Source organism: Thermobia domestica, chromosome 3 (assembly GCF_964235325.1).
Source record: "Thermobia domestica chromosome 3, izTheDome1.hap1.1, whole genome shotgun sequence".
Classification (NCBI taxonomy): Eukaryota; Metazoa; Arthropoda; class Insecta; order Zygentoma; family Lepismatidae; genus Thermobia; species Thermobia domestica.
Window position 1 is genome coordinate 301,488,887 of NC_137456.1, and position 72,089 is coordinate 301,560,975.

The following is a 72,089-nucleotide window of genomic DNA, read 5'->3' on the forward strand; positions in this document are numbered from 1 at the left end:
ATAAAACTTCTACAGGAAATCACAGAGGGTATTTATCATTCCACGGCTCGAAAATGTTGCAACGGAGGAGAAGATGATTAGAGTAAAGGTGCCATAATGCAAAGGAGGAAATCTAATTCCTTGAAAACGGTCCAATGATAAGTGGGTGAAGGGGACGGGAAGGAACGGTGAAATTCCAAACGAGAACCTTAGTTTTTGAAATTGTATCTACACAACAAAATTATCTGATACACTTTTTTTATGAGATATAAGTCTGTAATGGAAAAAAGTAGGTAAAATTCTTGTTAAACGGTACCTTCCACTTTGATTGCATGAAATAATTTGTGCAAAATGAACCAACTGAAATGCGAAACCAATTTGTCGGACGATGCAATTTCAGAACAATCTGTAGAAACGTTGGTTTTCTCAAAAGTCGTCTGCAGAATATTAGTTCATTACAGTACCAGTCACTTGTACACCCCAAGTGTTTCAGGAGCTCCTCCTTGGCTAAGCGGTTAGCGTACGCGCCTTTGGCGTAGGAGATCGGAGTTCGATTCCCGGCGGGAGCACGTGTAGTTCGGATTGCACGTTAATCAGTAGGTCCACGTCTCATATAGCACGTTAAACCCAAAATCAAATCAACTCAACCAAGTGTTTCAGACAAACCATACCTATTGCAAGTAAATGTGGGGGTTCTCATTTGAATTTTTACCATTCATTTCCACTTAACCCCTTACGAAAGGAGATCGGAAAGATAATTTTCTAAGAATTAGATTTCCTCTTTAGCATTATCATTTATACTTTAATAATCTTTTTCTCCATTGGATCATTCTCGAGGCGTGGAATGAATAATACCCTCTGTGATTTCCTATAGGAGTTCTATTCTGTTCATCCGCTATTATTTTCAACCGTTTTCATATTAGTGATACTGGACGTTTTCTCTGATACAGGCAACATGTCTTGGCGCCCATTTTGAATACGGTGACCTATATGAAAAACCGATTGCCACATCGCTTTTCAGTTTTTAAAGATCTATCGAATGAAGTGTCACTCGCCCCATGTTTCCATTTAAAATTTTTAAGTTGGCCTCAGGCCCACTTGAAGAGCGGCCCTGGGGGCACCCCGATATCATCATTCGATTTGCCCCATGATATTTCTTATTTGAGTTTTTGTTCAGTTTATTTATGTTCAACCATTCTTGAGATATTTCCGTGGAAAGATTAAAGTGGGCCACAATGTATGTTTATATATATACATTGTGGAGAGAGAGAGAGAGAGTAAAACCTGTCAACTTGGCCACCGGTCTTATCTTGGAAGTTGGCCACATTGAAACAATGTTTACCCTATGATGATAATGATAAATTTACCTGGATATCTTGGCCACGCAAAGTACCATTTTGTTGTTTTTCTTAACTCTTTCGTATTCCCATACGCGAGGCAGATGTTCTGTATTTGTAAGTGGAGACAAAGAAGCATAGATTCCTAAGATTTGTTCTTGGAGGTCAAAGGCCAGAACACTACCCTGATAAAGGGTTGGGGAAGGAAGACATTAATAAGAAAAAGCACGTACAGGAATTCCGGAAATGATTGCACGTATTTGTTTACCCTATATGTTTTGGTAAAATCATTAGCTATAGCCTATCAGCTCCGTTCATCAATGGGGAGCTTTAGTAATTCCGGAAAATTCTCAAGGCTAAAGCTAACCATATCAATTCTCAACTATTGGCACATGACTTCTTGTCAAAAGGTAGTGGAGGTTTTGAAATATGAATTCCCTTAACATTTCTCAAAACATCTTTTGCTCCGTGGGAAACACTTGTAGCTCATTAACAAAAAGTAGTTAAATGATTGATCTATATACATTATTTTAAAGTAGCTGTCGTGTCATTGCTTATTAACAATCAAGTAATATTAGAAATCCTATTCTAAAAATACACGAATCATACTTATTTTCTGTAAGTTGGCCACTTTTCAATGGAACTAATGTTGGCCAGCATAGACAGGTTTCACTGTATATATATATATATATATATATATATATATATATATATATATATATATATATAGTATTTCTAAGGCATATGTTTAATCTCTTCCTTTAAGTATAAAATTAATAAGTATTGAAATTTGGTGAATAGTATTTTTTTTCGAAGCATAGATTTCTGAATGGTACCTCATTTGCAAGAAATGGGGGCATTACTTCCCCATACCCTTCTTAGGGATAGTCGTTTCTAAATACCTTAGAAATGAACTGTAAAGTAAACAAAAAAAACGAAAGAAATAAAAAAAACACCTTACAACACCTAATTTAATACCTAATACCAAATACCTTATTTAATTAATACCTTACAGTCTTGAAAATGAGCTCCATACCTTATTCTTCATTTCGGCGAAAATATTAATAGCTATTTCTTTGAATTCAAATATCCTACAAAGCTTCCATACCAAGTTCTTTATTGTAAGTGTCCGTAATTCAGAAAGTTTGTCATGCTTTTCGTTAAGTAAGTTACACTCTTTTCAGGGCATTCATTGAATGTTTACAAAAAACTGGAGTTGATGGAATGCTCAATACCATATTTAGCAGCTTCGTTGTTTTCTGATATATGCTTTGAGGTTCATTACTGAGAATATATTTCAAGTAATCGGGAAGAGAAATGTGTTTGTTTTATCGGAACATATGTTGATAAGTTCATTCTTAAGCTGATCTGAGCAAAAAGTATTAGGGAAGATGGATATCAAGTCATTCAGTTTGCCGTATGGAATAATTTGTTGATGCATACTAAATATTCTGTAGTTTATTAGTTCTGCAATGACCAGATTTTTGTATTTTTCGAATCTTTCATCTGCACAATTATTGAGCGAAGAATCTAATATAAATAAAGTAGAGTTTGTTTGTGTCTATCTATCTATCTTTGTGTCTGTGTGCGCCAGCGGACCAGACGAGTGGACCGAGTTACCAAAATTTGGTCACGGGTACCTTGCTCCAGGCCCCAGACCAAGACAAAAAGGTTTCTCTTTTTAAAAATTCGAACCGGGGGGGGGGCATTTACCGGGACATGTAAAAATACTTGTCACTCTCGAAAACATAAAAGTGATAGAATTGCCAATACATCTAAACTTTTCGATAGGGAGTCTATTTTTTTATTCTGATGTTGGAGACATATAGGGACAATATATATATATATATACTAATGTTCTTCAAGGGTACGTTACAACAATTTAACATTTTATAGAGGGAGCTCGAAAGATGGTTTAAAATAAAAACATATAAGAAGAAATAGCAGTCTATTTCTGTCACTTACAAATCCAGCTTAAAATGAAGATAGGTAGCCCTGTAAACGTAGTCAGAACAGCAACTGTCTTTTCGCACGTACTACAGTGCAACCTGTATCAACGAAACCTCCCGTAACGGACATATTTTGTAATCCCCAAACACTGTAATAGGAAAAAACAAATTGATAAACCTCTCTAAAGCGGACACTCTAGTACGGACACTGACAGTCTTTCCTGTCTTTTATAGGTATTATTTACCTCCGTATTACGGACACTTTCTCTAGAAACAAGTTGGAAAGTGCAGTAAAAATACATTTTTAGTAATTCATACATGTGTCATCAAGGAAGCATTGTGACATTTTGCCTCCTCGACTGGCTGCTCAGCAACCCAGACAAAGTCTCTGTTTAACAACACTCTCATGTCCTTCGCTTGCATCCACTCCCACCCAAACTGTTTTAGACAGAAAAGTGTTTGACAGTTACCCACAATTTGGGATGACACGTTATGGTGCTGTTCCGCTAGAATCTGTAAGCAAGCAGAAGACAAGTTTGGTATTTGTGGCCCGCGGGTACACATATTGTCTGAAAAAAGACACTACTGGACTGCAATTAACTCACAAATTAAAACAACATACCGAAAAATGTAGTAAGTAGTAGCAAGTGTAAAGAGCAGAGAACTAAATCATCGTATTTCCATGTTGTGCCTCGAACATAGAGTATTGGGTGGCGGAGGATAATTCAGGCATTTTTGTAATATTCGTAAATACATGATTCATGCAAAAATATTTGTTTTCTAATTGCGTATTACCTTGTTTACTAATTTACGTCATAAAATATTGAAACCTCTCTAAGGCGGACACCTCTCTATAGCGGACAATTTGTGATTCCCCATGACTGTCCGCTTTAGGGAGGTTTCAGTGTACTACATAGCACGAGTCTTTGGACTTGAACTTCTCACGTAGCTGTTTGTTTCTCCTACGCTTCTATAGGAATAATGTTCAATGTTTCGGGAGACCCATTTCTTTCTGTCTTTCATACGGAAGCATTAAAAAAAGCTGAGAATAAATTATAGGAAATTTTAAGTTCAGAATCTAAATTGCAAAATTTCAAGTTAGTAATTTAGGCTTAATGGCTTAATACATATAACATTCTAAAGGGTAGACGCTGTCTCCCCTGTCTCCCCTCAGGCCTTGCCACTGCGTTAAACTCAAAATCAAAACTCAACATGTATCTCTTTTTATTTAAAAATATTGTGTGGTATACAATATGCGGAATTCAAGATGGCTACTATGATGTATATTAATCATTTAAAGCAGTTTCTACACCAATGCCAAATTGTATCATTTGCTTTTCCTTCGTCTATGCATCTCTTTGTTACTGCCCTATCATGATACATTTTTCTATTAGATACATATATGAAACATAGCACACTCTGTCTCAAACAAATGATGTGTAATAAATGAGTTCACATTCTCATTTGTGGGAATGTTCAAGCCTAAGTTGAAGTATAAAATCATAACCTTTTACATTTAAAACAATATTGTGTGATATGCAATATGGCGGAATTCAAGATGCCTTCCATGTTGACCACACTCCAAATCAATGCAGGTTTTGCAGTAATACCATTTGTAACATTTATTTTTCCTCCGTCCGCACATGTCGTTATTATTGTTCTGTACCAATACTTTTCACTAACCCAGTATACAGATCCACATATGTATTCTCACAGTGAAATTAAACTAATCTTTTTCACAGAATATTTTTCATACTATACTTTGATCCAGGGGGTAGAAATGGAATTTTACAAGTAAGGGGAAAATCAGCAATAGATAAAGTTTGGGCTATGTCAAGAGAATACCAACTCAGAAAGACGGGAGTCAGGGGCAGACTGGTCAGAGCCGTTAGGCCGCAATCGCGGCCCAGGCCCTCTCAGAAAAAAATTAAGAAACAATAAAGAAAGAAAGAGAAAGAGAGAAAAGCTAAAACAGAAGAAAGCTACATAATTCGGTAGATCACTGTTATTATGCTGCCAACACACACTCCTCTTCCATTTTTTCATCAATCAGTAAGTTATATTTTTCAATAAGGTCCTTTTGTAACTGGATTTGTGGCTAGGTCCATCTTTCACTATGGTCTTTTATTGTCAGAAACTGTGAATTAGTTTGTACCTGGGGCCTTGGACCCATCTTTCAATATATTGGACTGTTGGGGCCTTCTTTCATCACATTGAGCAATTGTGGCTCTGAGTCCTTTATTCATTATATTGGGCAGTTGGGGACCTTCTTTCATTTCATTGAGCAGTTGGGCTTCTAGGCACTGTCTTCATCATGTTGAACTGTTGGGACCTGGAAATTCTTTCATTATGTTGGCAGTTGGGGCCCTTTCATCGTTGAAGACTTGGGTCTGGTTTGTAGCTGGGTCCACATTTAACCACAGGCTGATTGGTCCTTTATGGATGTTAGTATATCTTGTAGGTCTATATTTGGTAACTCAAAATTGGAAAAACAGCGTATTTTTTTAAAAAAATATTTTCTATCAAAAATGTTACAAAATTGCACGAGAAAAGAGTGGAAGACGGCAAAAAAGCGGGCATTTTCAGCATAATGGTTGATTCTATTTAAGATGTTTCAGTGCTGACTCAGCTTACTATAATAATTCTCTGCGTTATAGGCGATCAAGTATTTGGGCGGCTGTTAGCAGTTGTCGTAAAGAGCGACAGTATAAGACAAGTAACTTAAAATGAAAACAAAAGAGTATTTTGTGCCAACAATGTTTTGATGTCTCATATTGTAAGTTGCTCTTTTGATGGAGCTACTAACTTGAGTGCATGCTATAAAGGAGTTAAAGCATTACTGGAGAAGAATAATCCTGAAATCATTTACACCCAATGCATGGCTCATGCTCTTAATTTGTTATGACAAATTTGACTGAGTAGATCCCTGAAGCTGCAAATTTATTTGGTGTGGTTGAAACCAGTGCCGTGTTCTGTCTGAATACTACAAAAGAAAGAATGTTTGGAAGAAAATGATTGATGCAAGCCACGAGGGACATGACAAACTACGAAAAGTTCAACAAGTTGGTGCAACACGATTGTGTAGCAAAAACAAGGCACTGAATGCGGTAGTCGACACTAACGAGTTTCGCTACGAAACATGAAGCCAAGACGAGACGACTGTCTATCATCATCAAGATTTCTTTCATTTTTATTGTTCCCCAATGATGATGTACAGGACAGGAGTTTTAATGCGAAATCAACATTTCAAGCTAAACTTTGCTGAATAAATTGACAAGAATTTAACACTGTAATGATGTGCTCTGTGTTTCAAGAATTGTTTACAGAAACGAAGCATGTTTCAAAATACCTGCAGCATCACGGATTGGACTATCGTACAACCTGGAGACTTGTAGACAATTTGCTGCAACAGCTTCAGAAGAAAATAGAGGCAAAAGATGCCTGTTTAAGCTTTACGAAAATACAAAAATATTTTGTGTGAAAAAAACAGCTTGTGCAATCTGGTGTAGAGATTGCAATGGAAAAAGACTTTCCGCCCAGAAGAATCTTAAAGAAGAACAAAATGTTAGAAGAGCTTGCGGCAGTTGAACTGGAAAAGAACTTAAATATAAGTGAAAATGATTTATTCAGAATAAAAAAACTTCAAGGAAAATTCTGAATACAGCTGTTACATGAGTCAGTGATAGATTTCAGCAGCCAAATGAACTCCAAATGCCGGATCCCAAGCACTTTTCGGAAATCAGGAAGAATGGTGTGTCTGCAGGAACTTTCAGAGTTCTTGCGAAAAAACTAAATATAAAATAGGAGGAAATATACAAAGAGCTCCAGCAGTTCTTTGTCGTGTATGCTGTCACAAAACGTTCTGGTTTTTGATGATCCTGAAGAGAATGATGCCCCTGAATCCGTAGAAGAAGATGATGATGATTATGTATCTGAGCATGCTATGGGAAATGGAACATTTTGGACGGGATTCACGGCAAGAGTGATAATGATGCTGCAAACACATTGTGTAAAAATTTTTTGTCTTGTGCAGCGAAACTTTTGTACCAATTTCTGTCAGTCTAGTTGTTTTAATAATTTATACATTGCATACAGACATGCGTTGACTCTACCATGCACACAAGTGACATGTGAAAGGTGCTTCTCAAAGTTAAAGTTAGAGAGTAAACAAATCTCAGAGCTAATTTGTGTTAAGACATTTTCAACACATTTTTACTAATGAAAATGGAAAGAGATATGTTAAATTTATTGTCTCTGAACGAAGTTATTCAGGAACTCTGCCATTCATAATCTGAACTGAGAGGAATCTTAATGTTGTAAAATTATTAGTTGTTTAGTGGTTCAGCAGTGTTTTTCATTTTCAGTAAAACTTTGTGTTCATTCCAGAGTCAAAAATTATTATTAGTTGTTTGTTACAATTTTCAGTAAGCTGTTCGGTTCTTTCCATAGTAAAAAGCTATTGGCTATTATTTGTTTAGTGTTTCAGGTACTATACAGTGTGTCTCAAAAGTTCCATGACATACGGTAACTCTCTTATTATCAGAGCTACAACAAAATATAGGAGGGGAAAGCGTCTCCAAATATAATGTTTTCAATTTAAAGTGCAAGAATTTTTCAAATCGGACAAGCCGTTCGGGCTGTACGCTCTATATGCGCATAATGTTACATGAAAATGCAACGTTACCATTTACCTGGACCCAGAACATAAATAAATGAAGTTACTGTCTATTAAAAGCTTCATTTGAAGACGGTATCTCCTCTTACAGTTTGTTGTAAATCTGAAAATAACAGTTATCCTAAGTCAGGGGACTTTTTAGACACCCCGTGTGGCAATACAATAATTATTATAAAATATTCTCTTGAAAGTTTGTTTCTGAAAATCCTGTGCTTGCTATGACATCAAATTTCCAATGACCAATAAAAAATCATAGCTTGCAAAAACTATCATGTAATAACGAATTTACCACTACTTAACGCGATGGCTCATCGCATATGTTCATTGTACGCACTGGCGCAACCAGGAATTTATTTCGGGAGGGGACAAGAATATCCAATACAGTAATCCGCAAACGACGTGCTGCACCATTTGATATGGACAAAATCGAAAGTTTGAATTCTCATTACAAGCAATTTAGTTATTCTTATTATTAAATTGCTAAAAAACCTTAAAATGAAAATTCCAATTGACAAATTCCCTATTATTAACGGTTACAAGTTTTAAAATTTTCACTATAATTATTATTTTGTTCATCTATGTTTTTTGCATAAAATGACGCACTCTTTACTAACATTTATTATTCTAAGAAATTAATGTAGGGTTTTTCTCTGTGTATTTCTCTTTCGACAGTGCTTTGACTTAATTCAATATTCATTTATGCATTGATCTATTTTGAAATTTCACCGAAATTTGTCTGCAGCGCGGCTGTATAAGATAGACCAGGTTTGTTTCGGGGAGGCATGAGCCCCCGAGCGCATAGCTGGTTGCGCCACTGATTGTACGATATTTTAGAAATTGGTGTTATAGTCTGAGGGCCCTCCATGATAACAGCGGCCTAGGCCCTAATACACCCAGTCCGCCTATGACGGGAATGCAAGCAAATGTTCATGGAGAACGACTTAAGCGAAAGCGATTGTTGCAAACCAATCAACAAGCAAACAAAACTAATATTACCATTCAAATTTCCTATTTGTTACTAACAACTAAAGATATATTTCCTTCTTTTGCACAAACACTTCAATTTACTAACAGGACACAAAACCCTTGTGCATGCTTGATCTCCAATCTTGCTTTGATCTAAAGCTTTTTACCCGTGAAACCGTATTTACCGGGCCCTTTTGACGCGGGACCTTCCTGACTTGTGCCACTTTGAAGCGAGGCCTTTTGACTCAGGCCCACCTGACGCCTGGACGTTTTAACCCGTGCACTTTGTAGCGGTGCTCCTTTGACCAGGCCCCTTTGACGTAGTTCCCTGTTGACTCGGGCCATTTTGTCGCAGAACCCTTTTGACCCAGGCTCTTTTCACGCAGGGCCCTTATGATTCGGCCTCTTTTTCCGCGCAGACCTTTTACCTGGGCCCTTTCGACGTGGGGTTGTTTTGACTCGGACATTTTGTAGCGGGACCACTTTTGACCCGGGTCCGTTTGACGCAGGGTCCTTTTGACTCGGTCCCTTTTGTCGTGGGACTCTTTTGATCCGGGCCCTTTTGATGAGGGGAGTTTTGATTCGGCCCCTTTTGACTCGGATCCTTTTGTTGCGTAGACTTTTGGTCCAGGCCCTTTTGACACGGGGCCGTTTTACTTAGGCTTTTTGTATTGGAGCCCCATTTCACCCGGGCCCGTTTTACGATGAGCCCTTGCGATTCAAGACCTTTTGTCGTGGGACTGTTTTGACCCGGGCTCTTTTGATTTGGGGCGTTTTGATTCGGGTCTTTTGACTCCGGCCCTTTTGTTGCGAAGACATTTAACCCGGCCCATTTGACGCAGGCCCGATTGACTCTTACCCTTTTGTAGCGGGGCCCCTTTTTGACACGGGCCTGTTTGACGCAGGGCCTTTTGACTCGGGTCCTTTTGTCGTGGGACCATTTTAACCCAACCCCTTTTTATGAAGGGCGTTTTGATTCGGACCCTTTTGACTCAGGTCCTTTAGTTGCCGAGATCTTTTGACCCGGGACCTTTTGACGCGGGGAAGTTTTGACTCGGGCCCTTTTGTAGCGGGATCCCTTTTGGCCCGGGCTCGTTTAAGGAAGGTTCCTTTTGACTTGGGCTCATTTGTCGTGAGGCCCTTTTGAGCCGGCTGTTTTAATGAGGGTTGTTTTGATTCGGGCCCTTTTGACTCCTGCCCTTTCGTTGCTGAGATGTTTGACCCGAGCCCTTTTGACTCCTGCCCTTTTGTTGCTGAGACGTTTGACCCTAGTCCTTTTGTCGCGGGTCCGTTTTGATTCGTGTCCTTTTTAGAGGGGCCACTTTTGACTTGTGACCTTTTGTTGCGGAAACCTTTTGACCCAGACCCTTTTGACGTGGGGCCGTTTTGAATCAGGTCTTTTGTAGCGAGGCAATTTTGACCAGGGACTGTTTGACGCAGGGCCCGATATTCGCGGGATCCTTTTGACCCAGGTCCTTTTGGTGAAAGGTGATCTAACTCGGGCCCTCTTTTGCGGATACCTTTTGAACCGGGTCCCTTTGATGCAGGGCCGTTTGACTGAGCCCTTATGCAGCGAGGCCCATTTTTGACCCAGGCTCGTTTGACATAAGACCTTTTGACTCGGGTCGTTTTGTTGTGGGACCCTTTTGGCGAGACCCTTTTTATAAGGGGCGTTTTGATTCGGGCCCGTTTGACTCAGTCCCTTTTGTTGCGGAGACCTTTTCACCCGGGCACTTTAGACGCGGGACCGTTTTGGCTGGGGCCCTTTTGTAGCGTGGCCCCCTTTGACCCGGGCTTGTTTGAGGCAGTTCGCTTTTAATAGAACTCTTTTGTCTTGGTACCCTTTTGACCCGGCCCTTTTGATATGGGTCGTTTTGATTCGACCCCTTTTGACTCTGGCCCTTTTTTGCGGAGACTGTTTAACTCTTTTGTAGCGGGGCCACTTTTTGACAGGGCCCTTTTGACGCAGAGTTTTTGACTCGGTTTTTTTGTGTGATCCTTTAGGCCAGGGCCCTTTTTATAAGAGACGTTTTGATTCGGGCCCTTTTGACTCAGGCCATTTTGTTGTGGAGACCTTTTCACCAGGGTACGTTTGACGCGGAGCCTTTTCGGTCTGGCCCTTTTGTAGCGGGTCCCTTTTGTCGCGGGCCGTTTTGACTCGGGCCTTTCTATGTTTGCCCTTTTGTCTGCCCTTCTGACATGGAACCCTATATATAAGGCAGCAGCTGAAATACCTGGGACGATGCCTGGTGGAGTATGAGTAAATCAATAATCGATCGATCCAGGGCGCAGTAAAATTAATTACGCCACTCTTCATATCTCTTTCTTTCTATTCTCTCGACATCATGTCTGGAGATGAATGAGCTACAGCGGCGAAAGACGATATACGCTATCAATATTAATGTTATGGATTTTAACTTAACATATATAGGGCAATAAAATGAAAAACTCTATATTGGTATTTTGCCCTCCCCCCGTTGAAAAAAATCCTGCGGGCGTAAGTGATTATGATGTTTCTAATTACAGTATTATATTGTTCTATATACGGAATAAATAATTCTGTGTTTTGTATAATAATAAGAACCTTATCTACATTTATTATGGTCCTTGCTTTACGACAGCGAAACACATTCACGTTCAGCGTAATCAGTTTCCATTCTCAAATAATTACAGTGAGAGGAATGAAATAATTCACGCACACATTTAGGACTTAGAAAAGTGTCCTGCGAACATGTCGTAGTAAAGTCCTGAAGAGTGAAAAACGCTAGTAGCAGTTGTTAGCAATTATTAACTTAACATATAAGACAGTAAATTGAAAAACTGAGAATAGGAATATTTTGATAGTGGACAGTGCGCTGATGCTTCTAATCTATGCCTTTACTCCCTATACCTACGTTTCTCTAGTCAAAATAAAAACTCTTCAAAATTAATCACAATTTCTTATGCAACCATCCCTTCCTTAGAGTACTGCGTGGTCACATACCCGTCACGGCGATGTAAAGGCACTTTTGGCGACGAGGATACATTCATGCAAATGGAACATGGAAGCAGGCAAGACAAATACATATAATCTAAATTCCGGAGATATTCAACACGCCGTCATACCCAAACGCCTATCATGCAGCGATAACAACAAGGGACGTACGTTGTTGCATTCAAACCAGGAAGCATGGTTGTGTGCTTGCCTCTTCATCTAATAATCCTTTACATCTTACCTAGTTTTTCATTAAGTGGGGAGTTCTTACAGTGGTATTTTCTTATAGTGGCATTTTTAACCCTTACCGGTACCTTAGGAGTATGCAGCTGGACGCCTCCTTTTACCAATACGCCACTTATGTAATTTAAATTCAGAAAGCCGCTTTGCGTGATGGAAATGGAAACGTAGCTTCAAATTTCGATTCTCGTGGCGCTGCGAAACAAAATGATGAGGGTAGGCCGTCTTTACCACTGGCGGTGTTTGAAGAAATGATCGTAGTGCCTCTAGAAAACTCTAATACTTTTGAGAGTGTTTCAACATTAGTTTAACCAATTACATTCCATGAAACATCCATAACAAATACATGAGGAAATTTTCCTTTTCTCAACTTTCCGCTAAAAATAAAAGCATTTTCTGAGGGCTAACTTCACATTAGTCCTCCCCCCCCAAGAAATCACTACGATGAAAGTAGTGGATTAGATAGTGCATAGATAGTGCTTCTAGAAAACTCGAATATGATAGTTAGTGCTTCTCCATTATAGTAAATATGGCTAACTATAACCCCAAACTTCCATAAGAAATACATAGGGAATTTTTCATTGGGCCAAATTCTCACTAAATTCAGTAATGATCCCTTCTAATGTAATCGTCAGCACTTTGCTATTGCTTATTAGTGCACCAATTCCGAACACTAGTGCTTCTTGTCGTGAATGCTATTCTGGGGATGGGCTAGCATGTAAGTATAGTCCTTTAAGTTTCATCTTCTAACGTCTATACAATTGAGGAACTAATATTGAGAGTGCGGTAATAAGACAGACTAACGCAATAATAACCATTACACTAATATGTGGTTATTACTGCCTTTAAATTTGTCGAAAGAATTTTACAAAATGGTAAATGCCACACGTTTATATTTAGCTCCGCACGCATCTCAAATACTACCTAAACGTTTCACATGGTTAGTGCATCGTTAATACCTATTAGCACACTAAACTCTAATATTGGTGCTATGATCGTAGGAGTTATTAGTGAATATATTTTAAACTGCTTTCGTAGTTTAAGAGTTTATAATGGATAACTCGGGCTGAGATAACTTTAGATCTTTAAATTTTTGTATTGTTTTACACTGTTAGACAGAAATTAGACCAAACCAACAGCTAGTGCTTCGCTGACTAAGCAAGAACGTTAGTACTATCATATTTTAAGTGTTGTGAATGAATAACTTGCACGATGCTAAATTTAAATTAATCGAAATTTACAATAATTCTCAATTAAAAAATAGGAAAACTGCTAAATGTTCGTGCTTTGTTAGTACTACAGAAATACTACTAGTATCCTACAAAAATAGTACTATCATAATTAAGGGATTGTTAGTGATTAGCTACGAGGGAATTAAATTAAATTTGATCGAATTTTACACTAACTTTGTAATTGTGGAAAAACTTCAAGTTAGCCATGCCCGAGTGATTTATTAGTAACTCCTAGACTGTGTGTTGGCACTGACGTTAAGTGATTAGTGTTTTTCCCACTTTTGTGGAACAATTAGTGTAAAATTGTTTATGTTGAAAAATCTAAGGTCAGACTGGATTGAGGTATTCATTAATAACTAATAAAGTATGATAGCACAAACGTTAGTACTTATTATTTTTTGGAAAGTTAAGGATACATTAAAATTTAGTGTTTGTCCTACTTTTGTCAGAAAATCTCTGTAAATTCGATAATCTCTGTAAATTCAGTCTCGTCCGAGTCATACATTAATAACTACTAAAATATGATAACACTAACATTAACGCTTCGTAATATTTTGAAGCTCTAACAATGAACTAGTCTTTTTGTCCTGCTTTTGTGACAGAATTAATGCAAAATTCACATGTTTTAATTCTGTATTGTCCGCGTTATTCGAAAATAACTCCTAAATTATGATAAAACTAATGTTAGTGCTCACTGTTTTACGGAGATCCAACAATACGTTGACCGCTGTATTTTTCTCATTTTTCCCTGATAATTACTGTAAAAGAGTATAAAATTTGAAAAGTCTAAAGTTTTCCACGCCCGAGTTATTTATTAAGAACTCAATTTTACTAATGTTACAGCTTACATAACTCTAAAGATAGAGCTTTCTGGTGTACTAAAGATGTACCTACCTTTGACGATCATTCTCTTTTTATGAGACAATTATTTTAAAATTTAATAAATTTAAATTTAGCCTAAGTGAGTTATTCAATTATAACTCATATACTATGACAGCACACACCTTAGGCCTTAGTGTTTTATAGAGCACTATTATTGCACTAACAACTAGTGTTAGTCCAACTTTTGTGGCAAAATTACTTTTTTTTAAAGTTGACAAATCTGAAGTTAGCCTAGTCTGAGTTATTCATTGATAGCTTATAAAGTATATTAGCACTAATGTTAGTGTTAAGTACACGAATGGGAGTTAACGATGCACTGAACATATAAAAGCGTTTTAGTATTAACTGAGAAGAGTCCGGGGCTGACGTTGGACACGTGGCATTTTTCATTTTGTATAATTACACCAAATTTAAAAGCACTAATGACACACGTACTGTAATTGTTACAACTGCGTTAGTAGGTCTTGTTACAGAACACCAAATATTAGTGGGGAAAAAGATTCATTTAAGTAATATTGAAAATTGCTTCATTTGCCCTTTAGACAAACTAGAAATTTTAAAAAAGATCACTTTTGCAATTTTACTGTTGGTTTGTTCTGAAAAGTTACAATCAAGCTAAGTTCCAACCTTCCGCGTCAACCAGAAGTACCCGTTTATTTAATGCCACTTTAAGTATTTTGTAAATAATTAGGATGCTTACTGCCTAAATAATTAGGATTAAAAGTGTCTAACTGCCTACAACAAGAGAGTGTTCAATTCCCTTCCTGTGCTACCTGGTGTGGAACATTAGAAAATCGAACTGGCCACCTGGAATCTCTAACCAGGTAAAAAAATAGGTATCCGTAGCTGGCGGAGAAAAATAAACGAGTCATTTGGTGTTTCCATCCCCATTGTTTGAATTTTAATCGCGATCTTCTGTATACGGTTGGATTACTTGCCTCCCCGAGGTCCAAGGAAACAACCGTCGAATTGATTATAAGCCTCCACGGAGGCAAACAAACTAAATTGATCCTAATAGTTGACGACCCTTGCTATTGTTTTTGGCTTCTTGATTTATTTGATACTCTCCTCTTCGGAGGCTGAGATATCTGTAAACAGTTGACGACCTTGGTATATCTATCGGCTAACGAATTCCTTTTGTGTTTTCCTAACATAATACCATGGCTTCTCCTACACAACCCTCATATCAGCATTGCAGATTACCACAGATCATCCCAGGTCCAGCAGACGGTGCTGCTCTTGACAGACAACGCAGGGAAAGCCACAAACGTGCTCAAGGCACTAGTCGATCTCCATCTGGATCCCGATCTCGCTCACGTTCGCCAGCTGTTTCACGACAAACTCTGTCCCAGCCATCAAAGAAAGCACACACCATTAGCGATTCTGAATCTGAACTTCAGATAGATCTAGGAGACGACCGGCAATTCCCCCATTACAAACACCGCAACGTCCACCGGTATACAACTTTCTCCTTCAACAGTTTGATCCTAAATTCGCCAATCTCAAAATTCTGCTCCAGCAATTCTGTAAGTACGTACCTAGTACGTCAATTTCTGAACTAATACCTACTCGCAATGGTATCATCATAAAATCCACAGATGAGAAACTGGCCTATAAAATTCTGAACCGCTGCAGCTATGAAGTCTTCGGCAAAACAGCCACTATTACACGATTAGCCGACAAAAGAGCCAAACAGCCACCACCACCTCGAAAATCGCCTACCTTGTCTGTAGTTATACGTGGTGTGGACCCGTCGATCACAGACGAAGAGGTTGCCGACGAGCTCAAACAGGAAGGCCATGTCATTACGAAATGCATCCGCATTAAGAACAATATGGGCCCGACATATATGATGCGTGTTCTTACTTCGCACCAAGAAACTATCGATGAACTTCTAACTTCAGGGGCATTTATCTTCAAACGTCGACACCGGGTCGAGGCATCTCGCACTCCACAACCTCTCCCGCTCCGATGCGAAAAGTGTCAAAAATATAATTCGCATCCAACATCAAAATGTCCAAATCAACCAACGTGTGGCTTTTGCTCCGGGTCTCACTTCACTAAGGTCTGTCCAAATACCCACCAACCACCTAAATGTACCACATGTCCTGAACAACACCCGATGTTCAATTACAATTGCAAAGCCAGGCCACCAGTGGATGAGACTAAACCTGAACTTGTGGTGCCTATCAGAACACCCGAAACTAAATCTGAATCTCCGCCTATCACTTCAGTATATCAACCTATCACGATCGAACAACTTCTTGCATTTTTCACCGTAGCTCTGCAAAACATTCATCCATTTCAAAGACAATATGTACTACAACAAATCCAACTTGCAGCTCAGGCAACTCTAAACGTCACATTAAATGCTACATATTCAGGTCCGTATCCTTATTTCCATGCTACTGCTGTTCCACCTAGCTCTTAAAAACCTCACTTACTGTATACCGATGATTATGGCTTTAATATTTCTGTTTCTGAATATCCGGTCTCTTTAATCACATAAACCACTCTTTGAACAACTGCTACTAGAAGAAAAAGTCAATGCATTTCTCCTTAACGAAACTCATCTGAAGCTTAAACAAAGCTGCAAATTTTCACGATACACACTGCTCAGACATGACACAACCATACCCATGTGCCGTGCAAATGGCGGAGTCGCCCTTGGGTTTTCTCCATCAATCGCCTATCGCCAACATTTACTGTCAATACCAAACATCCCGGAATACATCATTACCACTCTATACTACAAACATATATATGTCACTTTGGCTACCATTTACATCCGCCCTGGTAATGCCATACCTCTAAATTTTTTTCAGTATATCTCAGACACGTTCCGCACCTACATCATTATGGCAGACATAAATTTTGACAGTCGAACAGCCCGCCAAAAGGAAGAATTTCTAGATTTCATTGCAACCGAAACATCCGGCACATTCCATACCCTGCCATATTCTACCCGACCGATCTCGGATATCACTCCAGACGTTGTCATTACTTCAGCCAGTATCTCTGTACGGTGTACTCTCACAGTACTCGATCCGCTTGGTAGTGATCATGTTCCCGTTAAATTATCACTCACTTCTTCACACCGTCCAGTACCCCACTTACCTCCTGTCACTCGTACCACGTTGCGCTTCGATAAAGCCGACTGGCCAGGATATCGAAATTGCTTCAGTAGCATTTTTGCAAACTCAACTTTATCAGACACGGAGGAGGATAATTTTTTGGATAGAATAACTACAGCACTCAATGACGCTACCAGCCGTTTTATACCGATTAGTACATCCCATAGTTATCACCCAACGCTCCCACCCCATTATTTACCACTTATCAGACGTTCACGAGCGCTCTACAAAGATTACAAACGTACAGGAAATCTAGAGTCATTGCACTTACATCGTCAATTTCAACGCACAGTTCACAATTATGTTAAAGCATATAAACTCCGACAATGGATAAAAGCTTGCAATAATTTGGCAATCGATGCACACCCATCCAGATACTGAGACCGTTCCAACATGGTCACTGGTCGCAAGACCCACACTACCTATCCTCTTCTAGAGAATGAAAATCCTCTTCCCACAGATAAAGAAAAAGCAGACGCCTTCGCAACCTATCTACAATCTATTTTCACACCGTCTGAAGCAGCCATTCCTCGCAGGCATCCCACACATACCTTTTACATAAATTCACCAGAACTTCAACCCAGCACGTCTCATGTTTTACCCAAACATCCTCTTGCTACGCCTATCACTGTAACAGATAACAACTCCGTCACGGCTCGCTAACGCAAAACTGCCCCTGGTCTGGACTCAATCACTTATCGTCATGTCAAAGAAGCCCCTCTCGCCTTACTACACCTTTTAGCAACTATATTTACGTTTATACTCCGCACAGGTTATCTTCCCCCTCAGTGGAAGACTTCCAAAACACTCATGTTTGCTAAGCCACACAAACCACTAAATTCCGTATCATCTTACAGGCCCATACAATTAACTCCGACTTTCAGTAAAATATTGGAACGCATCCTTGTCAAAAGACTTCACACTCACATAACAGCGAAAAATTTGCTACCTTTACATCAAGCTAGTTTCCGACCAGGATATAGCATGGACGATCAGTTACTTCGCCTCACCAACATGATCACTAATCATTACAATTCTTCTAAGCCTGTCTGTTTAGTTTTATTCGATCTCGAAAAGGCATTTGATAAAGTATGGCACCTGGGACTTTTATTCAAGCTTCTGTCTTTCCGTCTTCCAATCACGTACATCCGCTTCATTTTTAATTTTTTTTCAAACTCGCCTGGCTTACATTTACATCAACGACAGTGTCTCTTATCCTGTTTTTCTTCATAGCGGCGTTCCGCAAGGCTCTGCCTTGTCCCCACTGCTGTATCTGCTTTATGTCGCTGACATGCCGTCCTTACCGCAAAACATTCATACTTTTCAGTACGCCGATGACACGGCTTTCCTGGCGTTAACGAAGACTATCTCTCAAATATACACTGCGATGAATGAAGCTCTCCGTCGCTTTAGCGATTGGTGTCGGACGTGGCGCTTAACAATAAACGCTACCAAAACTCTGGTCATAGTCTTTATTACACCAAACCGTCGCTCACGAGTTCATCGAAACCCAGCTCGTCTTGCCCTTACCGTCAATGATGCTGCCATACAGCACTCAAAGATAGTGAAATACTTGGGTATAACATTTGATCATCATCTTACATGGCGTCCGCACCGCGTTACCGTTGTAAGCAAAGCCAAAAATAGATTAAATTTACTTAAATGTCTCATAGGTACAACGTGGGGTCTCCATTCTTCTACGCTCATCAACACCTACAAGGTCTGCCTCCGTCCCGTACTTACATATGGTTTTACCTCCTGGATATCAGCAAGTGCAAAACATTACGAAAAGCTGTTAATAATGGAACGACATGCTCTCCGCCTAGCCTACCGCATTAAATTACCAAGTCCACCCGTGAATTGTACGACCGCATCACATTTCCTCACCTTCTTTATCATATTGAAGCTCTTCTTATTAAATATATAACTCAACGGTATGACAGCGAACACGCTATATTTTTTGAAACCGTTTACAGCGACGCTCCCTACACTCACAGCCATCAACACACGTCTACACCTCTCTCACTGCTTTTCGCATTATATAAATATACCGTACCTCCAAATCATCCGGACTACAACATCATCAGTATCCTCAGCACATCACACGTACCGGCCCATATCTCACCTTCATATCAAGCACAGTAAACTCGCTTGTCACTAACAGATCCTCCTCACGTATAATAAAATAAATAAATAAATAAAACTTATGGCGGTTTAATACAGTTCATAAATGTCTCTTTGCCCAACAGATTTTTTTTTCGCCATAATAATTTAAATCTCTTCCCAAATAGAGGGTGTAGCCCTCGCAATGGGTGCTAGCTACACCATAGCTAGCTAACTTAAAAAACATTAGAATGAATCTATTTTGCCCATGGCAAAAAGTATTCCTATAACATTAGTGTAAAATTCCATTTACATACGTTAATACTGGAAAAACGTTACATATATACCTTCCCACTTAGAGGCTGCTTTTCTTTAGGTCTATCACATTTCCAGCATACAGTTCAATGAGAAAATGTGCATAACATTTCAAATTACATGTAATTCTTCAAAACTTATTTTTCTCTACTTGCGTTAACTATTCTTACATGTTAACTATTCTGTACATTCGGTTACGAATATAAGTTACACAAAGTATCAATTTCCTACTCACTAGGCATTAGGATCTCTGGTAAATTACAAAGTGAAAACTCAACGCTGACTTTATTTCCATCAGAGACTGAATTTCGGAAAGCTCATTTTTATCAGTAATCTTTCGAAAAATGACCATTTTTTCAAAGTATTGAAGGTTAAGTTTCTGCTGGTATTATTATTGAGACATACAAGTTGAAATGTATTATTTTCTCTTACAATATTCCCTTTTCACAAACTGTATCTCATTCGTAGTCTTAAATTCAAGGAAAAGACTGTTTCAAAACCTTACACTTTTGGGATCCAATAAACGGGACACATGGTTTCGTGTTATGCTTATTTTGTAGTTATGCGTCATTTTTGTCTCCTCGGAGAACTAGGGTAACGCAAAATTGAAAACGCCTAGCTTGACAAGTTCGGAAAACTAGATGTGTGACAAAAACTACATTTAGAAATTTACTTTAATATTTTTTTTAAAATTTATATATTTCAAGCATTTTCTTTACAAAATTTGCATTATCTGTTAAAATTGTTTCGGAAATGTGATCAAGAGTTACCTTTATTTTATACACTTAATGGAGAATATTCATAAATAAATTTATTAGGATTTTAACTTCGGGTATTCACGCGCCCTTACTTATGGATGCATATAGACATTTCATTGATTAATGACAGTATGAAATTACTCTTATAGTAGTGGTTGATGCTAATTTGTTAAATAATTATCTACCATTAATATAAATAGTGGAAAATATATGTTTACTCTTTAATGCATCTTTTATTTATTTTGATATGAAGAAGATTATTTTGATATGAACTACACAAGTGATAATTGTTTTAATATCGTTTTAAAATAATGAGCTCCTACTGAAATATATTACCGTCATCCTAATTGACCTTTACTTCTTATAACGGTCATAAACATAAACATTGCTTGCAAAACTTAAAGTAGCGCATTACATGAATATGTGTTTATAAGTATGTAATGTTTTACAGTCAATATACTTACTTCTCGGAAGTAGATCTTCTTGGTCGTACAATTTCGGCAAAGCCATGAAATCCAGTTGATAAAAATATACGTTCGAAGAAGTTTGGCATAATCGTATCTAGTTGTGATTCGTCAAATACTGGAAAATCTATCAGAAACAATAAAACCTTGAACTAACAGCAAAACAAAAATAAAAAATATTACATTACTAACTATATAGGAAACTACAGATTACTACAACACAAAAACTATACATTACATATATAGCTAGAATACTAAAAAAGAGACTAAAAGTAACAAATCTCGCTTTGACATTCAAAAATATATGAAACACTCTAAACATTATCTAGCCTAATCTAAAATTTGTTATACCTTTTAATAGAGATTCCGTAAATTAACCAATTATTATAATATTTCAAAGTCAAGTGGAGACTAGAAATCTATACCATAACATTAGCGATGGCACATAAAGCAACAGCAAACACGGCAGGAAATAAAAAAATGTATCACGAAATTGTTTATGAAATCGTTAGTAATTAAGAATTATTTATAATTTCACATCATTACTAAGTACGTTCTGAATAATTAAAGTAATAATAATTAGAAAATAATTAGAAAATAATGAATAGAATAATAATTAGACAATTGTAAACCTTAGAGTTCCATCGCATCCATACATTAAATCATTAATTACTCCTTATATCATGTTCATTTATCTAAATATTTGAACAGCAACAAAAATACCAAATTGGCACTATTTTTTCATTATTAGTTTGTTTCTGTTGCGTCATTTGTCAGTGTCACCTCTTGAAGAACGAACATGTTTTAAGTGGGATCAAACTGCAGTAGTGACCTGGATGTTTTTTAACAGAAACTAAACTCAGCAACAAGAGAACTAAAGATACTTTCTCTGAATTCTGAAAATTGTCTTTGTACTGTCATACGATTGCAACTAGGAATCTAATTATGTCCTTCTATAATTTAAGGTATGTTTTGTCATATCGTGTATATTCCTTAGTACAAAGATGCACACGTAGTGTGTCCAACAGGAGAAATCATTTACTTAACAATAATTTTAGGAATGATTGAAAAACGGATCAAAAGATTCCGGTATTTGGAAAAGAATTTTAGGAATGATCCAAAAAGTGCATCTAAAGATTGTGCTCATTATCAATAATTAATTTTTGGGTGAGGAGACACAATATTTGGGTTTTTGAACGTCCCCTAAATCGAGGACATAATACTTAGTTAAATGATAGATTTGGTTTGGCTACACTATATGTAATTCTCCAAATATAAGGTATACAAGAAAATTTTCCATTTAAATAATCGATTGCTTGCAACAATAATGAGATATTCCGTACGAAAGAATAACCAATGTCACTGGTTGAATTACATACAGACTTTTGTCATCAATATGAGGCATATACAAGTAAGAGACATGGTAAAAGAAAAGGGTTTAATCTGCCAGATGCATAGCTAAACAATCTTTATAATAAAGTTTATTGACCCCTGTACTAGTTATAAGCAATTGGGCAAACTCAAATGAATACTGGTTTGAACAATACTTACTTATGCGATGATTAACTGGCTTATATTCTTACTAGAGGGCACTTCATTTTTTTTTTATTTTTTTAGATTTGTCATAGATAATAGAGCAGAAGTGTCATGGGTTTTCTGGTCATATGCACTTCATATTTCACAATGATTCACCTCTTACTGTATCATATGCCTTTAATTCCTTTCCCAGTCTACAATCTATACTATTATATAAAAAAGAACACGTTAGTGACTGCACACAAGCCTTACAATTACACAAAAATATGAAGTTCAGAGAAAATACTGTGATCACGCAAGTAAGGAATGAGGAATGCTTTTTCAAAAATACCTGTAGTCAGGGGAGTAATGTTTAACATTGCCGCAGAAATAATGTATCTTACGATCTCCTGATGTTATATAGATACCATTTATTTCAATATGTTATCTCTTTATTGAAAATTGAAAGGTTCATTCTCGAATTTTCCGTTTTGAGGGGTAAAGAGGGTACTTTATAAAATATTAAAATTTATCTTTGTCTAATACATACGAAGTGTAAGGATTCAGTTAAGTTAGATATCTGGCATTCGATATAAAGACTTTCAATTTAAATCAAGGGGATATGTATTTGAAGTTTTTTTTTTTAATTCTGCTTAGATGTTATTTTGAATTGTTTATTAATGCTCGGTTTATTTATTCACAAATTGGGTAATGTAGGGATTTTAATAAAATCGACATATTGCATTTGGTATATAAACTCGTAAATAAAAAATAGGGAATATGTGATACAATATTTTTGAAAATTGTGGTTTAGCAGGAGGAGGAGGAACGGAAAATAAGTTTACCTTGAATTATTTTCAAAATATCCGAATGGTATAGCTTTCTTAATTTGGAGATATGAAATTCCGCTCTTGAACACCTAAGTTAGAAAATAGAAAACGCTTACTTCAGTATTTTTTAAAGAATTATCTCCTGCAAGTGAAAGACAGCAGTATACAGAATAATAAGTTACAATCAAATTAATTTATTCAAACTTGTGGCGTAATTTTGTTTTCTAGAAGCATCAGATTAAGACAGAAACCTCCTTTTGTTAGAAGAGCGATTAATTAGAAATTGATTTGTTAAAATGCGTAGACTAAGAAATGTTAAGTGAATCCAAATGCTTTCGTTTTAGACTCTATTAGCCCAAAAGTCCCTGAACTTACATATATATAAAACTGTTCACTTACGCTTGTCGATAAAATTAACAGACAAGTGCCCCGGGTTTTTAAGCATTCCCGTTTTAAGAGAAAAGAATCGTTTTCTATTTTTTACTTCCGCATTAGCAGCGATATATATTACTTATTATTGCAAAGCATGAATTTTGCAGAAATCTATGAAATGAATTTATGGTCAAACATAACATGAATCTGGATCTATGTTTTAACTCCACTTTAACTGAATCTCGTCTCCTTAAAGAGTACGAACATCATTCATGAACAAGCCAAAGTATCTCCTCGCCAATCAAGTGTGAATCATTATAATTTAATATAACCCCCACACTATCTATAAGCGAACACAAGACCAAGCATATCCTTAAATCGCGATTTTAAAAGATGAAGTTAAAATTTGAACATTTCGTTAGATGTTGTTGTCTTTATAATCCTACAAATGAAAACGGCTGACCCGTTTGAAACGAATCTAAGAACACATAATTTCTGTCCCAGAGATTCCACTATAACCTATTGATTAACGAGCTTATCATGAGGAACAAGAAGAGTTCAAAACAGTGTTGGTTCTAAATGATTCATAAATCCACTTTCACTGAAATGTACTTAGGCAATGTTTTGCACGTATTTCCCATACGCCCAAGAAAAACGACCTTTCAGCTAGAAATGCACCCGTGATTGGTATAGTTGTCATTTCAGTCTATATTACTCCATTCTGCCTTCAGCTGTGGTCTATGTTTTCTAAGGTTTCTTTTTTGTATTAGGAAATGGGTAATCTATATATATAAGAAATTGAAAACCACTATGTTTGTGACTCTAAATCTCCTGAACAGCCCAACCAATCTCGATCAAATTTACAACAATACTGAGGTTTGAGGCTAGGCTGGTTTTAGGCTATTCACTTTGATGGTAGAGCTAACGGTTGAGGAAGGGGTAAAATAATAAATAAAACTTAATAACTCCTCAACCATTCGATCCATCTTAATCAAATTTTCAAATGGATGAGGTTCAGATCTGGTATGGTTTAAATTTGACGGATCAACGTACGGAAAAAGAAGGAGGGGGAGATAAATAAAAATAAAATTATATAAGACTAAAAGCGACTATTTTTATAACTTAAAACTGTTGAATTATCCGACCGATCCGAATCCAATTTTCAAGATACTTGAGGTTCGGATGTGGAAACATTTTTCTAATTTCACTTTAACGGTATATAATAAGACAGGGGAAGGGGGCATATAACCAAAAACTAATAAAACCTAATAACTTCTAAACCACCCAATCAATCACGATCAAATTTTCAACATATATGAGAGTAGGACCTGTGGGTGTTTTCTGTCGTTTCACTTTGACGAGCCAACCTAAGGGAGGATGACTGCTTTTGTGACCGATCTCAATCACTTTTGAACCACCCGACTGATCTCAATCATGTTTTGAACATACATGAGTTTAGGGGCAGTGATTGCTTTTGCTATTCACTTTGACGATGCAACGTAGGGTTGGGGGACGGGGATAGACATTTAAAAATGATCACAAATAACCGATATTAGTGTTGAATCCATAGTATACGGGGTAGATGAGAGAAACAGGACACTTCTGATGCTGTTTCAATCAATGTTCTGCCCTGATAGTTTGGATTGGGGTAGGGTACAAAGTAGGGATAGGGGAATAAACATTTAAAATTGATCGAAAATGACTAATATTAGTGTCGAATCCATAGTTTTAGAAGTAGCTGAGATTAACAGTGACAATTCTGATGCCGTGTGCATCCGAACAGAGGAGTGGGAAAAAGAGCTGTGTATACCTAATGGGAGGGGGAGGGGAGGGAAATTTAAAAGTGATCAAAAATGGCCAATATTAGTGTTCAATCCTTAGTTTTCGGGGTCAATGAGAGAAAAAGTGACACTTCTTATGCTGTTTCAATCCACGTTCAAACCTGATAAATGGGAAGGGGAGGGTAAACGTAGGGGAGGGGGTAAAAATTTTAAAATCATCGGAGATGAGTAATATTTGTGTCGAGTCCATAGTTTTTATAGTAGCTGAGATTATCAGTGACAATTCTGATGCCGTTTGCCGCAGTAAGAAGGATGGGGGAGCTATATATAATAATGATCGAAAATGAGCAGTCTCTCCGCGTCTAATTCATAGTTTTCGGGATCATTCAGGTGAACAATTACATTTCCGAACCGGTTTAAATCTAAAGTCAGCCCCGCCACTTGGAGAGGGGGGAAAGATATAAAAATGATCGAAAATAGCCATTATGAATGTTGAATTTATAGTTTTCTGTGTCCCTTAGACGAACAGTTGTACTTGCAATCCCGTTTAAATCCAAATTCAAAGACGCAACTTTGGGGAGTGTGCGGAAGAGATATTTAAAAATCATTGAAAATAACCGATCTTAGTGCTGGAACCACATTTTTGGAGGTCGGTGAGATGAACGGTAACACTTCAGATGCCATGTCCTGCAACATGGGGATGAAGGAAATATATATAAATGGTCAAAAGGAGAGATATTAGTGTTGAATGTATAGTTTTTTCGGTCGCCAAGATGAACAGTGACTCTTCTGTTGCTGTTTAGGTCCATTTCCAGCCCTGACAAACGATTCAAAATGAGCAGTACCAGTGTGCATTTAAATTACTTATTTGAACCCAGCAAAGCGGGTAATATATGCTAGTATTTTAATAAAATTAGTTTTAAAATAATGCACATTTAAACTATTACTTGCACTTTAACAACGTGTTGGAGAACTAAAGAAGTCCTGTGGAAATGTGAGTTTCCTAATCGAAGAGTCTCACCAAGCAAAAACAGTAATATTGTTCTTTAGATAGTTAGCGATAAGTAATATGAGCTCAAAATAGTGGGTGAGGGATTCCTTTGATAGAAACCCCGTTGCATTGCACAGCTGGCACCGCTGCTTGTTACGGCTCTGGGCAGCAGTAAAGGCTTTCCAAATTAGTAATATTATTCAGTTAGTATATTTATTTTCTTTCTTTTGATTTTTACTGTAAGTTGTTGCTAATACGATTTTGGTAACAAAGCTTGTTACTATTCTCAAATGAATGTATGTCGTGTTATTCTCTTTCGTGGATTTTCACTCCTTTAAATGATGCGGCAAGTCCCTTTCGATATTGATATTTATCATTTTTACTAACATTAGTACTTATAAAAATAATTTCATTTCTTACAAGTAATAAAAATATAAATATCATTCACACACAAAGGAAGTGTTTGCATTAATCGTGCTGTTCAGTTTCAGCTATTTTTTGTAGACCACAGGGTTACAGCACGCAAAACTAAATCCTCCAACTTATTCCAAAGAGAATTTTGTGTTATACTAATGAACTTTTTACTTAAGTGTAATCTCACCAGTAGTTGACACATACTTTTAATATAAGTAGCCTAACGAATAACACAGAGTAAGGATCTAAAGCTACATTTATATGTGAGTTCTCATAAGATCAGTAATATGACGATATCATTGAATCATATATAAGCATGAATAAATATTGTATATTTGTTCGCGTGTCGTTCATTCTGTTGGTTGTTCTTTTCCTGAAAGCTTAGGATTATCAAAAATTTATAAGCAACTTTGATGGAAGGCTTAACGAAACCAAACTATAATATATAAAGTAGCACAAGGTATTTGTCTAATCGTTACAACAAAACTATTTTCTGGCTTTGTTCGGTGTTTGTAAGCTGACCTAATTTGAAAACATCGACTATATATAGCTATATTTTCCTCTAATGTAGGCTGTTGGAAATTGCGAAACAGTTCAGGATCAATAGTGTGTGCACGTCATCAGTAATCTTATATTGTTTCAATAGACTCGGTGTGTTATAAAATTTCTGGAAAAGAATGAAATAATGAAACGAAATGAATCTATGTCGTTATCGTCTCACTCTGTTACCCGTTAGGCTAAGGGAGAGGAGGATTAATGCAAGTGAATGATGATGAAAGAATTAGTAGAATGGAAAGTGGGAGGAAACGGAATTACCCCAGGAAATCCCAAGGATACTTTGTTTTTTCCACAAACTTACTTGGCAAGAGATCGGATCAAGGACTCAACTCACAAGATGTCCTCGCTTTGCCACTGTGCCTCCTGAAAAGAATGAAGTCGAGCCTTGCAGGCAAAATTTCAAATAAGATTCAAGAACTTAAATTGATACTATAACACCAAGAAATGAAATTGACTCTTAAAAATTGCTATAGGAAGTTAAAGGCTCTAATCGGGAATCTTGAGAATAAGAATGCCTTTGTATCTTATTTAATTATTTTAAGGTTATTGTAAATCATGTAAAGAACACTGATTACAGTCAGACACAAAAAAAATATAAGTTTTGTGCACCGGATGTCAGGGTATGTGTGTGATCTTTTTTGTTAAACAGAATCCAAATGTCGATACCCAAGAAGATCGGTAGTGTCAATTTCTAGTTAAGCTAGAAGAACGTGAGCGATTTTGGATAGGGAGGATACACATAATAGAGCCACGAAAAAAAAGTGATCTGATGTGTTTTGTTACAAACAATCCAAATTGCTAAACTCCAGTACGATGGAATGCGTGAATTATCTTTTAAAAGGCAAAAAATAACGATTTTGAAAAGTGAAGATACACGTAATACCGCTATGGAATAGAAAAGTAAGCCAAATTTTGTTTAGCTGTCCCCAGAGTATTGATTCGATACATTGTGTCACACAAATTCCTAAATTTTGAAACTTTGGATTCTGTGTACAAAGTACATCGAATCTATGTCACGAGGGACGCTGAACGGAGCTTTTGTTTTGTCTCCATATTACACGTTCCTGACCAAAAATGCTCATGATTTTCTCCAATAAAATGGAATCTACAGGGTCAATCGTAGTGGGGTTTTGCAATTTGGATTCTGTGTAACAACATACACGAAATCCGTATCCCAAGGTCCCTTGAAATAAAATTATTCTTCTTTTTTGATATTGATGCATTACATGTATCCTTCCTATCGTCCATAAAGGGGCAAATTAACACGATTTGTCCACGAAACAAATGAAACAATATTTTGATACTGTGTAATAAATTACATTGAATCCATAGCTTGAGTTCCGCTGAACCGAACTTTTTTGTAAAACAGGAACTGACTTGGACAATCATCCAGGAGCTTTAAAATTTGCATTTAGTGTAAACAAAATACATTTAATATGTAACCTGGTGTTCGGTGCAGAGCACGTCTATTTTTTCCGGAGGATATAGAACACTATAGGATATATCTGTGCACTTTCGTTTATTTTAGGCTTCAAACAAGAAAATGTCAGAACAAGACTTTTCAAAATTTATTAAAATATATATAAACTAGATAGCAGAGGAATGCAAAAAGTTGAAAACATTAATTAGTGCACGAGGTAAATAAGGCAGCATGAGCAAATACAAGATGATATGAAGTTCCCGAAGTTCTTTAGTAGCATATCAGGCTTGAAAAATAATAAAATTCATGGGGATCCTTCTATTATTTGCTACTACGAATTGAAGGTATACACGGAAGGAGATTCGCCATAACTGACATGAGAGGGTATAGTTGAATTTTATATAGTATTTCAAATTCTGCCCTACCGTGCTGCTCCCCTGATTTGTGTCACACACACACTAACACACACACACACACAAGCAGGTAAAACTTTAATCTTCTTTTTTAATATCCACATTCTATCAGTTGTTGGAACGCGGTTTTGTTCCCTAATTGTTTCCAGTGCCGACGTTGCATTGCCGACGAAACCATATACATAATAATTATGTTGTTCTTCTTGCGTTTCCTGGCTATGTTAACCCACCACAAACTACGCAATACAAAAATATCACTGATTCATAAAATTACGAAATTCTGCCACACCTACAATGTTTATGCTACAGATAAGTAAATAGCAATAATCTAATGAAATTCAATGACAATGATATTAATAAGCACCATTGCTATCGTTACATGCATTGCAACTGACTTATAAATTCCATAGCGTGCAGGTTTTCGTTGAGACACATCTTTCAGTTAGAGTTTGTATATTTTGTCAGCCCAAAATAGAAAATTATTCTACGGTATTATTCGGATTTTATAGCAGACAGCCCTGTAATAGTTATAGTTTTAGCTCATTTAATAGCGTTCAGTTTCAAAAATTTTGTTGTTAAATATCCTGCACTAATTTCCTGCACTAATTTTGTTGTTAAATATCCTGCACTAATTTCCCAACAAATCAATATGTCGTGACTTTTGAATATTTTTAATTTTGTAACTCGGGATGTGAATTACATATAATATTCGTGAGTCATCGCGATCAGGTATATGTGTTACGTTGCCATATATTCAAACAAAATCGAATCAAACGTATTCAGGTTTCTGGGTACCCAGGGAATCTTTCGGGAAGGGGTACTCAGTGCCCGAGACCGACACCAACATTTCAAACCAGTAGAGCTTAATGGGCCACAGATGAATATGCAACATCATTATGATATATTAGGTTAAAAATAAATAAATTATACTAGAGCAAACATGAGAAACATATATTGCTTGTTTTTCGTAAGTCCCTTGGAAAAATTTGACTTAATTCTTAACTCTTAAAATGTGTTAACATCGTCTTCACTTTAAAATAATAACAATTTTGTTTCATCTGATCATGTATGGAATAGCGAAAGGGACTTCTTAACCCCTTCAGTGTGGGTGGCGAGTTAACTCGTGTCTTCAAAACCCACCTGCTGTGCGGATACACTTGCTTTGGCTATTTTGCATTGCGTATGGCGAATATACTTGCCCATAGTATGAGTAATGCTATTCCAAATAAAAAAGGTAACAAATTCCAAAGTTCTAAAAAAAATAACACTTTTTTACAGCGGTTCGCATCTGAAAATTACGCACTGAAGGTGTTAATACTATAACCTACATTTCAGAATACCCCTTCCTTGAACTTGAAAAATTAATAAATTGTATGAAGCAACTCGCTGTGATTCAATAATTTGGCAACTCATAAATTTATTTATTATTTGCCAGTGAGTGTGAACCGTATCGTTGAGAATCAATATGATAAATAATAATTTGTGGTTTACATATGAAAATAGTCCATTTAAAATACGCCTAACTCAAAGGAATGTTTGTCAAATATCCGTTAAAATAAATTTAAATACAGCTTATAATTACACATTTTAGCTTTCCACTAAGGTAAATCATTTTATTAACACGTATGTGACTTACTAATAGCGTTATTGAGTATTCTTTACGCACAGTTGAACAATATGTATATGTAAAGACAAATTTTAACATAAATGAGTTACATATATGCATAAGAAAATCCTTAATGCATAAAAGAACATACATTTCGCAAATTAGAAACAAGTTAGGCAGAATAAATTTATATATAGACCCTATATCTTCTAAGAAACAATTTCACTGGCAATTGTCTTATGCAAATACCGATCATTAACCTGGTAACACATTTTTAAAGAGATGCAGAACAGCTGTCATCAGAGGTGAAGAATTACGGAACCTCCGAAATTACGTTACGACTCACATTTCTGTCACTACCACGAAATCCAGTTCTACACTTACCATTTCTCAGCTCTTCATAACGATTGAAATAAAGAGCTAATGGGAACTTCAAAAGGTGTGTCGTTACTTGGAGCTAATATCCGTCATTTTCTATCTTTTTTAAAATTATGTCCCCACCCCTACGTTGTACTCTACCCCTCTCCAACTATCAAGGGTGAACTTGGATTGAAACAGCATCAGAAGTGTCAGTTTATCTCTCGTCAACCCTCAAAGCTATGGATTCAACACTAACATCGGTCATTTTTGATCATCTCTAAATTTCTCTCCCCCTCCTCAACCCTACGTTGTGTCGTCAAACTGAATTGGCTATAGCCGTCCCGGTATCTAAACTCATGTATGTTGAAAATTTGAATGAGATCGGTTGTGTGGTTCAAGGGTGATCAAGCCACTAAGGGAGTTATTTTAATTTTAACTTTTTACATATATCACCCCCCCCCTCTCTAGGTTTTCTCGTCAAAACAAAACTACAGAAAACACTCAATTCCGATCGTCATATATGTAGAAAATTTGATCGAGATTGATTGCTGGTTTAAAAGTGATGAGGTTTTATTAATTTTGTATTTATACGTCCCCTCCCCTTTATTGTTAAAACCCCTCCCCACTTACCCTTCGTTCTACCATCAAATTGAATAGGCTGTTACGAGTCCAGCCTCGACGTTCATCCATGTTACAAATTTGATCGAGATAGGTCTTGGAGTTAAGGAGATTTAGAGTGACAGAGTGATTTTCAATTTTATATATATAGATAAAATCTCGCCATAAGAAGGTCATTGCTCAACAGACACAATCACAATGAAATATTCGGTAGATCATCCCTAAAAATTACAAAATGCGCCAATCGTGAAAATGAACAAATCTTCCAATTGACAAATCTGCCAAACGGAAAACACCCAACTCTATTTGTATTATCATCAAATAACTGGATAATCTAGTAAAAAGCATACAGGAAGGAAGTATTTTTGAATATCAAGCAAGAAACCTAGAGTAAGTAATAGAAAGTAATCAAATCATCTCCCAAATATTTTAGGATTTGAACGAGGTAACCTTTACAATAACATTAACGTTTACTTAGTGGGGGAGACCGGACTGGTTGGCAGCTGGAGCTGGTTGACAAACTGCATATAACGCCTCATTAATTAACATAAATGAGCTGTTGCTGCAGTCATAAAGGAGCGACCTATGGATGCAGCTGCCACCATAAAAGAAATTTGTAACTTGCGCATTATGGCGTCTATTATATAAAGAGTGATTTTGCCAGTCTGTAATATTTCTTTCAGTTCTCCCTTACAACATCAAAGAATCGTCACTACTTGGAGTACAGAGATAAGTAACACTAGTTAACAAAGGTTTTATTACATAAAAGGAAATACCTGTTCTTAAAGGAACTTTTTGCGCTGAATTCGAATATGCACTCGGTTTTTCTCCATCACGTACGATTTTCCCGTAACAGAGGGATTTTGGGGAAAATCCCTCAAAAATTTCCTTTTCGTTTATTTTACACCCCAAGATCTTGTTCCCTTGCATATACTAACATAGAAATTATACCTAAGTATACTTTGATTCATATTTAACAAACCCTCCAAGTTTCGTAATAATCGCTTTATTCTATCTAGATAAATAAATATGTTTGTATGTATACTGTGTGTACTCTTTATTGCACCTTATAGTAACGCTTTCAGATCTCTTAAGTTGAGGTAAAACGTTTTGCTTTATTACCACAAACACATATATAAAATATAATACAATATAATTTACAAGTGTGACAATTTACAATAAACAATAATAGACATGTACCAAAAGGTCATGAAAAGACGATCAAAACTATCACAATATATGAAACTTTCATTGGGTTACAAAAACGTACACTACGTCCTTCTTTTGTAAGAAATGTTGCATTCTCTAACAAGACCCCAACAATAGTCCCCCATCATTGAAGGATCCCATCGTCCCTGGTACCTTTTCTCCACTGCCATTATAACTTGGTGGAATCTTTCCCCCTGTTCGTCGCTGAGAGCACCTAGGTTAGCAGGAAAGAAGCTGAGGTGGGGGTGCAAAAAGTGGATATTTAAAGACATCCTACAACCCAACTCTTTGTATTTCTGTATCATGTCCTGTACTATTTCTGTGTAACTCTCAGCTTTGTTATTGCCCAGAAAGTTGCGCACAACACACTTAAATGCTGTCCAGGCAGCTAGCTCAGCACTGTTTAACTTGCTGTCAAAGCTATCATCAAGCATTAATTTCCTAATTTGGGGACCAATAAACACTCCCGCTGAAATCTTAGCATCACTCAGGTTAGGGAACATATCTCGCAAATACTTGAAACCTTCACCAGATGTGTCCATGGCTTTGACAAAGTTTTTCATAAGTCCTAACTTGATATGAAGTGGCGGTAGTAATATCTTATTAGGATCTACCAAAGGAGCTTATTTGACGTTGCATTCTCCAGGTACGAAATTCACTCTAGGTTCCCATTCCTTCACTTCATAATGTTTGTCATCAGCTCGGCTATCCCATAAACATAAAAAACATTGGTACTTCGTGTAACCGCAATGCAGTCCTAATAAAATACCAACTACCTTGAGATCACAACATATTTGCCAACAATGGTCCTTGTAATTTATAAGATTAAGCAAAGTTGACAAGGTGTCATAGGATTCCTTAATCTTCACTGAGTGCGCAAGTGGTATAGAAGGTTTTTTATTTCCATTATGTAAAAGGACAGCTTTAAGGCTGACCTTTGACGCGTCGATAAATAACCTCCATTCTTCTGGAACGTAAGGAATTCCTAGCTCCGCCATCAACCCATTTATATCCATACATACGCACACATTATCTTGCATTGAGAAATAGCTTGAAAATTGAACATGCCTTTTCCTGTACACTGATATGTTCGTTTCTGCATCCAAAAGGTTCCACTGCTGGAGCCTTGATCCCAGAAGTTCCGCCTCTTGTTTTGTCAGGTGCAAATCACGGACGAGGTCATTAAGTTCACATTGCCGGATGAAATGTGGCTCGCGAACACAGTCAGGGATGAACGTTGGATCCTTGGATGTACATGTTGATGTCGATGGTTCATCAAGGTCATGATCATCATCAGAGCCTTTTGGCCATATCTCTTCCCAGTTGGTAGGGGGCTCGGGAAGTGGAAGTTCATCCCCGTGCGGAATAGGTCTAATTGCGGATTTAACGTTGGGATAACTTATTGTGCATTTGCTTTTTTTAAAATGTCCCTTAACTACTCTGAGACAAAACTAACAATCATCCAGATGGTTGGTGGGTTCTCTCCACACCATTGGTACAGCAAATTTCATAAACCTCTGTTTCCCTTTGGCCCATGCAAGTAAAGTAACGTAGCACGACGCACAAATTATGTTGGGTGCCCAAGTTTTGTCCTGATCTCCCACATGACATCCAGAATATATATAATATGCTAGTTTCACCGATGGCGTAATGGATCTACACTGTCCTTTAACTACAAACTGGCCACACACATAACAAAAACTATTTGGTGAGTTAACACACGAACGCCGTCCTCTTGACGCCATTGTACTGATCACAAACTAAACTTCTGGTCTTAGTTAGGTATAATGCCGTTAAGATCAAACACGAAACCACTCTTAGCAGCAAAGACAACTTTGAAAGTGAAGTAGTGTTAAACCACACGTCAATATAAAAATGTACAAAACTCCCTCACAAGGTGTCAAAAACACAAGAAAGAAAGAAATGCGCGGGGGGAGGGGGAAACGATACCTTAGTGGAAAATTCAGACTGCATTAGTTCATTGTTGTCAACAATGAGTCTGTATTCCATTCTTTCTTTCTTTTGCATTCTGTTACTTTTGATAACAAATATTGATAACCATTTCATGAACAAAACGAAAAAACTTGGAGAATTGTATATATATGTATTAAGATATACATATACTGTACGTTTAAAAAAAATATACGTTGGAAGTAAATTCTATTTTTATACACGTTTCTAATTTACAGAGAGCAATACAAGTGTGTTGTTGACTATTGTAAATATTCATTTTTTATGTCTGTGTTTGTAGTAATAAAGCAAATCGTTTTTACCCCAACTCAGAAGATCTGAAAGCATTACTATCAGGTGGAATAAACAGTGCACACAGTATACATACAAATATATTTTATTCTCTAGAAAGAACAAAGCGATTTTTACGAAACTCTTAGGGTTTATTAAATATAAATCAAGGTATACTTAGGTCTAATTTCTATGTTACTATATGTAAGGGGACAGGAGCTAGGGGAATAAAATATCTGAAAAAGTGAAATTTTTGAGGGAATTTCCCGAAAATCCCTCTGTTACGGGAAAACTGTACGTGATGGAGAGAAACCGAGTGCATATTCGAATTCAGCGCAAAAAGTTCCTTTAAGATCAGGTGATTTTTCTCATGTAACAAACAAAAAGTTTAAATTTTTTAAGTAGTGTATTATAGCATTAGTTAGATCTGAACTTTGTTTTTATTGAATTCAAACAATAAAACGTAAATGCCAAACAATTGCTGAGTAATTACGACTTTGTTACAAAACATAGCTTGGGCTTAGTTGGTGTATAGCATTTGGGATTAGTTGGCAAGTGCGCAAAACAACCTCATGTGAAAATTTATTTCATTTTACTTCTATTGTTACATTGTTTTTTTATTGTTACGTAGTTTACAGTTCTACCAATACTTTACTTCAATGTCATATGCACGTATTGGATTACTGTCAAAATTTAGAAATCGAGATAAGACTGTATGCCGGACTCTGAGTTTTCTGAATAGGCCTAATTCTCAGTGTCAAGAATATTTTGTATTTGCTGTTTTGTTACAAAAATAGAGGCCTAGCTATTGCTTTTTCTTTCTCTGTGAAAACAAAGTGTGGAAATTAACTGCATTTCTCGATAATACAGCTAAAACATATCTTAGTTTCTCTTAGCTTCCTTGTGAACAGCGGGATATAAACTACCTTTCTTGATAGTTCAGTTATTTAAATTACATTTTGAAATAATAGAAAAATTAACCTACTCCAAATCATACTAAAACTGATATGGTTCGATAATCTTGTAGTGTAATGTCATGTTAACCAAGCTAGAATGAAAGAAAGAAGTTTTTACATTTCATAAGGCTGATTCGTTTAAATGTTGTGAATAAAAGTCATTTCAAACTTCAAATAGCCTACTTCGTAGCAATATTTATAATAGAATTTAGAAAAATAAGGTTTATTTCTAATAAATCCATTTTTTGTAAGTTTTGCTATATAACTGTAAGCACAAAAAAAAAACAAAAACAAAAATGTAATTTATTAGAGGAAACATTGGTACGTCCGCACATATCCATTATATTGCAATACATTGCACAATCTGCTCATAAAAAAGTAAAGAATGAAAAACTCGCCAACGAGCCCCGGTCTCCCCTATATGTTTAAAAAGTTGGTTATTTTGTGAAGACCGGAGAGACATATGATGTAAAAGTTCAATAAATCGTACATGTTCTAACGCAATGAGAGATAATTTGCTTGTAATTATGTGTTAATTTTTATGGATTTATTACTGTTAAAAATGAATGTTCTTGTTATTTGCTGAAGTTGGCGCAGACCTCTTGGACATTACAATACATACATTTTACAGTTGGCAATACATCTTAAAATGACGTAGTTGCGAGAAATTCTTAAAGCGATCGTTGGTTGTTTTCGTACCTTTGAAACTTGACCAACAGTTTTTGGTAGTTGCGATTACCACATATTCTCCTAATTTCACGACTTTTAGCAGCATTCCCAACTTTAATGTTCTTTGTCATATCTCCTAAACAGTGTAAAATATCAAATTGCTGTAAACGGCATTATGATCATTACACCTTTTGAAAATAATCTACGTGATACTTATCTCAGCTCTTTTTCGAATTAAAGCCCTTTGCAAGAAGTCAAGTTTTGAATTCCTTGTACCTTTTTTCCTTCTATTTGATAGAAACACATCTTATGCTGACCACAGTATTCGACACAAAGGTGTTTTCGATGTGCAACTTGTCACAACTATTGGGTTAAAAATTTTTCTAACGTTAGTAGAAACTGAATTTTTGTGAGGATCCTGCTATGATCCTAGCTCCCAGCAAGTTCACCTTGTGGACAAACATCGTGTAGTTTTCTCTAGTTATTTCCAGCTCCTCCCACTTTCTTCATTTCACCTGGAATAAGATTCAAAATGCTGTTTCTTCTCTTTCTACATCTCGTGGTGTAGGCCAATGTTGTGGTTGCAATGAGGTACCTAAAAGAGCACCAAAAGCGATTCTACTAATATAATGTCGTATAATGTATTGCCCTTCTTCCTAAGATGCATCTTTTGACATGTAATGGGTTGTAATAACTTTATCAAGAACGTGGTATGTATATGCTTTAATGTATGACATTTTAACGAACATTCGTAGGACATTATAATATTTATACATGCCATTTAATTGTGTCATTGTGTCTCTATACTATATTTGCAATAGTAAAAAAAAGTACATTTCATATTTAAAAGAAGGTGACTGAATGAGAAATGGAAGAAGAATACTTGTTGATTTCGAAGTTACGACTACTTACTTTATAAAGTTATAGTTTATACAGGTTATCGAAATGACTAATGAAAAATATATAACTACAGTAGTTATGTAAATAAAAAAAATATGAGTCGAAATGTTAAATTTTGTGTAAATAAATTTATAGTTATTAATACATTTATATGTACAGAAAAAGGAACATGTCATATACATCGTTATTTTGGAGACCCTAACCTATTCATTGAAAACCATAAATGAAAAGTGTATGTAAGAGAATAACACTTACACAAACAATAAGAGAATATATACACTTTATATATACTGTATTATATCTAGGCAATTTGTGATACTTTTATTGAAGTTATAGCATTTATTCCAAAGGATCAAACTGAACATGCCCATGAATATATTATGAAAGAAATACAGCAGAATATGAAGGTAAATATGTGAGTAATGTATCGGCTTATTGTATATTATTTAATCTCAGAATGTAAATGTATGTCGAAGAAATATTATCTTGCAAACGACAAACTGCGTTTCTTTACGCATGTGACCGCTAAGGAAGTAACCGTAGCAAATATTGTTGGAAAACAGGTCTTTGGGAAGGCAGTTTATTTATTTTCTTTATTTATTTTGTTTATTCAGTTATGAGTATTTCAAGTTTAAAGTTACCGACAAAGTGCCTGTGGTGTACCATCATGTAAGTAGCCCACTATGAGAAAGATACACTTTACACAAAAGGTATTTCAATTTTCAAAGGTTCTGTGACACATCCATAAGGTGTCTAGACCACAACAACCGATGTTGGTGAAACTAGGTAGACTAATAGGACACTTCGCAAAACTAATTTAAGTAGCAGGAATTTGTCGAAAAACCGTAGCTTCTGAGATACAGTCGATTCATTAAAGACGACATTTGTCGTGATATTTCGGGAAGGACTCCACGGAAAACAAGCAAACTTTTCAAGCCATAGTAGATATATAATAGCTTTAAAAGGAATTAAAACGAATTGTCTGCACCTGCGCAGAACTGCGCATAAAGCGCAGATAATTGTGCGCATGCGCATATCTCGAAAACGTGAAAACTGCGATATATTTTTCTCTAGCTTAGTTTGAACTACATGACAAATATGCAATTAAAAAATTAGACTCAAAGGTGAGCATTTTCAAGCAATTGAGGAGAGAAGATGTTGGGGTTGTCTGCCCCCGGACTCCCGCATCTAGTTACGCACTTTGTCTGGCTTCTCAGTCATACATTTCCATTATACCTGTGCAAAAGTCATATAGTTAACGTTAATAGTCCCCATATTCGGGACGTAGTGATATCAAGTACTGCAAGTCATCAATGTTACACAACAGTAAACAGTATTAAGAGCGTAAGGAAACACTATCAGGCCTATAGTCGCGGTCTATTCGAACACATCAATGAGATACAGGCATCTAAGTTTCAAAGAAACGTGCCAAAATCGTAGGTCATAGGGTTTACTTATATATAGTTAGTGTGGACATGAGACGAAACCTCTGGTGTTGTCTCATCTCGTCGCGTGAAACAGTCTCGTCGTAAACATGAGATGCTGGTGACGTCTCGTGTTTTTGTCTCGAAGCCTGTGCCTGGTGTCGTGTCGTCTAGTAGAACATTACGAGTCTAATCTCGTGATGAGAATGAAGGGAAAACCGACTATATGCTAATCGCTACCCGAACAAGTCTGTAACTACCGTCGCGAATCTCTTACGTTAGCCTTTGCTTTATACAACTGGGTAGTAGCGCTACGAGATGAGACGGGATATTGGGGCTGTTGCATCTCGTCTCCTTATAACACTGTCGCGTGTCTCGTCTTTCAAATAAAAGACATGTCTCGTCTCGAAGTGTTTGCTCGTTATCAAGACGAAACGAGACATGAAAGGGCTCGTCTCGTGGCAACATTAACTATATATAGGTAACCCTACAGGCTATGATTTTGGCATGTTTCTTTGATGCATAGTTGCCTGCATCACACTGATGTGTTCCAACAGACCGCGATCATAGGCCTGATAGTGTCCTTACGCTCTGCGCAGGTGCAGACAGTTCGTTTTAATTTCGTTTCAAAGCAATTATGTATCTAATATGGCTTGCAAAGTTTACCTGTTCTCGGTGGAGTTGTTCCCGAGATATCACGACAAATGTCGTTTTTAATGAATCGAATGGTTCTGAATCGAATCTCAGAAACTGCAGTTTTTTCGACAAATTCCCGCTAGTTACATTAGTTTTGCAAAGTGTCATATTAATCTACCAGGTTTCATCAAAATGTGTTATTGTGGTCCAGACACTTTATGAATGTGTCACAGACGCTTTAAGAGTAGCAGAAGAAATAATAGAAAAAGACTTGAACCATATAAATATTGTTACTTTACTATTTCAACAAAAACGAAGTTACAACTGTGCTTACGACCTTTACGGGGATGGAGATTTCACAAGTTTGGTTGGACCTCGCATAGAATTTATGTCAAAGACTATGAAATCTATGAGCCACTCTATGTATTTCTGACCTAATTCATTAAGCGGATGTCAGTTTCTTTTATATTTTCGAAATAAACCAATATATGTATTCATTATTATAAGTAGAAGAATGCAGTTGGTAATAAGTTAATAATAAAAAGTTTTCAATAAGAAGCTATAATCTTTAACAGAAAATGGATAAGGAAAGTAAGAAGAAACGCAATTATTATAGCAATAATAACAACGTTAATAAGTAAGCAGTAGTTGGTATAATCATGACTTGTTTACAAGCACATATCTTGAGATCTTTTTTGAGTACTCTATTTAGAAAGTTTAGAATACTTACACGGAAGGATCCCACAAGCTGTCGCTAAGATCTGATTGCCACATAGCACATCTGATAGAGCATCACAAGAAATGCAAATAAGCAAAATTTAAAGCGCTATGGACCAGAAGGATAGGATCTACGGGGATTAAAATTTGAATATCCAAAGAATCATACGATGGAATTACGTACGTTTAAAGTAAATATCTTGAAAACCGTTAAAGCTATTGAAAGAAAAGTTGCACAATATAATGAGAACGAAATGCCATATCGAAAACTATAAACACTGTTTACATAGGTGAAGCAATGTTGCCAACTCAGCATAAAAATATTTCGTTTCAAATGGCGTCATATACAAGTTTGCACAGATTTAAAATGCACAATTATCAATAAAGATGATAGTGAAGCCTTGTGGCACAGTGTTACACACTGCTGGAGCTACGTGTGCTAAAATGTACAGTGGAGAGGTCTGATATGTAGCAACAGATGTTAATAAAGGAATCTGTGTCTCATATTATGAATTTAGTTCAAATGCATAAGACAGATAGTATAATATAGCAAACTGTCAGCAGTGTCACAAGATATTGATGCATTTGAAAAACTAAATTGAGTAATGCCATCTAACATTCTGTGTCAGCTCCGAAGCTATATAGGAGTGCAAAGTGGGATCCGAACCACTATGAAAGAGAAACATAACAATGAAATGTAAGGTAAAAAGTACAAACAAAACATGTCCGAGGCGGTATTGGAACCAGCGTTGCGTAATATGTCGGTTGTGTAGCCTTCTAAACCACAACACTATCCAGTTCCACTAAAAACGAAATGAGGTAATAATAAAATAATTATATTTCCAATGTCAAAATGGTAATATTACAGTGTACAAACATAAGCATATGCTATATAGGAGAGGAAGTAAAATAATATGTCACTTAACAGGAAAGAAACAAACCAAGAAATTCTATTGCAAATATCGACAACCTGGAGACTCAGTTTACAGAATTAGAAAACACGTGTTTTTTACCTCGCGTGTATCATTTTGTTTTCTAGAGTTATCTGCTTATTCATCGGGGCTACAGAACTAGGTATACATTGAAAAATCCTCACGTTTTCCTTATGCATTTCTTTATTAACCTTTGTTCCCACATATCAGACTTCATTGTACATTTTGAGCACATGTAGCTCCAACAGTATTCAACACTGTACCACTAGACTTAATTGTTATCTTTATTGACAATTGTGCATTTTATATCTGTGCACACTTGTACAAGGTGCCATTTCAAACAAAATATTTTTATATTGAGTTGTGAACACTGCTTCCCCTACGGAAACACTGTTTATATTTTTTCATAGGGCATTTTGTTCTCATTATATTCTGGAACTTTTGTTTTAATTGCTTAAACGGTTTTCAAGATATTTACTTAAAACGCACCTAGTTCCATGATATAATTTTTTGGTAATTCAAATTTTGAATCCCTGTAGCTCCTATGTTTCTGGTGCATAGCACCTTAAATTTTGCTTATTTTAATTTCTCATCATAGTCTATCAGATGTGCTTTGTACAATCGAATTTTAGCGACAACTCGTGGGACCCTCCCGTGTTAGTTTTTTTTTCATATAGTTCAATGAGTATCAGCTTTGCTGGGTTCTTAGATTGTAGGAACTTTGCCTTTATTACAAGTAACTTTTGTCTTCTTGAACTGACTTACAGTCGTGACATTTAAAACCGAAAGTTATGGCAGAAGAAATTGTTTTACTACTATGAATTTTGGTATTTATTTTTGTACGATCTTGCACTTAGTGAGAAATTCTAATTTGTAATTGTGAGAGTTGTTAATATTTGAAAGAATGTGAATAAATATTTTTATAGTCTCGTAAATAATAAATAACATTAATATTTTAAGTAAATACTTTTGTAATTTTTGTTTAAAAAGATTCTAAAGTGACGCCTTATATTTTGATGTCCCTATTCACATTACTCGTCCTGAAAACATGATCGGATTCATTTTAACCAATTTAAAAATACTTATAACCAAGACTTTTTAATTAACTTGATTGTTATTACCTACGATTACAACTAGCATGTTCGAAAAAATGTGTGTGTGTGTGTCACCTTAGCTAGCAGTTAGTTCGCTACTGCCAGGAAAATGAATGAAAGCTGTCACTGATTATTCGCAACGAAAGATTCAGTTGTTAGTGCAGCATATTTTTTATAAATTAACATGCAAACTTGTACTCGAGCATCTAATTTTATTTGGTTCGATGTGATTTGTCAGTTTATACACATATAATGTGTTTGACAATGTTATTTTTAAAGGACAAAATCAATCTAGATTGTGCACTTTATCTCATTAACTGAGTAATGTAGTTTTAGAATTGGTGTAATAAAGATCTTAATGACAGCGACGACGACTTCTGTATAACTTTCGGGAGGCATTGAAATATGTGTAGTTCCAGGTCACAAATTCGAATAAAGATATCTAGATCCAGGGAGGCCAATCCCCAAGATCAGCGCGCATGGTTAATGACGCTATAGTTCAGTTTCACTTTTATATCAGTAAGTATCTGTAACAGAGCATCAATTGTCATACCTACGAATAGGATATTTTACTACATGTTCTAGAAAAGTTTACATGGGTTTTTGGACGCACCTACGAAATTTTGTTTACCTCAATATTATCAATGGAATGATATACGTCTCGTCATTGGAAGACTGTTAGAACTACGCGTATCATTCTTGGAAATATGGTGTCAGTGTTAAGAGAAATCAAGCAACAAAAGGTACAATACGATAGTTAAAATTAATATTTGTCACCTTAGGATTCTGTTATCACTATCACAAAATAATGTTATGCACTAAGCATACAAGTTACAAAACAATAGTTAGTAATGTGTATTTACTAACAGATGAAAAGTGAACTCAATTATTCTAATTTTCCTTTTATATCAACTAATCTTGGATCAGATTTAATCCACATTAAACGTCTTAAATACATAAAGAGAAACTTGCTCTGAAAACACTGGTCAACAGTGAAAATGCTTCGGAGATAAAACTAACCAATTCTTACTAATTTTAGGGTACTGATAACGAATATGAAATTAGTTTTTGAAGATTGGATCAGGTTTCAAAGAAACACATAATCACCCGATGTGCTCTGCTGGGCAAATTAAGGGTTCGTGGCAGCAGGAGCTGTCTACTTATTTCAATAAACTTCCATTGTTTGACGGTTGGTTTCGTTGCTATTCTCAGGGACATACCCAAGGGTGGGTCCTGAATGTCTTGACAGACCGACTTGTTTTTAAATTTAGTCTAATTTCAGGTGAAATTTTAATAATTTTAATATAATTTAGCTTCAAATTGTATTCGGACCTCCGAAAAGCTTAGGGGCCCTACCAAAATAAATTCCTGCGTAGTCTCTTCCTATCCATATTACTCACACTTCATCGCGAACAAAGAAATATCAACCTCTTCGCGGTTTAGTTTGTATTGAAGAGTTCGCCAGAGAAAACATGTTGTGTAACGTTCGTTTGTAGTTACACTTTGCCACCTCGGACGTAGTGGTGGTGAGATATTGGGTGCGTGATTTTATTATTATTATTATTATTATTATTATTATTATTATTATTATTATTATTATTATTATTATTATTATATTTCTATGACTATGCTAAGAAGAAACATGTCGCGTAAGTGTGTTTGCAGTGCAGAGCAAATTGTTGTTTTTTTAACAAAGTTAAGCGTAAACTGGAGTTTCGCTCCTCTCATAAAGAAAGCCTATCACTTGTATTTTGGCAGTAAAGTGGGAGATATGGACGAGAAGTGAGCACCACATATATGTTGTAATACTTGTTCTACAAATTTGCGGGACTGGCTACACGGAAAAAGGCCATGCGTGCCATTTGTAGTTCCAATGACAAGGAGAGAACCGACAGATCATACTTCAAACTTCTATTTTTGCATAGCTCTTCCAATTAAAGGTCTATCCAAAAAAGAAAAAAGTAGACTGCTACTTATTCAAACATTCCTTGAAACGTTCGTCACTGTGCCAAACTCTGAAGAACTAAAGGTTCTACAACTTCCCGTATCTTACTCCGGTGTGTCAGCCGATGAAGAGCAAAAGGCGAACAATGTCAACCCACATTGCCTAATTCTGCTGCAGATTCATCGTCGTCCACCGATCCTAACCTCACAAAACCAAAATAGCATTATCTATTCACCACATGATACTCAACCTAAATTAAATTATCTGGAGTTGTCAAAAAATGGCGCAGAACTCTGACACCCAAACTCACGAAGTGGGGAACTTATTCTGAAGATCTAAAAGTGTTCGTGTTAGAAAACCGTCAGAATCCCTAAACAGTATTTTCAGTGGAAAGTGATATATTACGTTGTAACAATGTAGGCCTAACTGGACTTACGACTAAACTTCACATAATCTCGATGAATGGCGGATATTCATAGACGCATCAAAGCATTCTTCAAATATATTCTGCTTAAACTTCCACAAATTCCTGAAACTAAAATCAGGTAAGAATCCTTGTTGGCACTCAAATTCGCTAACTCCCCAATGATACTGAATTTGATGCAGTATTAGAAATAAGGAGAATATTCCATGAGATTCTTTCCGAAAAGTGGTGACGAATGTTTTGGAAAACGAGTTGTGTCAGAACTTAAGGAAGTAGAGGTGCACCCAATAACCTTCTACTAAGCAATAGGGCGTAATGAATCACTGAAAATACATATGTTGCAATCCCACATAGATTTCTTCCCATTGCTGAGCAGTCATTGATGAACATGGAAAACATTTCTACCTAGTTATATCTATGATGGAGACATGATAGCAGGGCTACTGGAGGCACTCTGCTCTTGCCGATTGTTGTTGGATGGAAAATTCTCAATTTTACCCCAATACCCCCTTTTACATACAACACACACACACACACATATATATATATATATATATATATATATATATATATATATATATATATATATATATATATATATATATATAAGGGCTGTTTTATTCTGAAGAGAACGACGTATGTCATGATACTCAAATAAATGATAGGGACTGCGGTGGCTCAGTGGTAGGGCGTTCACCTCTGCTGCTCGAGGTCCCGGGTTCGATTCCAGCCCAGCCAAGTGTATTTTGTGATAGACAAGCACAATGTGCGTGGGGTTCTTTGGGGTTTTCCCGTTTCTTTCACATTCTTCATTCCACCATTTCATTGATTACTCATCATCACCGTCTCCTATAGCCTCACCGGCATAATCCTGGGACGTAGAATCAAAGATTTCATTTCATTTCAAATAAATAATACTGTTCGGATTGATTTGATTTTATAGTTATCTCACTTTCTTCCTATATGAAATTTTGTATTGTCTAGCAGAACTGAGAAATATTTTTTTCCGTCACAACTATTGAAAATGAAATGAAATCTTTAAGTTTTAGGTCCCACCGTTATGCCGATTAGGCTAAAGGAGACGGAGATAATGAGAGATGAGTGAAATGGTGGAATGACGAAAGTGGTAGGAAACAGGACAACCCCGAGAAAACCCACGAGCACGGTGTTTGTCCACCACAAAGTCCACACGGCGCGAACTGGGATCGAAACAAGGACCCCAAGCACCGGAGGTGAACGCTGTGCCACTGAGCCACCGCACCCCCGTCACAACTATTGTAGGTATTACAATGAAACTTCGCACATGCATTACTTATTAATTACATAAGTAATAAGTGTAGATTATATTTGGATGATTTAGGCGGGGCCGTACCAGGGGGTGCTACATTTGAGAAACGGGACTTTTGGATGGGAAATTCCCAATTTTACCTTGTATTTTTTATACTTATATATCATGTACATATGCGCATAGTTCCATTTGCAATCTTGGTTTATTCTGAAGTAAATGGCAGATGAAGAAAGATAATCGGATGAATAGAATTGAAGCAAGAGCTACTTATGTGAAAGACCAAATAGAAAATTCAAAAACCTAAGTGTCAACACAACATAACACTTTCTATCGATTATACTTAAACTCGAAAATATCATGATTTTAATTTTTATTTTCGTATACAGCATCCTCATTTGCATAAAAAAATGTACATTTCTTTTCCGAAGCATTAAAACTGTTAAAATTTGTTGTCCAGTGAAATTATTTGTTGGTTATCCAATAATTGCAACAAACATTAATCTTTTCGGGTTCGATTCCGAGTGAGAGGGCATTAAAATTCAAACGCGTTACTTCAAGTGTCATATAACCGAAGTATATCAATGGGATACTAAACTCCAACACCCGACATAAATAAACATTCATTTTGAAACATAATTGCGAATTTATGAAAGTAACACACATTAAAATTATATATCCTTTTCCGCTTTCTTTCATAAATTCTTCTTCATCTTCTTCTTTGTAATACTGTGGGACGATGATTGAAGAATACATCTAAAATAAAATGATAGTTCGGTAATTTATATATTGGCAGATTTGTCAATTGGCAGATTTGTCCATTTTCACGATTAGCGCATTTGGTCATTTTCGCGTTTGGCGGAATTGGTAATTGGCAGATTTGGTAATTGGCAGATATGGTAATTAGCAGATTTGGTAATGGGCAGATTTGGCAATTGGACAATTTGTCCGTTTTTGCAATTGGCGCATTCTGCCATTTTCGCGTTTGGCGTATTTAGGAATTGGCAGATTTTTGTCCTAGACCCACATCCATTACCAAACCGTCGAATTATATATAGGGCCTAAATTCAGACATTCAAGAATTTGTATGTGCGTAATAGCATTGTGAAAAACAGATCTCTACTTGAACTGAGCTTCGCGTGGACGGGCAGCAAAAAAAATGTTTTATTGCTTTGAACAGTATCACGGCTTTTCCCAATTTTTCCTTCCTGGTGTAATATGGACAAGAAACTGTACTGTTGAAAAGAACGGTCTATCCTGAAACAACAAGCTATGAACCATGATTATATGAAAATAGTAAGGAAGCAGTAGTTCTTTGGGAGTTACACTTCGCAGTCCCCCAGCTTGGAATTCCGAAACAAAACCTATGCTAATCGTTTGTGCAGGAATGTTCCATTAAAAGTTTCGTTTGTACCACTTCCGGTATAAGGTAATATTAGACTTGAAGTGGATGCTTTGTAATCGGCAAACCCCACCTTGAGATTGCAAAAGAAAACCTATTCCAAGCGCTTTTGCTACGTGTCTGCCTGAATGTACAGCAAAAATTTTCCTTTGTAATACTTCCGGTTCAATGTTATAAGAGTTACAACTGGAGCGTTCCGTTTCCACAGTACCCCACCATTTAATTTCGAAGTAAAACTTATGTCAATCGTTTGTTCTACGTTTGTATCGCTTTCGTTACAAAGATATAAGGGTTTAAAATTGTGGGTTGTGGAAACGACTGCGGGTCGCTCAACGTTGGAATTTCCAAATAAAATGTAAATAAATGCCTTGCACTACGTCCGTATAGGAACATACGGAAAAACTGTTCGTATGTACCAGTTTCGGTAGAAATATATAAACGTTGTAACGTGGTGGGCTGTGGAAATGACAACTCCTACTTTTGAAATTTGAAATAAAACCTATGTTAATCGTTTGTACTAAATTTTTACCGGAACGTACGGCAGAAGTTTTCGTTTGTACCACTGTATGTAATTAAAAATATACCCTATATTTGTATAGTTTTTTTTAAAATTTTATTTCGCTTTGTTTATGAAATACTTATCCGAATTTTCGGATTAGTGTGATACCATTGTATTATTTGAATATATTTGTTCTGTTCTCCTGAAGATAAAAATATGTATATGAAGTATTGTTAAACACCATTCGCTTTCTACTGCCACTCATTTAACATAAATATAATTAGCAACCGATATTCTAAACACCGATTTTCGGTTGTTTGTTTTTCAAAGATGTCACAGAATGTGGAATACTATATTTTCGTTCATTATTTTCTCTTTCTTAAAAGTGAGGATATGCAAGTTCATTTATTTATTTATTTTGTAAAGTATTTAAATTACAGACGTCAGATACCAACACTGCCCAGAAGAAATAACATTAGGTATTTCCATAGAATTTGGTACATGCTCCAGCACGAAAATTTGCATTTTGAGGCATAAAGTAGACAAAATACATATGTTGTTGTCTACTATTGTTTTGGATCTTCCTTCAGTAATTGAATAATATTTCTTGTTTGTTGGCACCATTCGTAGTGAAATTAAACTTTTGCTACGGTATTTTAACGAAGCGTTCTGTATGCTGTAGACTCTTGTGTTGTGTTTTTATGTGCGTGTGTGCACTGAAAATTGCGTACGTATATACATGTGATTCATTGCTGCTTTAAATATCTTTGTGAGTACATTTTAGCCTACAAAAATGCCTAGAAAGACTGTAATTTAGAAGACACTCCTGATTGATGACATTATGTGTTTCAAAATTGAAATCCTCTGTTCTGACGGTGTTATTCAGACTCCATTTTCAGACGTATGGAGAAATATCGTATGGAAACAGTGATGGTGAAGCAATCAAAGAGCTAAGTAATCAAGAGCCATCGCAATCAGTGTATTCAAAGACCGAAGATGTTTAATGCAAGAAGTTTAAAGTAACTCTTTCGGCCGAGGAATAGGAAAGGATCAAACCGGAAAGTGTATATTAAAAGTGTTTCGAAAAAATAAACCAACTCGTTTATCAAGGGAATATCAAATACTTTCACCTAATGTTTCAAAATCTCGTAATGAATGCACATACGTCGTCATAAAAGAATTTGGTAATAGTTCCCCCTGCTAGGTTCATGTTATACTAAAATAAATGAAACCATTCCAAACTATATCTTTATACTAACCTTAGACTATGTTCGGATTTTACGTACTAAGTACATTAGTTAAACAACGCTCACTAGTTTCGTTTATATATATATATATTGTATAGACTATGTGTACTTTCATGTTGTTACAAAGAATAAGTATAATGCTGTGTTACGTCTTTTATATGAATTCATCTCAGCCTCTCTTGTATATTTGACAATAAAAAGAGTGCCCACCATATGGATAGTATTATATATTGTACTAAACAAGTGATTTTAGTGTAAAAGATTAACAATATTGTGGAATTAATTGTCAATCTGTATGCATTGTGTATTTCTTCCATATATACGTTTATATATATGAGATCATTCATGTGTCGAAAAAATATTTTTTCTTTGATCTCTATTCTGACTAGTAAAGTAATGGAAGGGTACTAATTTTACAATATACAATGCATCTGACTGAATTCATTACATTTATCTAATTTAAATTCCACTTGCTTAATTTGTATCATATTTATATGTAGAATGCTCTGTATAATTCTTGAATGTATACTTTAGTTCTGGGACGCAAATGATTTCTTTTTTTTCGATGGGAACTGCTAGTAACCGATTTGTTTTCAAAGAATTAGAACAAAACATTCTTTCATCGTTCACTCATATATATATATGTGAATGGTTTCTTCGCGGTGAGTATATTTTAGTTAGCAACAAAGACCATATTCATTTTCTGAACTAAATATATGAAACTCGTATTCCTACTACTTGTATACTTCACAATTTCTTTCTCATTCATTAATATGCAAAAACAGCGTTCTATAGCTATTCAGAACTGAATTAAATGTTTTCTTCAATTACACTGTTCTACAATGATTTTTCTGTTTGGAAACTATTATGGTTTTCTTAACGTTTTGACCTGAAAAATCCTAAAATGTAGTTAGTTTTACCCTATCACGTACAGTTTTCTTAAAATAGAGGGGAGGGGGAGAGTAAAATAACCGTATAAATGTATATTTCAGAAGAAGTGCTGATTATAATTACAAATGTAAAAAGATACTTTCGATGTTATAGCCTTCTGATCTTTGAATTTGTAATAAAAGACGTGCAGTTACTTATTCTGCTAACATTGAAAAAATATGTACTGTATCTGGTAGCACTGAATGATATTACAACGTGTTACACGTTGGGAACGAAATAACAGCGCTGTGTAAGCTGTGATTGCGAGAACTATAATGCAGAGGAATGGAGGCTTTTCATTGATTCCAACAAGAGAAGTTTCAACGGTCTGCTTCTTCACAACAGCAACCAACAACCCTCTGTATACCCATTATTCATTCTGTACATTTAAAGGAGATTTACGAAAATATGGAAATGTTAAAAATAATAATAATAATAAAAAAATAGGATCATATGTGGTTATTGTGCGACGATCTGAAGGTGATATGTATGCTTCTTGGACAGCAGTAAGCGTACACCAAATATCCATGTCACATTTTGCGAATGGAACAGTAGAGAACGCAATAAACATTGGGCTCAAATTGATTGTCAGCGCAAGCTACAATATAGGAAGTAAAAATATCAAAAATCTTCCTCGTAGACCCAGCAAAAGTCATACTACCACCTTGCATATTAAACTGCGCCTAATGAAACAATTTGTCAAAGGTCTGAATAAAGATGGGCAGTGCTTCCAATTCTAATGACAAAATTCCCAGAACTTTCATATTTACCGGTCCTCAGATCAGAAAGTCTCAGATTAGTCAGACTTTGAACATTGTATGACAAGTGTTGAAAAGGAAGCATGAAGTGAATTCAGGGAAGTGTGTCATAATTTTGTCGGGAACAACAGAGACGAAAATTACAAGTACATTCTGTCTAATATGCTCCAGAAGTTTAAAAGATTAGGGTACAAAATGAGTCTTAAGATTTATTTTCTGTATTCACCCTTTAGACTGCTTTCCTTCTAACTTCGGTGATTAAAGTGAAGAACATTATGAAAGATTTCACCAGGACATCAAAACAATTGAATTCCACTATCAGGGACGTTGGAGAACAACAATATTGGCGGATTACTGTTGGACGTTGGTACGTGAAGATTCACGAACTACTCACAAAAGAAACTCTAGTTTTAGAAGCTTCCAAGTTAAAAACCAGTCAAAAATGAGGTAAGTTGTTTATCAATGACCTTCAGCGACGTAAATACGCTAGTTGTCCCCTGGGGCAAAAACGCGCCTTAGCGCCCCCTGACCATCCACACCAAAACGCCCCCCCCCCAATATTTTCCCAATTTGGGCCCTCCCAGTCCGACGCCCAGGGCACAAGACACGTTTGTCCCCTAGTTACATCACTGATGACCTTAATTATTTAAAATATCGATGTTCAGATTAGTTCTGACGCAAAATAATGTTCCTTTGTTAGACATATATAGTCATAATGTTACTCTATATTAGCAGCGTTGCTGTGTAAATAGCACAATTTACGCAATCATGTTTTTCGATTTGTGAAAAAACGTGACGTGATCGGGTAAAACTAATTTCATTTTCGTAATTAGCAACCTCAAATTATATAAAATCAGGTGTCAAAGCAAAAACAACTTTCAAAAAGTTTAATTTTGTCTAGCAGTGTTATTTATGAAAATACAGCAGCACTCCAGATCGGGCCAGGTGTTGGAGCGATTCATTGGCGACAACCAGATCGCTCAGTCCGTTTTATCCCCACGTTTCCCGTTCGAAATACTCACCCTTTCCTTCCAAATTGTTTCCAGCGAAATGTGAATTAACGCAAATTATTTTGACATTTAATTTGCATATCCATACAGATGGATTAACCTGATTACGTTTTAAAATGAACTGCCAACATTGACAATCCCGTCAACCCAGCTCAGACCTGAAGCATCTCACCTTGACAAATTGAGTAAAGAGACGTACGTTAATGACCCCTCAGGAATTGCTACATCAGCTAGCCCCATCTAGAGAAAGCCTGGTCCTTGTGCGTATAATAGTAAACGGGTATACCAGTGTACTAATTATACAGTGCGACTGTATGCGTAGATTCTGCCATGTACTACTATCAACATTTTTTAAATTCTTCTCCCTGAATGCAGGAAATTACTTTTATTATTTATGGTGTGGCAATGTTTATTATTTAGTGGTGTGAAAAAAGTATTTGTGGAAAACCGTCAAGAATTATAATTCATATATATTGTTTGTTTCAAAGCTATTCGATGCAGAAAACGAGGAACCTGTAACTTGGGAGCTGGCTAGCTCGAAAACTATAAAACATATCAAAGGAACTAGAACTCTATAAAATATCCATGTTTTAGAGTTATGTCGTACCTTTGGAACGAATTGTATATAGGGAGCTGAAGTATAGAAACCCTTATTAAGGTACGGTTAGAAAAAAGGATATATGTTTTGATAGAAAATGTCTGATTATCGATTTCAGTTGTTATGTTGTGCACATGAGTATTATCGTTTGCAAATTATATGCAGTATTTGCATTATCACTAATTTTAATATATGTAACACATCCTGTCATCAAAGGAAAGTGGTTAATGGCACTTGCATGCCAAGGCAAAGGATTCGAAAAACTATTTACCAAAGGGTGTGTGCATTCACTGACATCTCATACTGACATTGCATAGATACAGAAATCCGAAATGTTGTGAAAACGGACAGCAGGACAAGGGATTCGAAAGACTACTTAACAAAGAGTGTAGGTTCTGTAGTTCAGAAGAATTTTACATTTGTGTTCACAATGAATGCACGTGTGTTGGGGCCACAGGAACATGGATAAAAACAAAAACAAAAATAGCGTATTTAAGATGATAGTTTCTACTTGTGTCAGTATGTAAATGTAATTTATAACTGCGTAAATGGAAAGAAACGAAAGTGAAATTTCCCAAAGTGGGGGCATTTCATGGGGCCCCAGGCGCAACTTAGAATTTTTAAATGAAAATATGTGTCACGTGATACATCGTTCGATAGATCTTCATACACTAAACAGCGTTGTGGCAAATGATTGTTCATATGGGTCACCGTTTTCAAAATGGACGCCAAGATATTTTGCCTGTATCAGATAAAACGTCCAGTAGCACTAATATGGAAACGGTTGAACACAAATAAACCAAACAAAAACTCAAATAGGAAAGTTGTGGGAAAGACCACGAACGCCTTTCATCTTAGCCCAGGCCCAACTTAGAAATTCTATATGAAAATATGGGTCACGTGATACCTCGTTCGATAGGTCTTCATACACTATCAGTAGGTCCACGTCTCATATAAACTCACTGCTGAACGAGACGTTAAACCCACAATCAACTCAACTCAACCAAGTGTTTCAGGCAAACCATACCTATTGCAAGTAAATGTGCGTGTTCTCATTTGAAATTTTACCATTCATTTCCGCTTCACCCATTAAGAAAGGAGATCGGAAAGATAATTTTCTAAAAATTAGATTTCCTCTTTAGCATTATCACTTATACTTTAATAATCTTTTTCTCCATTGGATCATTCTCGAGGCGTAGAATTAATAATATCATCTGTGATTTCCCATAGGAGTTCTATTCTGTTCATCCGCAATTATTTTCAACCATTTTCATATTGGTGATACTTGACGTTTTATCTGATACAGGCAAAATGTCTTGGCGCCCATTTTGAAAACGGTGACCCATATGAACAATGATTTGCCACAACGCTGTTTAGTGTATGAAGATCTATCGAACGATGTATCACGTGACACATATTTTCGTTTAAACATTCTAAGTTGCGCCTGGTGCCCCATGAAATGCGGCCCTATGCGCACCGCGACAACATTATTTGATTTGCCCCATGACTTTCATATTAGAGTTTTGGTTTGGTTCATTTATGTTCAACCGTTTTTATATTAGTGCTACTGGACGATAATCTGATATAGGTAACATATTTTGGCCGCCATTTTGAATACAGTGACCTATATGAAAAACCGTTTGCCACATCTCTTTTAAGTTTTTAAAGATCTATCGAATGAAGTGTCATTCGCCTCATGTTTCCATTTAAAATTTTTAAGTTGGCCTCGGGCCCACTTGAAGAGCGGCCCTGTGGGCAACGAGATAGCATCATTGGATTTCGATTTGCCCTATTGTATTTCTTATTTGAGTTGTTGTTCAGTTCATTTATGTTCAACCATTCTTTAGATATTTCCGTGGAAAGATCAAAATTGGCCACAATGCATGTTTATATATATATATATATATATATATATATATATATATAGTAAAAACTGTCAACTTGGCCACCTCTCAAAGTTGGTCACCTGTCTATCTTAGAAGTTGACCGCAATTGAAACAATGTTTACTCTATGATGATAATGATAAATTTATCTGCATTCTTGGCCACGCCTGTTTCCTTAATTCTTTCGTATTCCCATACGCGAGGCAGATGTTCTGTATTTGTGAGTGGAGAAAAAGAAGCAAAGATTCCCAAGATTTGTTCTTGGAGGTCAAAGGCCAGAACTCTACCCTGATAAAGGGTTGGGGAAGGAAGACATGAATAAGAAAAAGCACGTACTGGAATACCGGAAATGAGTGGAAATGTATTTTTTTACTCTATCTGTTTTGGTAAAATCATTAGCTATAGCCTATCAGCACCATTCATCAGTGGCGAGCTTTAGTAATTCCGGAAAATTCTCAAGGTTAAAGCTAACCATCTCAATTCTCAACTATGGGCATTTGACTTCTTGTCAAAATGTAGTGGTTTTGAAATATGAATTCCCTTAACATTTCTCAAAACATCTTTTCCTCCGAGGGAAACACTTGTAGCTCATTAACAAAAAGTAATTAAATGATTAATCTGTATACATTATTTTAAAGTAGCTGTCGTGGCATTGCTACAACCAGGTAATACTAGAAATCCTATTCTAAAAATACACGAATCATGCTTATTTTCTGTAAGTTGGCCACTTTTCAATGGAACCAATGTTGGCCAGCATAGACGGGTTTCACTATATATATATGTATATATATACATATTATTTGTAAGGCATATGTTTAATTTCTTCCTTTAACCCTGCTACTACCGGAAGTTTTTCATTACACTGAATACCGTTGGGGTCATTGGTGACCCCATTTCATTTATTGAAGAAACACAGCCTTCTTTGTTTAAAAAAACATTTAATGGTGCCCACTTTTACATTCTATCGTGTTTGTTTATACATTGTTATTAACTTAGCTTTTCTGGTCACGTAATATGCATAATGTGTTGATAAATTGATAACATAGTGCAATTATATAAATTAAGTACAGGTATGCACATAGGTAACTTAGTAATTTGGATGATGATTAGTAGTATAGCTGAAATTTCCAGTCTAATTGTCTATATTAAACATACAATTCGATTCTAAAACAGTTCTCTAAATTGTTGTTTACCTGCGAAGTAAAGTTTGTTGGGTTCAGGAAATTTTGACCTCCAAGAAACAAACTACTCACAAAAGAACTTGTACAAAATTATACTGTCGTTTTAGTCGTTGTCACATTTTATACAAAGAATAGCTGAGTGTTGCTTATACACGTATCTTTCGCATCTTTGCATATGTCTTGTATAAAATACCGCTCATAGAAATGAAAACGACCACGTTTTCGATATTTATTGGCTTCTGAAGATATACACGGGAACTCTGAACGCCGAAGTCGGTTTTGTATAGTTAGAGACTTAGCTAGTTCAAGAAGAAATATTCACCATCTCTAATTACTTCTGCTGTTGCATTCAGGATTGAGTGAAAACCAAATGATGAAAACGTTGAGAGCACTGAAACTAATGACGGAGGGGTCAGCGTCCTCAAAATGACACTAATTGTTCATCAATAGTAATGTTACCCGCTATATATGCGTCGTGTAACGTACTTCCACATGCATCAAAAGCGTCTCTAATTGGAAATAATTTGTCCGAACTATGATTTTGCCTCGTTGTTGAGTGTCATTGAACCGGAAGCATCGAGATATCTGTGTAAATCTATTTCTCCACATTGATTTGTTGGAAATAGGCATCTTCTTTATTCCACAAATGTGTAATACATTCATTGTGTGCTTTTTATACTTCCTCCAATATAAGAAGCAATATGAAACACTGAAGTTCACCCTTATCAACATACGCTCATTTATATCCAAATGTAGTAGAGCATTTCTTGTTTGTCCATTTCAAAATAGTTTCAAGAATATTGGGTCTCATAGAGTGCTCGAAAGGAGATTGAACCATATCCACATTCCTGATACTAGGACAAGTAAACCCTGTTTTCAGTCTTGATAATATTGCGAAACGGAGTCTTAGAAACGGAAACTGAGTCCTGAGAAGTTTTTAGTGGATTACTATTGTAGATTTATTGCCCATTCTTCGACTTGAAAAGAAAATGCGGATTCATAAGATAAAAGGAAGGGAAAATCAACATTGCACTAACATAAGGTGACTAACAGAAATCAGAATCAAAATCACAACAACGATAGAAATGTGTTTATCATCGCAGTTGATCGTGCTCATTAGGAACAATTTTAGTGGATTATTCAGAAACACAACATTGAGTAATGTGTCGCGGTGGCTCATTGGTAGCATCTTCATGTCTGGTGCCTGAGATTCTGGTTCAATCTCAGCTCGCGTCAAGTGTAATTTGTGGTGAATAAACACAGTGTGCATGGGTTTTCTTGGAGTTCACCCGTTTTCTCTCACTTTCTTCTATCAGCCATTTCATTTGTTCTCATTATCGTCGTCACCTTTAGCCTAGGTGGAATAACCATGGACTCCTTTTCCTTTTCGAATTCCTTTTTCTACAATATTGAATAAGTATGGGAAAAAGGAAATAGCGAAAAGGAGAATCATATTATCAAATGAAAGAAAAATTCTGAAATGTGTCTTTCATGAAAGTTTAGAAGATTAATAGATCAGGACAAGAAATACAGCAGATATTGCAAGGCTACGATTTCAACTAGGAGCTATTTCTGATTATTTTCAGGAACCCGCTGGATCTAGAGGCTAGCACACTTACCTTCGACCCAGGGCCGGGTTCTATTACTGGAAGGAGTACAGTTGAAGGAAGAAATTGGTTCGGATTCCCCTACACTCAGTACGCCTACGTCTCCTTTAGTCTACACAGCATAATCGAGTGACGTCAAACTCAAAACAAAGCAGTTCTTTATTTTAGATTTTTATACTACATGATAGTATATCGGACTGTATTTTACCATTTCCATAAAATAATAAAATCAATTGGCAACAATGATTGACAAAAATACAAATGCAACCAAAGTAGAAGTCCATTAGCATATACTTACTTGTAAGTGCAGATGTTGAGGTATCATTTTTGCTTCTTTCAAGCATACACTCATCTTCAGATTCTAGATATGAATCTCAATCATATTCATCTATATCATTATAGTCCAAAATTTCATCTATTTCACAATCGTCACTAGATGAAACATCATCACTTGCAGGGTTTTCTGGCGAAAAGTAAGAATCAGTGATTTCTTCATGCAAATTTTTTTCTACGTCTTCGCAAGATAGATTTTTTGATGCCATGGTGCTTCTCATACATTCGAGAAAACAATTGAAAAGTGACTTGTGTCAAATTTTATTCCGAATAATCAGTGGCATATATCGGAATAATACAAAAGTTATTAATAATTGCTGGGGTCCTATATGACCCCGATGGTACTCGGTGCAGGAAGTAGAAAAACTTGCGCTCACATACACACAAAAACTATCACAATATACTAAAGTGAAGTTCCAAATCAAAAATGAAAATCCAATGTTTTTCAGTTTTTAATGTAATATATTACGCGAGTTACACACTGTTAAACTTAGCTTGGGGTCATATAGGACCCCACGGTAGTAGGAAGGTTAAGTATAAAATTTTATAATAGTGAAATTCGGTGAATAATATTTATTTTTCGAAGCATAGATTTCTAAATGGTACCTCATTTGCAAGAAATAGGGCATTACTTCCCCATACTCTTCTTAGGGATAGTCATTTCTAAATACATTTCGGCGAAAATATTAATAGCTCTTTCTTTGAATTCAAATATCCTACAAAACTTCCATACCAAGTTCTTTATTGTAAGTGTCCGTAATTCAGAAAATTTGCATTGCTCTTCGTTAAGTAAGTTACACTCTTTTTAGGGCATTCATTGAATGTTTACAAAAAAATTTGAGTTGATGGAATGCTCTATACCATATTTAGTAGCTTCGTTGTTTCCTGATATAAGCTCTGAGAATATATTTCAAGTATTTGGGAAGAAAAATGTGTTTGTTCTATCGGAACATATGTTGATAAGTTCATTCTTAAGCTGATCTGAGCAGAAAGTATTAGGAAAGGTGGATATCAAGTCATTCAGTTTGCAGTATGGATTAATTTGTTGATGCATACTAAATATTATATAATTTATTAGTTCTACAATGACCAGATTTACGTATTTTTCAGATCTTTCATCTGCACAATTATTGAGCGAAGAATCTAATATAAATAAAACAGAGTTTGTTCGTATGTCTATATATGTCTTTGTGTCTGTATGCGCCAGCGAACCAGACGAGTGTACCGAGTTACCAAAATTTGGTCACGGGTACCTTGATCGAGGACCCAAGAGAAATACGAAAAGGGTTCTCTTTTTCAAAATTCGAACCAGGGGGGCATTTACCGTGGCATGTAAAAGTAATTGTCACTCTCGAAAACATAAAAGTGATACAATTGCCAATAGATCTAAACTTTTCATTAGGGAGTCCTGGAGACATATAGGGACAATATATATACTAATGTTCTTCAAGGTTACGTTACAACAATTTAATATTTTATAGAGGAAGCTCGAAAGATGGTGTAAAATAAAAACAAATAAGAAGAAATAGCGGTCTGTTTCTGTCACTTACAAATACAGCTTAAAATGAAGATATGTAGCAGTGTAAACGTAGTGAGAACAGCAACTGTCTTTTCGCAAGTACTACAGTGAAACCTCTACCAACGGACACCTCCCGTAACGGACATATTTTGTAATTCCCAAAGACTGTAATACGAAAAACCTATTGATAAACCTCTCTAAAGCGGACACTCTTTAGTACGGACGGTCTTTCCTGTCTTTTACATATATTATTTACCTCCGTATTACGGACACTTTCTCTAGAAACAAGTTGGAAAGTGCAGTAAAAATACATTTTTAGTATTTCATGCATGTGCCATCAAGGAAGCATTGTGACATTTTGCCTCCTTAACTGGCTGCTCAGCACCCCAGACAACACTCTCATGTCCTTTGCTTGCATCCACTCCCACCCAAACTGTTTTAGATAGAAAAAAGTTTGACAGTTACCCACAATTTGGGATGACACATGGTACTGTTCCGCTAAAATCTGTAAGCAAGCAGAAGACAAGTTTGGTATTTTTGGCCCGCGGGTACACATATTGTCTGAAAAAAGACACTATTGGACTGCAATTAACTCACAAATTAAAACAACATACCGAAAATGTGGTAAAGATTTTTAAGTAGGAGCAAGTGTAAAGACCAGTTAACTATATCATCTTATTTCCATGTTATGTTTCGAACCTAGAGTATTGGGTGGCGGAGGATAATTCAGGCATTTTTGTAATATTCGTAAACACATGATTCAGGCAAAAATATGTTTTCTAATTGCGTATTACCTTGTTTACTAATTTACGTCATAAAATATTGAAACATCTCTAAGGCGAACACCTCTCTATAGCGGAAAATTTGTGATTCCCCATAGCTGTCCGTTTAGAGAGGTACTACATAGCACGAGTCCTTGGACTTTAACTTCTCACGTGGCTGTTTGTTTCTCCTACGCTTCTATAGGAATAATGCTCAAGGTTTCGCGAGACCAATTGCTTTCTGACTTTCATACGGAAGCATTAAAAAGCTCAGAATAAATTAAAGGAAATTTTAAGTTCAGAATATAAATTGTAAAATTTTAAGTTAGTAATTTAGGTTTAATGGCTTAATACATATAACATTCTAAACGGTAGACGCTGTCTACCCTGTCTCCCCTCGGACCTTGTCACTTCGTTAAACACAAAATCAAAACTCAACACATACCTCTTTTTATTTAAAAATATTGTGTGGTATGAAATATGCGGAATTCAAGATGGCTACTATGATGCATACTAAATCATTTAACTCAGTTTCTACACCAATGCCAAATTGTAACATTTGCGTTTCCTCCGTCTATGTATCTCTTTGTTACTGCCGTATCATGATACATTTTTTGTATTAGATACCTATATCAAACGTAGCACAATCTGTCTCAAACAAATGATGTGTAATAATTAGTTCACATTCTCATTTGTGGGAATATTCAATACGGTGCATCGAATTTCCATTTTTTTAAATCAACTTACCCTTATTTATATTTTTTTTTGCGAATTGGGATCCATATAACGTGCAAAAATTTGCAAGTCTATTGGTCAAAACCTTTAGGTGCCACCAACGGCCGAAAATTTTTAAATTTTCTTCAAAAATAAATGTTATTTTAAACAATGTAAAATATGTACTTTTATGAAAACTGGTTATCCTATGTGGTTTTGTTTCTGTAAAATGTCTATATTTTACGTGTAAAAAATTTCAGCTTCATGAGCCAAGTCATTCAAGTGCCACCAGTGGCTTAAAATATGGACAAATGTGTCCCTACGTTTTTCATATATTAAAATTAAGTTGCGTTGTTTGTGATTCATCTGGATCGTTAATTTGATAAGAAAGATTTTGTTTTCTATCTGCAGCTCTTTGCTTATTTCCAAACATTAATGATGGAAATAATCGAGAACTGACCATGAGAAGGTGGCTGCAGTTCGAGTTTCGCCCACCCTTATATACTAATGTTGCATATGGTAGTGCAAGTTCATGCGGAATTCAAGATGGCTACTATGATGTATACTAAATCATTTAACACAGTTTCTACACCAATGCCAAATTGTAACAGTTGCGTTTCCTCCATGTATGCATCTCTTCGTTACTGTCGTATCATGATACACTTTTTGTATTAGATACATATATCAAACGTAGCACACTCTGTCTCAAACAAATGATGTGTAATAAATGAGTTCACATTCTCATTTGTGGGAATATTCAATACGGTGCATGGAATTTCCACTTTTTTTTAAATCAACTTACCCTTATTTATATTTATTTTGCGAATTGGGATCCATATAACGTGCAACAATTTGCAAGTCTATTGGTCAAAATCTTTAGGTGCCACCAACGGCCGAAAATTTTTAAATTTTCTTCAAAAATAAATGTTATTTTAAACAATGAAAAATATGTACTTTTATGAAAACTGGTTATCCTATGTGGTTTTGTTTCTGTAAAATGTCTATATTTTACGTGTAAAAAATTTCAGCTTCATGAGCCAAGTCATTCAAGTGCCACCAGTGGCTTAAAATATGGACAAATGTGTCCCCACGTTTTTCATATATTAAAATTAAGTTGCGTTGTTTGTGATTCATCTGGATCGTTAATTAGATAAGAAAGATTTTGTTTTCTATCTGCAGCTCTTTGCTTATTTCCAAACATTAATGATAGAAATAACCCAGAACTCACCATGAGGAGGTGGCTGCAGTTCGAGTTACGCCCACCCTTATATACTAATGTTGCATATGGTAGTGCAAGTACATATTGTTAATCTTTTACCTAAAATTATTACTTTTTGTATTCAATTCTGGTGTTTTTTTTCTTGATTGTAGTGCTGCTAGGACAAATCTATGTCGTGCTTCTTGCCCACATACCGCTAATACCGCTTCTGTCACCAACTTCACCATTCTTTCTACAGCGCGAGTGTGACAGGGTAAGGATGTAATAGATTCATCATCCATTGGAGCCATCTTTACATTTTCTCTTAGCTTCTGCAGGCTCAAAAGTTTTGTCAGTGGTGGCTCAATCAGCGCATGTTGACCAATTAATCACATCAACATAGTTTGTCGCTTCTAAGTTGATTTCAGGGACGATGAATTGTCGTACCTTTACGCGATCACCGGGTTGGGTCGTTAGTCTTGTTTTTGGGACTCGCCTCCAGCCAAGCTCTCGTATTTTAGCATCTTGGTCAGTCAACATTAATAGAAGTAGGTTCTCAGGATGGCCGTACCACACTTTTCTACGGATCACTGGATGAATTTTCCTGTATTTCGCTTCCATGTGGCGAGAAGTCGTGATAAGTTGCCACAAATGACGAGCTCCTTCTGCACACGATGGATTGCGGATCACAGAAAACCAGAGTGGCGCGTAGACCATCATGGTGTACTAGACGATGGTTTTAAGTTCATTAGTGCGTTCTTTTGTTCCTACGTACAAACGTAAGACTCTATTTGCTGAAGTTAGCCATCTGGCTTGATGCATTTTACCAGGCTTCATGTGAGCTAACCCAACGGGGCATTCAACTGAAGAAACCTCTTGGCAGATATTCAGCAAATATTTTTGATCCGCGCTTAATGAATCCTCAGTGAAGTTGAGTTCCCAGTCTACTGGAACGGGCTGAAAATTCTGGAGTGGCAACTTTTCACAGCTTGGAAGTTCTGATCCTATTGGTCCTCTAAATGTGTTTGGTCCAGTAGACTTGCCGTCTATGAATTCAATCAAATGTCGAAATGGGAGCTCATTCGTGTGTATCATACAGACGATTCTCTGAAGGGGTTTGTTCAGAAAGACTTCAATATGTGCCACCGCACCATTATTTTGACCAGTGTTGGTAGCAGTACCGTGGCAACCGAAAACAACCAGATCTGACAGGGGGATATTTTGATGAACAAGGAACTTTGTGATGGCAACCCGTATGCTCCATTCTCTTCCAGATGAAGGAGAGACGTGGCCAAGATAGTTCGATCCTGGCTCCTGTAGCAGTACGATCTTTTCTCATTATTCGGTGGTAGATCCCGTCTTTAGTCTCAAGGGTGAGAGTCTGATTCTTTCTTCCGTCGAAGTATAACGCTTTTACTTTGTCGATTCATGTGATGCCCTCACCTCTTCAACGATGGAGTTTCCTAAGGATTTCTTCTCTCTCCGATTCTTTCTTTTGTCGATCATCTTCTGCTTATGAACTGGGGTAACCAGTCCGATATCTATCAAAAGCGACGAAGCGATAATTGCGGCATTGCGGTCCGATAGATTACATCTATATACTGCATTGGACAATGTCGGCAACCTAACTTTCATTTGTTTAGAAGGGCTAATCTTCTTTTCTTAAGCGCAGGAAGAAACTTGACAGAGGAATCTGACTCTTCTCCCGTTCATTTTGTAAAGAGACACTAACGTTTTCTCCTCCGGAACTACTAATTTCATTGGGCTTTGATTTATTTTTCTGACCTCGATTTTTTTCGCAATAAATGTTTGACACTTTTCTGTGTCTCCTTTCTATCAAGTCCTGCTATACCTATCTGTCGGGTGGTTCTCTGGTCAATTAAAAATGAAAACTCCAATTTAGGCACTTTCTTCCCTCTCGCACAAGTGCAGGCAACCGGGTCAATGCATTTACAAGAAGCGATATCAAACAAAGTTTTGCTGGAGAACGCCTGGAATTCTGCAACTTTGGAAGCAAAGGAAACGGGTTTGTTCTTGAACTTTTGCAGCTGACGAACCTTTTTGTGATATGTATAATGTAGAATCAACGCTATAACCCGTTGCTCGCTCAAAGTAGCTGCACCGCTGATTCATGTATTTTCCCAAATTTGAATTACTTTCCTTGCCACTGAATGAGCTAGCACTTTAGCAGAGGGGTCCTTCTGAAATGCTGTATCCCATTTCGTGTTCTCTCTTTCCCACAATAATTGCTTAAGAGTATCAGCGATTGTTGGAAGCTGACTAAATTTAAATTCCGCAGGGGATCCAATGACATTAGAGACAAAGTTCCTTACATTCAAACGTTATTTCTTTTTAGGTGACATGTTTACGGACACTTGATAGTTTATTCGCCGAAACCAATTTTGAACAGTTAGACACTTTTGTCAATGCAAGACCTCAACAAACTTGCCGCACCACTGGAATGACGAACTGACACATTCAATGACTGCCGATAAGCACAAGTAGGACGTAATCCTTCAAAAACGCACACTAATGCACACGTATTTTCACTTAAACACAATCAGCAACGTAAACAGTTTCCACACCAAACACCATTTTTTCTGTCTAGAAAGCAACGCAAAATTACTCCTAATCTCATCTGCAGATACACTAACAATGAGTCACTTTTTTCCTTTTCTCTCGATGCTAATCCACTTTTAATTTTACGACAAACTCGCTTTTAGGCGACTTCATTCTATGCAGTGCAGGTGTTTTAACGAAAGGAGTTTTATCAACAAAAATAATCATTTATTTTTTCGCTCTATGAACATAAGCTGGACAACCACCGGTATGTGTCTTATTTGGTAACATTAATTCTACTATAAAGTCTTTTTTTTACCTTGATTGCCCCATTTCTTACCTAATTAGCTGTTTATAAGAGACGAAATCTCGATTTTTCTTTTTACAAAACACTGAATAAAATATATTTTGGGGGCGTTTCGTCTAAATTTTAAGACGCTGGTGGCACCTGAAGGACTTGACCGATCAAGCTGAAATTTTTTTTCACGTAAAATATGTACATTTCTGCCAAAAATAACTACTAAGGATAAAATGTTTTCGTAAAAGTAAATATGTATAATCTGTTTTTAAAAAAATGTATTTTTTAACAAGTTTTTGAAACTTTAAGTCGTTAGTGGCACCTAAAGAAATTAACTAATTGGCGTGCGATTTTCTATATGACATATAGAGACCATTTTGCAAAAAAATTTCACTAAGGGTAAGCTGATTTAAAATAAGTGGAAATTCGATGCATCCTAATATTCAAGCCTAAGTTGAAGTGTAAAATCATATCCATTTACACTTAAAACAATATTGTGTGATATGCAATATGGCGGAATTCAAGATACCTTCCTGCAAATCAATGCAGGTTTTGCAATAAAACCATTGGTGACATTTATTTTTCCTCCGTTCTCGCATGTCGTTATTATTGTTCTGTCCCAATACTTTTCACTAACCCTGTATACAGATCCACATATGTATTCTCACAATAAAATTAAACTAATCTTTTCGACAGAATATTTTTCATACTATACTTTAATCCAAGTGTAGAAATGGAATGTTACAAGTAAGGGGAAAATCAGCAATATATAAAGTTTGATTGGGCTATATCACGAGAATACAAACTCATAAAGACTGGAGTCAGGGGCAGACTGGACATAGCCGTTAAGCCGCAATCGCTGCCTAGGCATTCTCAGAAAAAAATATGAAACAATAAAGGAAGAAAGAGAAAGAGAGAAAAGCTAAAACATAAGAAAACTAAATAATTCGGTAGATCACTGTTATTATGCTGCCAACACACACTCCTCTTCCATCCTTTCATCAATCAGTAAGTTATCTTTTTCAATAAGGTCCTTTTGTTACTGGACTTGCGGCTAGGTCCATCTTTCACTATGGTCTTTTATTATCAGAAACTGTGATTTAGTTTGTACATGGGGCCTTGGACCATTCTTTCAATATATTGGATACTTGGGACCTTCTTTCATTACATTGAGCAGTTGTGGCCCTGAGTACTTTATTCATTATATTGGGCAGTTGGGGACCTTCTTTCATTTCATTGTTCAGTTGGGCTCCTGGGCACTTTCTTCATCATGTTGAGCTGTTGGGACCTGGAATTCTTTTTCATTATGTTGGGCACTTGGGGCCCTGGCCCTTTCATCGTTGAAGACTGTGGTCTGGTTTGTAGTAGGATCTATATTTAACCACAGGCTGATTGGTCGTTTATGAATGTTAATACATCTTGTAGGTCTATGTTTAAAAACTCAAAAATGGAAAAACAGCGTATTAAAAACGTTTACAAAATTGTAGGAGAAAACAGTGGAAAACGGCAAGAAAGTGGGCATTTTCAGCACAATGGTTGATTCTATTTAAGATGTATCAGTGCTGAATCAGCTTACTATAGTAATTCTCTGCGTTATAAGCTGTCAAGTATTTGGTCGGCTCTTTGCAGTTGTCGTAAAGAGTGACACTATAAGACGAGTAACTTAAAATGAAAACAAAAGAGTACTTTGTGACAACAATGTTTTGATATCTGATATTGTAAGCTGCCCTTTTAATGGAGCTGCTAACTTGAGTTGATGCTATAAAGAAGTTAAAGCATTACTGGAGAAGAATAATCCTGAAATCATTTACACCCAATGCATGACTCAAACTCTTAATTTGATTATGACAAATTCGACTGAGTAGATACCTGAAGCTGCAAATTTATTTGGTGTGGTTGAAACCAGTGCCTTTTCTGTGTGAATACTACAAAAGAAATAATATTTGTAAGAAAATGATTGATGCAAGCCACGGCAAACTATGAAAAGTTAATCAAGTTCGTGCAACACGATTGTGGAGCACAAACAAGGCACTGAATGCGATACTAACGAGTTTCGCTACGAAACATGAAGCCAAGACGAGACGACTGTCTATCATCATCAAGATTTCTTTCATTTTTTTGTTCCTCAATGATGATGTACAGGACAGGAGTTTTAATGCGAAATCAACATTTCAAGCTAAACTTTGCTGAATAAATTGACAGAATTTAACACTGCAATGTTGTGTTCTGTGTTTCAGGACTTGTTTACAGAAACAAAGCAAGTTTCAAAATACCTGTAGTCTTACGGATTGGATTATCGCACAAACTGGAGAGTTGTAGTCAATTTGCTGCAGCAGCTTCAGATGGAGGCAAAAATGTCTGTTTAAGCTTTACGAAAATACAAAAAATATTTTGTGTGAAAAAAAAAACAGCAAGTGTAATCTCGTGTAGGGATAGCAATGGAAAAAAGACTTTCGGCCCAAAAGAATCTTAAAGAAGAAGAAAATGTCAGGAGAGATTGCGGCTGTTGAACTGGAAAAGAACTTTAATATAAGTGAAAATGATTTATTCAGAAGAAAAAAATCAACGAAAATTCTGAATACAGCTGTCACATGAGTCAGTGATAGATTTCAGCAGCCAAACGCTGGATCCCAAGCACTTTTCGGAAATCGGGAAGAATGGTGTGTCTGCAGGAGCTTTCAGAGTTCTTGCGAGAATAATAAATATAAAATAGGAGGAAATATGCAAAGAGCTCCAGCAGTTCTTTGTCAAGTATTCTGTCACAAAACGTTCTGGTTATTGATGATACTGAATAGAATGATGCCCCTGAATCCGTAGAACAAGATGATGGTGTTTATTCATCTGAGCATGCTATGGGAGATAGAACATTTTAGACGGGATTCACGGCAAGAGTGGTAATGATGCTGCAAGCACGTTGTGTAAAAAATTTTTGTCTTGTGCAGGGAAAATTTTGTACCAATTTCTGTCAGTCTAGTTGTTTTAAAAATTTATACATTGCATACAAACCTGCGTTGTCTCTACCATGCACACAGGTCAAATGTGAAAGGTGTTTCTCAAATTTAAAGTTAGAGAGTAAACAAATCTCAGAGTTAATTTGTTTTTAGACATTTTGGACACATCTTTACTAATGAAAATGGAAAGAGATATGTTAATTTTATTGTCTGTGAACGAAGTTATTCAGGAACTCTGCCATCCAAAATCTGAACTGAAAAGAATCTTAACGTTGTAAAATTATTAGTTTTTTAGTGGTTCAGCAGTGTTTTTCATTTTCAGTAAAACGTCGTGTTCATTCCAGAGTCAAAAGTTACTATTAGTTGTTTGTTACAATTTTCATTAAGCTGTTCTGTTCTTTCCATAGCAAAAAGCTATTGGCTATTATTTGTTTAGTGTTTCAGCTATTATACAGAGTGTCTCAAAATTCCCATGACATACGGTAACTCTCTTATTATCAGAGTTACAACAAAATGTAGGAGGGGAAACCGTCTCCAAATATAATGTTTTCCATCTAAAGTGCAAGAAGTTTTCAAATCGGACAAGCCGTTCGGGCTGTACCCTCTATATGCTCATAATGTTACATGAAAATGCAACTTTACCATTTACCTGGACCCAGAACATAAATGGATGAAGTTACTGTCTATTAAAAACTAAACAAGAATACCTAATACAGTAGTCCGCAAACGGCGTGTTGCACCATTTGATATGGACAAGATTTAAAGTTTGAATTCTCATCATTACAAGCAATTTAGTTATCCTTATTATTAACTTGCTACAAAACCTTAAAATGAAAATTCCAATTCACAAATTCCCTATTAGTAACGGTTACAAGTTTTAAAACTTGCACTATAATTTTTATTTTGTACATCTTTGTTTTTGCACACAATGACGCACACTTTACTAACATTTATTGCTCTAAGAAATTAATGTAGGTGTTTTCTCTGTGTATTTCTCTTTCGACAGTGCTTTGACTGAATTCAATATTCATTTATGCATTGATCTATTTTTAAATTTCATCGAAATTTTATCTGCAGCGCTGCTGTATAAGATAGACCAGGTTTGTTTCGGGTAGGCAGGAGCCACCGAGCTCATAGCTGGTTGCGCCACTGATTGTTATATATTTTACAAGTTGGTATTATAGTCTGAGGACCCTCCATGGTAACCGCGGCCTAGACCCTAATACACCCAGTCCGCCTATGACGGGAGTGCACCAAACTTTCATGGAGAACTATTTAAGCGAAAGCGATTATTACAAACCAATCAGCAAGCAAACAAAACTAATATCACCCGCTTTTTACCCGTGAAAACGTATTTACTGGGCCCTTTTGACGCTGAACCTTATTGACTTGTGCCACTTTGACTCGAGGATCTTTTGACTCAAACCCAGCTAACGCCTGGCCGTTTTAACCCGTGGTCTTCTGTAGCGGTGCCCCTTTCACTAGGTCCCGTTTGACGTATTTCCCTGTTGACTCGGGCCATTTTGTAGCAGAACCATTTTGACCCAGGCTCTTTTTACGCAGCGCCCTTATGACGCGGGCCTTTTTTCGCGAAGACCTTTTGGCTGGGACTTTTCGACTTGGGGTTGTTTTGACTCGGACATTTTGTAGCAGGACCACTTTTGATCCGAGTCCGTTTGACGCAGGGTCCTTTTGACTCGGACCCTTTTGTCGTGGGACTCTTTTGAGCCAGACCCTTATGGTGAGGGGCGTATTGATTCGGCCCTTTTGACTCGGATCCTTTTGTTGCGAAGACTTTTGGTCCAGGCCTTTTTGACACTGGGGCGTTTGACTTAGGCTTTTTGTAGCGAACTCCCATTTCACCCGTGCCCGTTTTACGCTGAGCCGTTGCGATTCCAGACCTTTTGTCGTGATACTCTTTTGACCAGGGCTCTTTTCATGAGTGGCGTTTTGATTCGGGCTTTTTGACTCCGGCCCTTTTCTTGCGAAGACATTTAACCCAGTCAATTTTACGCAGGTCCGATTGACTTATCTTTTTCTAGCGAGACGCCTTTTTGACACGGGCCTCTTTGACGCAGGGCTTTTTGGCTCGGACTCTTTTGTCGTGAAACCTTTTTGAGCCGGTTGTTTTGATGAGCGTGGTTTTGATTCTGGCCCTTTTGACTCCTGCCTTTTGTGGCTGAGATGTTTGACCCGACCCCTTTTTACTCCTGCCCTTCTGTTCCTGACAGGCTTAAGCCGAGCCTTTTTGTCCCGGGACCGTTTTCACTCGCGCCCTTTTTAGCGGCGCTACTTTTAACTTGTGACCTTTTGTTGTGGAGATCTTTTGACTCAGACACTTTTGACGTGATGCCGTTTTGTCTTAGGCCTTTTGTAGAGGGGCAATTTTGACCAGGGACCGTTTGACACAGAGCACATTTGTCGCGGGAATCTTTTGACCCAGGTCCTTTTGATGAAAGGAAGCATGACTTGGGCCCTCTTTTGCGGAGACCTTTTAAACCGGCCCCCTTTGATGCGGGGCCTTTTGACTGGGCCCTTTTGTAGCGACGCCCATTTTTGACCTGGGCGCGTTTAACACAGGACTTTTGACTCGGGTCCTTTTGTTGTGGGACCATTTTGGCCAGATCCCTTTTTATAAAGGGCGTTTTGATTATGGTCCGTTTGACTCAGGCCCTTTTGTTGCGGAGACATTTTCACCCGAGTACTTTGGACGCGGAGTCGTTTTGACTGAGGCCCTTTTGTAGCATGGCTCCCTCTGACCAAGGATTTTTTGAGGCAGTTCCCTTTTTACTAGGACTCTTTTGTCTTGGGACCCTTTTGATATGGGTCGTTTTGATTCGACCCCTTTTGACTCGGGCCCTTTTTTAAGAAGACCTTCTAATTCGGTCCCTTTTGATGCATGGCTGAGTTGGGCCCTTTTGTAGCGGGGCCCCTTGTTGACACGAGCCCTCTTGACGCAGAGCTTTTTGACTTTTGTTCTTTTTTGGATGATCCTTTTGGCCAGGGCCCGTTTTATGAGGGACGCTTTGTTTCGGCCCTTTTGACTCGGGACATTTTGTTGCGGAGACATTTTCATTCTTGCACTTTTGACGCGGGGCCTTTTTGGTCTGGCTTTTTTTTAGAGGGACACTTTTGTAGCGGGCCGATTTTAATTTGGGCCTTTCAGTGTTTGCTATTTTGTCTGCCCTTCTTACGTGAAATCCTATATGTAAGGCAGCAGCTGAAATACCTGGAACAGGGGGCCTGGTGGAGTTTGAATAAATCAATAATCGATCGATCCAGGATGGAGTAAAATTAATTACGCAACTGTTCATATCTCTTCCTTTCTATTCCCTCGACATAATGTCTGGAGATGAATGTTCAGACTAATGGGCTACAGCGTCCAAAGATGTTATACGCTATCAATATTAATGTTACGGATTTTAAGTTAATATATATAGGCAATAAAATATCAGTATTTTACTATATCGGTATTTTGCCCTTCCACTCCCACCCCCGTTGTAAAAAATCCTGCGGGCGTAAGTGTTTATGATGTTTCTTACTTACTGTATTATATTGTTCTATATACGGAATAAATACTTCTGTGTTTTGTATAATAATAAGAACCTTATCTACATTTATTACGATTCTTCCTTTACAACAGCCAAACATATTCACGTTCAGCGTAATCAGTTTCCATTCTCAAATAATTACAGTGAGAGGAATGAAATAATTCACGCACACATTTAGGGTTTAGAAAAGTGCCCTGCGATCATGTCGTAGTAACGTCCTGAAGAGCAAAAAGCGCTAGTAGCAGTTCTTAGCAGTTATTAACTTAACATATAAGACAGTAAATTCAAAAACTGAGAATACGAATCTTTTCAGAGAGGACAGTGAGCTGATGCTTCTAATCTATGTCTTTACTCGCTATACCTACGTTATTTCCCTAGTCAAAATAAAAACTCTTCAAAATTAATCACAATTTCTATTGCAACCACCCCTTCCTTAGAGTACTGCGTGGTCACATATTCGTCACGGCGATGTAAACGCACTTTTGGCGACGAGGATACATATTGGTTACAAATTTTTGGTGACGTTTGATTCGAATTGGAAAGTAAACTAAGGTGTGCGGGCCAGGTTGACCTGCCATGACAAATTCAAATGTATAGAAACTCATATGAATCCTTTGTTTTGAAAGTTGAATTGGCTCCCCAGTTTGTTCCGTTAATTTAACACAATCTACGGCCGTACAAACAAAACAAACTACGGTAAAATCCGGTAAAACCGAAAATCTTTCAAATGAGTCAACTAAATCGTTTGTGCAAGGTGGTGGGTGGCCAGGT